General features: G+C 48.7%; 2 protein-coding genes across 4 annotated transcripts in view; one reads left to right on the forward strand and one right to left on the reverse strand.

The window, feature by feature from the left end:
- Positions 1-6,091: 6,091 nt before the first annotated feature.
- LGMN (legumain) lies at positions 6,092-45,806 on the forward strand. The gene is made up of 14 exons (XM_032287592.1): positions 6,092-6,253; positions 16,187-16,342; positions 30,617-30,714; positions 31,976-32,057; positions 33,554-33,639; positions 35,325-35,400; positions 35,894-35,956; positions 36,884-36,950; positions 37,776-37,894; positions 37,982-38,071; positions 39,795-39,995; positions 43,381-43,551; positions 44,952-45,019; positions 45,280-45,806. Exons 2-14 carry the CDS (start codon positions 16,205-16,207, stop codon positions 45,320-45,322), a joined length of 1,302 nt encoding a protein of 433 aa, XP_032143483.1. The 5' UTR covers positions 6,092-6,253; positions 16,187-16,204; the 3' UTR covers positions 45,323-45,806.
- Positions 45,807-59,847: 14,041 nt separating this feature from the next.
- Positions 59,848-70,197, reverse strand: part of RIN3 (Ras and Rab interactor 3) — a 173,767-nt gene continuing 163,417 nt past the window's right edge. For 2 of the 3 annotated variants that reach the window (XM_032287593.1, XM_032287595.1), the window contains 2 exons: positions 63,689-63,852; positions 59,848-60,927 (listed from right to left, as the gene is read on the reverse strand). In XM_032287593.1, the coding sequence (XP_032143484.1) occupies positions 60,589-60,927; positions 63,689-63,852 (503 nt within the window). In that variant the 3' untranslated portion in view covers positions 59,848-60,588. The remainder of the gene's footprint in view (positions 60,928-63,688; positions 63,853-70,197) is intronic. The other variant, XM_032287594.1, reaches the window with a different exon arrangement.

The raw sequence follows: 70,197 nt of genomic DNA on the forward strand, positions 1-70,197 counted from the left end.
GTTTTAGGGTCACGGGCTCAGGACAGCCTGTCTAAAAAGGATGTGCCATTTGGGTAGAGGCCAGCTGTGCAACTGGCAGGGGAAGGGCATTCTAGGAACTGGAAATTGCAAATGCAAAGACAAGAAGTCTATCGTGGCTGGAGTGGAGTAAGCGAGGTGGCAGGAAATGAGGTCATGGGGTCAGGCAGAAATCAGGTGATACTGGCCAGCCAGGATCCTATTTTAGGAAGGATGGAATGAGTGAGCTGGAATTATGATGAAAATGTTTGGGAAAAGTGGGGATGGTTGCATAGCAACTTGGATGTAATTAATGCCACTGACCTATACACTTGAAAATCATTAAAATGACATATTTTATGTTATATATGCATTTGCTACAATTAAAAAATGTAAAAAGAACAAATTTTTAAAAGAATAAATAGTGCTTGGTCAGAGTTTCTTTTGTTTTTTTTTTTTGAGACAGAGTCTCGCTCTGTTGCCCAGGCTGGAGTGCAGCGGCGCGATCTCACTGCAACCTCCGTCTCCCAGGTTCGAGCAATTCTCCTGCCTCAGCCTCCTGAGTAGCTGGGATTACAAGCATGTGCCACCACACCCGGCTAATTTTCGTACTTTTAGTTTCCCCAGGTTGGACAGGCTGGTCCCAAACTCCTGACCTCAGGTGGTCCGCCCGCCTCACCCTCCCAAAGTGCTGGGATTACAGGTGTGAGCCACTGTGCCTGGCCCAGAATTTTTTAAAAAGGGAACTGGGAACCAGAGGAAACAGCATAATTAAATACACAAGAGAAGTTTTTTTAAAAAATCCCCTGAAGGAGGTCCAAGGAAAACTTCTGGGGTGCTACCCACGCCCAATTTTCTACCTGAGTATTCATTATCCGGGTGTTTCACTTTCTGAAACTTTATTTATTGAGCCATGCATGTATAGTTTGAGCATTTTTTCCCATGTATTTTATACTTCAATTGAAATATTCACATTTGACTCCATCTATGGTGGGGAGAATTGACTGTGGCGACCCTAAGCATGCCGGCGAGTGCCTGATACTTATCATATACTCGGTGAGTAGCTGACACACGGTGAGACCCCATTCTCAGGTTTGTTGGTGTTTTACACATACTCACTCATTTCATATTTGCAACAACCCTATGAAATAGAGCACAGTAACTACCATTTCCTATTTTACAAATAAAGAAGCTGAAGCATAGACAGGTATAATTGTCCAAGGCAGTTCGGTCAGCAGTGCCAAAGCTGGAATATAAACCCGGGCAGTCTGGATCCAGAGCCCACACCTTAATTTTTTAAATTTTATTTTACTTTTTGGAGGCAAAGTCTTGCTTTGTCACCCAGGCTGGAGTGCAGTGGTGTGATCTCATCTCTCTGCAACCTCCACCTCCTGGGTTCAAATAATTCTCCTGCCTCAGCCTCTCAAGTAGCTGGGACTACAGGCACATACCACCACACCCAGCTAATTTTTTGTATTTTTAGTAGAGATGGGGTTTTGCTATGATGCCCAGGCTAGTCTCGAGCCCCTGAGCTCAGGTGATTCGCCCACCTCTGCCTTCCAAAGTGCTGAGATTACAGGAGTGAGCCACCATGCCCAGCCCCATTATTAGATTTTTTAAAAAGATTCTTATTCTGAAATTACTCATTGGTGCTGTTATCTCTGGCGATCAGTTATCTGCCACATTCTCGTGATATCACTTATTCATACCCGGCACCAGTCTCTCTAACCTCTAGTTGTGTGGGATGGTAGCAAGAGTGCCAGCCATGACTTTTCTTGTGAGAATTCTGCTGGGGGCATTTGATGGAGAGGTCCTCATGCTTATCTGAACACAGGGAGCCTGCCACCTTCCTGCCACCTACCCCTTCCTGCCACCCAGGGCTATTTCAGTGCTTCCGTCTGCTCCTGGCATTTTCCGTGGGCTCAGCACTTTCTACATAGTACTGTCATCTCATGAGCAGAAACAGGAGCACAGGCACTTCCCAAGGCCACAGATTCCTGCCTTGTTTTCCTCAGTGGAATTCTCAAGTTACAACCCGGCAGCCAAAGGGATCCTCTGAGCCCAGGGAGTAGCTCATACATATCGGGCACTGACTTGGTACTAAGCACTGTGCGAGCAAATTTAATTCATGGAGAGACCTTATGAAACAGGTACTGTTTTTTCCATTTTACCCGTAGGAAAAAGTAGGCGCTGAGAAGCTAAGTAACTTGCTCAGCTCACACAGCTTGTAGGTGGTAGAGTTGGGATTCGAATCCAGGTAGCTTGATGGCAGAGCCCAACGTATGCACCTGACCCCTACTCCAGGCCTCTCTCATCTCAGCCTCCTCCTTGTTGCTGGCCTAAGCCTCTTTTGGGGCTACCCTGCACCATCACCATGGCAACCTCCAGCAACCCCTCCCATTAGCCCACAACTTGCAGCCACTCTGTCTTGTTCAGGCTCTGAGCTCTCAGCCCACAGTGATGCTGAGGGAGACCAAGAGGACTATCTCTTGTCCCGTGTTTGCCTAAATATTCCAGGCATCAGGCTACTGCTTTTATTTATCTAGAGACATGGTCTCATGGTTGCCCAGGCTGGAGTGCAGTGGTGCGATCATAGCTCACCGTAGCTTCTAACTCAGGCTCAAGTAATGTTCTTGCCTCACCCTCCCAAGTAGTTGGGACCACAAGTGTGCGCCGCCACGCCAGGCTAGTTCAAAAAAAATTTTTTTTTAGATGGATTCTCGTTCTGTTTCCCAGGCTAGAGATAGAATGCAATAGCGTGATCTTGGCTCACTGCAACCTCTGCCTCCTGGGTTCAAGCGATTCTCCTACCTCAGCCTCCTAAGTAGCTGGGATTACAGGCATGCGCTACCATGCCTGGCTAATTTTTGTATTTTTTTCTAGTAGAGACAAGGTTTTACCATCTTGGCCAGGCTGGTCTCGAACTGCTAACCTCCTGATCCACCCACCTTGGCCTCCCAAAGTGCTGGGATTACAGGCATGAGCCACCGTGCCCAGCAGTTTTAAAATTTTTGTTAGAGACAAGATCTCACTATATTACCCAGGCTGGTCTTGAACTCCTGGCCTCAAGCAGCCTCCTGTCTTGGCCTCCTAAAGTGTTAGGATTATAGGCATGAGCCACTGCACCCAGCTGCCATTTTGGTCCCATTTCAACCGTTAAAGCCTTAATCAGGCAGAGGCCACAATTTATTCTTAGTGAATTAGGGAGTGGTTAAGGACACACTCTGCCTCACTTATTAGACAGTGAATTTCCTGTGTTTGAACTCTTGTAGTTAAAAAGGAAACAAACTCCTTTTTATCTCGATGCTCAGCTGCACCTGGCATATAGGGTGCACCTACTAAATGTGCTGTGGAACAAACAGATAAATGAACTCCGGATGTTTCCCACTGCAGAAGACTGTGAAAGCGTAGCACTCATGAGAGCTGGCAAAGGACTTACTTGGGCAGACCTGGGCTTGAAGCCCAAGATCACTTCCAAGCTATGATGTTGGACCATGTACTTACCCCAGGTTTTGGAAACTTTCTTTGTGTGAAGAATTGGACAGCAGACATTTTCAGCTTTGCGGGTCATAAGGCCTCTTACATAACTATTAATATTCAACTCTGCCTTATTTGTAAAAATAGCCAGAGATAATATCTAAGTCAGTGGATGTGGCTGTGTTCTTATCAGCTTTTATTTACAAAAATAGGTGACAGGCCTGGAGCAGTATGCCGATCTATGACTTATATAGAAAAGGACTGTAAAAGAAGACCACGTGAGACAGCCCATGAAGGTAGCTTGAATGTCCTTGGGCAGGACTGCAAATTAATTTCATTCAACTCAATTGACTGAGCCTCACTACATGGCACCACTCAAGTGTATTGTATTTTATTTCTGTCTCCAATTCCTTGGGAGGTAACACCACCAAACGTTTGAGAAGTAGCACTGTGTAAGAAGTAAGAGGTTGGGATTCTGGAACCAGATTGCTTAGGTCACTTGCTTGCTGCCACTTAAGACATATGTGACCATGGGCCAGGTGTGGTGACTCATGCTTGCAATCCCAGCACTTTGGGAGACTGAAGCAGGTGGATCACCTGAGGTCGGGAGTTCAAGACCAGCCTGACCAACATGGAGAAACCTGGTCTCTACGAAAAATACAAAAATTAGCCGGGCATGGTGGCACATGCCTGTAATCCCAGCTACTCAGGAGGCTGAGGCAGAAGAATCGCTTAAATCCAGGAGGTGGAGGTTGTGGTAAGCCGAGATCGCAACATTGCACTCCAGCCTGTGCAACGAGTGAAAGTGTGTCTAAAAAAAACAAAAAACAAGCTGGGTGTGGTGGCTCACGCCTGTAATCCAAGCACTTTGGAGGCCAAGGTGGGCGGATCACCTGAGGACGGGAGTTCAAGACCAGCCCGACCAACATGGTGAAACCCCGTCTTTAAAACAAAAAACAAAAAAAAAACATGTATGTGTATAAGTAGAATTTCGATGCTGCAAAAAAATAGCACTCAAATATAAATTTCCTTAGCAAGGCAATTTCCTTCTATAGAAGGGTGTGGCTCACAGATGGAACAATGGCAAGTACACACCTGGACAAGGAGGGGAAGGGGTGCTTATGGCTGGCGGAGTTCCCCCCCTACTGCTATGTCATTCCCCTGTAGGCTAGGGTTAGACCGCACAGTCTAGTCGAATTTCCATTGGCTGTTTTAAAGGGAGTAGGGGTACCAGCGGGTGTGTCGGGTGGGTAGTTTGGTGGAAAGGACAGTTATGGGCAGGTCAGAGCAGGTAATCAGGGGTCAAAGCAGGTGACCAGAGCAGGTGACTGGAGAAGGTGACTGGGATGAGTCATAACAGAGTAGGGGCCTGGGGGAACAGTTGTGAATTACTGATTAGAACTGGTGGAAAAGGTTGTTTACTGAAACTGCAAGGAAGTTAAACTTTAAAATAGACAAAGAATAAGAGAGATGAACATACTGACATTCTGCTTCTTTGAAGAGAAACTGGGGTTCACTATATCTAACATGTGACCTTTGCAAAATTAACTTAACTCCCTGACTTATCCTCCCTCAGTTGCCCTATCAGTAAAGCGGGAGTGACAATAACTGTCTTTCTCTCTCAAAGGGTGGTTATGGGGACTAAATGGGTCCAAATCATCTGAGGCTTTCTAAGGCTTCCAAAACACAGACCACATGCAAACCGACAAAAACTCACTCCTGGGGGTAAGGCGGAGGTGTCAACCTAAAATAGAGTTTATTATTTAAGCATAAAGTGTGAGGATGGACCACCCAGAAACACCAACTCCAAAGGAATGGATTTGGCATTCTAAAGTAGGGAAGTTAAGGTTTCATTTATACAGGCAGAAACAGGAGTTTTGAGCAGGATAACAGTATTCCCACAACGTTGGCACAGACATACAGGAATTTGATTGGTTATTGGCTTCTTTATGGGAAGGGTACATTGAACATTGTTTACAGAGGGTGTCATAATCATGGGTGTTATGTCTCTGGTCTAAGCAAAGCAGGGTAACAAAGGGAAGAAGTTTCTAATCTATAACAAGGCTCATTACTTAGCAAGGCAGGAACATTTGTCCCTGAAGCGGTTTAATTCTCCCTAGACATCGTTCAATAAAAATAAGGAAGCGAGTTAATTATAAGGTGGGAATAGAAGTTGTAAGCATACGTGACTGAGATTACAGTCACATCTCTTTCAAGGCTAAAAGTGTTTTTTTGGGGGTGTTCCAACAGCTTTTCAATTTTATTTTCACAGGGGCATCAGTATTTTTGAGGCGTCCCTAGATGGGTTCAATGTGCAGGCAAGTTTGCAGACCAACGGATTAAAGTGCTCCAAGAGCTGGTAGGATCTTCCCGCAGATGCTTCTGGGATCACCGCGCCCCCAGACCTCAAGCACCCCGGATTCTACACCTCTGCTCATTGCGCCACCGCTGCCCCTCCACCCCCGCGCCCAGCCCAGAAGCCCAAGCCCGTGCCCGTGCACGCTGGGATTTGTAGTCCCTTTGACTCTCCGGCCTCGTCCTCTTTTCCCTTTGGTTTAGGCAGACGCCACGCCCCGTAGCTCCACCAGTCACCGCGGCGCCGTGGCCGTCTAAACCCGGAGCTGCGGCGCCAGCAGCAATCACAGCAGCGCGGACGGCGGGGTGGCTGGTGTGAGGCTGCGCGCCGCCGCGAGTTCTCACGGTCCCGCCGCCGCCACCACCGCGGGTCACTCGCCGCCGCCGCCGCCGCCACCACTGCCACCACGGTCGCCTGCCGCAGGTAACCGCGAGCCCCCGCACAGGACCGGGTCGGTCCCCACGCCCGAGGCCAGGGCCTCCCGACTGCTCTCTGAGGCTCTGGACCTCAGGGCTGGGATTTTCATTTTTCCCATCCTATTCTGAGTAATCAGTTTTCTCAGCCTGGGAGGGGGAATTTCGGGAAACGGTGGATCCCGAGGGAAGGGAAACCCTGCGGCCTTTCTGCCTGGTGGGGCCGATGGGGGTGGAGGGCTCTCTTTTCTCATGCATGTTGTGGCTGGAAGGGCGCAGTGCTCTGGAGGGGGAAACTGAGGCGCGGGAGGAGACGGAATTTGCTAAGATCCCGTAGCCAAGGACCCCAACAGGGACTGGTGTTTGGCTCCAGACTTTGCAACCTAGGAACAGTTCAGACCTTTGATGCTTTTAATGTGGAGGATTGCACCCGTGGGAAAGGGCTATTAAGGACGACAACAAAAACCCCCAGGCTTATGAAGACATCTGTTTAGAGAAGTCAGGGAAGCTCTGGTTCTGGGAGGTTTGAGCTGGTGAGAGTTTCAGGACCACCCACATCAACCTTGGAAGTGAAAGTTAACCGGTTTCTTCTCTCGTCCCTGTTAGATTTGAGGTTATACCTACGTGTAGTGTTCTATGCCAAGCATCGTAGTATCTGAGAGCTGGAAGAAGAAACTTTGCGTCACGTGCCTTGTTTTATAGATGAAAAGGAGTGGCCAGGGTAGGTGACTAGCCCTATGGTATGTGGTGAAGGGAGTAGCCCAGCTTTCTTTTTTATGGGACTGCATGGCAAACATTCATTGAGCCTTACTAAGCTTTTTGAGCAGAGACTACTTGATAAAGGGGGTAGACAATCTCTAGTGAACAGTTCCAGTGTTAAAGGGCTGGAGTATACAGGTGTGTACAGGGGCAGCATCTAACCCTGACTTGTGGGAGAGGTTGGGACTTCGCAGAGATGGGGAGACTTGAGTGGTAGTTTTGTTTGTTTTGTTTTTGAGAGGGAGTCTTGTGTCTCCCAGGCTGGAGTGCGGTGGTGCGATCTTGGCTTACTGCATCCTCCACCTCCCCAGTACAAGTGATTCCCCTGTCTCAGCCTCCTGAGTTGTGGGATTACAGGCACCTGCCACCGTGCCCGGATAATTTTTGTATTTTTAGTAGAGAAGAGGTTTCACTATGTTGGCCAGGATGGTCTCGATCTCTTGATCTCAGGTGATCCACCTGCCTCAGCCTCCCAAAGTGCTGGGATTACAGACATGAGCCACCTCACCTGGCCTTGGAGTTTGAGGGATGGGCAGGACCTAGTGAGATGAAGGAAGAGAAGAGTGTTTCATCTGGGAAAACAGCATGATGAAGGTAGAGAAAGAGCAAGCAATGCTTTTGCACTGGAGTCGTGGAGTCTGGTGCAGTAAGGGATTTCATGTGGGCAGTGGATTTTATGAGTGTGAGAATAGAGAGGTACATCTTGCAGGGCCTCCTGTGCTGCCGTGAGAGATTTGGATGTTATGCTGAATGTCCAGGAAGCCACATTTACTGTAGATCTGTATAGTGTTGGAGAGAGGCCACAAAGGATAGGGAGGTCATCGCAATAATCCCCGGAAGAATTACAAGGGTTTTAAAGATAGTTGCAGTGGTTAGGGGGGTGGGGGAGGAGAAAATATTTGAGAGCTCTGAGGAGGTAGAATACACCATACCCAGCATTAGTCAGTAATTTTGTATTTTTAGTAGAGAAAGGGTTTCTCCATAATGGTCAGGCTGGTCTCGAGCTCCTGACCTCAGGTATCCACCCACCTCGGCCTCCCAAAGTGCTGGGATTACAGGTGTGAGTCACTGTGCCCTGCCTGGAGTCTCTCTCTCATCCACCCCGGTTGGAGCAAGGACCTTCTGTGTTATCTTCTCCCTACACGTGGTTAGCAGACAGCACGCATGCTCTAACAGCGCCCCTGGGAGATCTTTTCACTCTTGGCACATCACAATCTGCCTTAGGTTCTTTTTAAAGGCTTCACAGTATCCCAGCATGAGGCTGTACCGTAGATGATCCAGGTAGACATTTGTGTCGCTTCCAGTGCTTTGCCCTAATGGATGGGCTGGTGCCCTCACCTCCATCATTTTTTCCCCTTTTACAAATGACACTTCCCATTCTTACTGGGACTCCCACCCCCTCCTGCCTTATTTTTTCTCCATCACTCTCTTCATTATCTGACAACCTATGTGTTTAAATCTTCTGTCTCTTCTCTCTAAAATTCCACCTCCACCAAGAGTTTTGTCTGTTTGGTTCACTGTTCAGTGCCTGGGAGCAGCCAGTAGGTGCTCGGTCCACATGTGTTGGATGGATTCGGGGTGTGGGTGGATGAAGGAGAGAGTAGGTAAGAGGAGGGAGGTTAAAGGAGAGGAGGTAGGTGATGGTGATGATGATGCCTCTGTGAAATGGGGCCTGTGTAGTGGGGACCGTGGAGAGCCATAGCCCAAAACAGCAGAGTCACAAAGAGCTTGTAGTTTAGCAGGGATCGTTCACTTTTTCACTGGTTTTCACTTTGATAAGCCAGGAATCATAGGGATGCTGCCAGATTATTTGTGACTTTGTTTTGATGCTTTGACTTTGTCAAAAATCATGCAATAAATGCCCATAGGAAATTAGCATGTAAGGTAGCTGCTTTGAGGCACATTCATTGCCAAGGGTAATGGAATGATTATTTTACTCTCATTTCTCATCTTCACCCCAGGCCTTTACATGTTTCCCAAAATAGTGTTATTGTATGTGGTTTTTCAAAGTAGCATTTTCTGTTGAGCCATATACTCTGAGGCTTTTAACATAGCATCATAGTTGGCGTTTTAAGTAAAATCTCGATGCCACAAACGAAATAGCACTTGAAAATATGTCCTCTCTGGCCAGGTGCAGTGGCTCACGCCTGTAATCCTAGCACTTTGGGAGGCCAAGGTGGGTGGATCACCTGAGGTCAGGAGTTCAAGACCAGCCTGGCCATCATGGTGAAACCCCAATTAAAAAAAAAAAGAAAAGAAAATATGTCCTCTCAGCAAGGTGGTTTACTTCTTTCTTCTTCTTCTTCTTCTTTTTTTTTTTTTTTTTTTGAGACTTGTCTCACTCTGTGGCCTGTGGAGTGCACAGTGCAGTGGCATGATCTGGGTTTATTGTAACCTCCGCCTCCCGGGTTCAAGCGATTCTCCTGCTTCAGCCTCCCGAGTACTGAGACTACAGGTGCATGCCATCATGCCCAGCTTTTTTTTTTTTTTTTGGGAGAGATGTGGTTTTACCATGTTGGCCAGGATGGTCTCAATCTCCTGACCTCGTGATCCGCCCACCTCAGCCTCCCAAAGTGTTGGGATTACAGGCATGAGCCACTGCGCCCTGTGGCAGTTTACTTCTATAGAAGGGTGTAGGGCTCACAGATGGAGCAATGATGGCCACCGCACACTAGGACAAAGGGGAAGGGGTACTTATGCCTAATAGGGGTCATCCCTGCTGGTGTGTCCCCTATCGGCTAGGGTTAGACCGCACAAACTAGACTTATCCCGATTGGCTATTTTAAAAAGAGCAGGGGTCTGAGCTGGAGTGGCGGGGTGGGTGTTTTAGCAGGAAGGATGGTAACGGGCTTGTCAGAGCTGATAGCCAAGGGTGATCAGGTGACTGGGATGAGTTGGTTGGAGCCAAGGGGGAGGGAGAGCAGATGCGAACTACTGTGAACCGGTGGAGAAGCTTGTTTACTGGAATTACAAGGAAGTTAAACTTTAAAATAGAGATTTAAAGAATAAGAGAGTGGAACATACTGACATACTGATTCTTTGAAGAGAAACTTGGGGTTCACTGTAACATCGGGGAATTACGACTGTGTTTATAAGAAAAAAGAATGATGGAGCAGGAGCATCGCCAAGTAGTGACTATGAAAATGTCATTTTCTCTATCAGTAGGGCACTTTTCCTCACTGAAGAGTAACTCACTAGTGGATTAGAAGAACGCAGGATTAACTCGGTTTTGTAAAAATCACCAAGTGGTGCTTTTCTGGTGCCTGCCGTGTGTTTGCTGATTTAGGTGGATAAGAAGGTGTTGTTTGTGCTGTTGTTCACAGTCAGGTCAACCATTTGTTTCTGGCATTTTATTTATTCATTTTTCCCCTAAATATGAGGGGGTAGAAGTCACATACCAATGCCCCCAGAGGAATGAGCCTCTTTGGGACTGTGTCATATGAACGAAACTCAGAATAAACAGGTATGCAAACTAGGGAGCCCATTTATTGCTGATGAAAGATGACAGTAACAGACAAGCCATTCCTGCCATGTGGTCTGGGAGTATATTCTTACTCCCTTGGTTGGGGTCAGCAACCTATGGCCAAACAAACCACCTATTTTATAGATAAAGTTTTATTGGAACATACCCATGTTCATTTGTTTATCTATCGTCTCTGGCTGTAACCAGCTCATAGGTTAGTAATTCATCACTTGCAGAGTCCAATTGACAAGAGTGAGATCTGGTACAAAGAAAGTGATTTATTTCCAAAGAGCTTAGGGGAAGAAGCACAGGCATCCCACCTTTAAATGTCCTGCTTTGCTTTTGGAGCAGAAAGCAGGCATTTTTATTTATTTATTTATTTATTTATTTATTTTTTTTTTTTTTTGAGACGGAGTTTCGCTCTTGTTACCCAGGCTGGAGTGCAATGGCGCGATCTCGGCTCACCGCAACCTCCGCCTCCTGGCTTCAGGCAATTCTCCTGCCTCAGCCTCCTGAGTAGCTGGGATTACAGGCACACGCCACCATGCCCAGCTGATTTTTTGTAGTTTTAGTAGAGACGGGGTTTCCCCATGTTGACCGGGATGGTCTCGATCTCTTGACCTCGTGATCCACCCGCCTCGGCCTCCCAAAGTGCTGGGATTACAGGCTTGAGCCACCGCGCCCGGCCCTAAAGCAGGCATTTTTAAAAGGTAGGGGAAGAAGTAAGCAAGGTGGGGGTCTGTATGTTAGCTTGGGGTCTTATCTACTGCGCTGTCTGTCCGTTGAGCTGGTGACTGCTGGCATCTTTATGGGCAGAACTAGGCCAAAAACTCCCCAGGTGGGAGGGCCTAGCAGGCGTGCTTTTTGACTATCACCTATCGAGGCCCTCCTGGCCGGTGAGAGTTCTATATTGGGCATGCTTCAGTCTGTAAATCAACTGTGAACTTTTAAGGGGTTAGGTGAACTTTCCCTGTAGGGAGTGTCTGGTGAAGAAGGGGTGGGTCAAAGGCTGTATTTGTGTTTTTAAGGGGCTGAGTAGGAAGTGGGGAACCAGGGGAATGATAAGAGGAGAGACAAAAATAATTAAACCGTCTCTTAGAAAAATGTGAGTACTTGGTCACATGGATACTTTCAGGATACAGTGGCAGCGCTGCAAGTTGTGAGAGAGATGGCCTGGCTTGTGAAACCAAAAATATTTGCTTTCTGGTCGTTTACAGAAAAAGTTAGCTGACCCCTACCCTAGGGGAAGGCTTCCCAGGGAGGCTGCTGGGTGAGCTCCGGGAAGGTGAGAATTGTTGGTTGGAACACCTTGGTAGTCACTGTCACAGCTCTCTTGTGGGGTCACGGAAGAGCTTGGAGGACATGGCTGTTTTTGCTCCTTGACCCTCTCTTGCCTGTACTCACTGTTGCTTCTTTACACCTTTGTATAATCGCACCTTATATTGGTTCCTTACCTTCCAGCTGCCAGGGGTGCTTGAACCAGAGTGACTCCATCTTGAACAAAGGCTGGGGAAAATTTGGCGAAGACCTGCTGGGCTGCATTCCCAGGAGGTCAGGCATTCTTAGTCACAAGATATTTACCGTTAAGGGAACAGGTTGATGTTTACCAAACAGACCCAGGAAAGGTCCTGGTGTCCCAATATCTTAAGAACAGAAGCATTTTTAGTTTAATAATAAGCTTTCTTTCCTCTTTCTTTTTCTTTCTTAAGAACAAAAGCATAGGTGGGGCGTGGTGGCTCACGCCTGTAATCCAAGCACTTTGGAGGTCAAGGCGGGTGGATCACCTGAGGTCACCTGAGGTCGGGTGTTCAAGACCAGCCTGACCAACATGGTGAAACCCCGTCTATTTAAAAAAAAAAAAAAGCATTTTTAGTTTAATAATCTTGCTTTCTTCTTTCTTTCTTTCTTAAGAACAAAAGCATTTTTAGTTTAATAATAAGCTTGCTTTCTTCTTTCTTTCTTCTCTTCTTTTCTTTCCTCTGGCATGATCTTGGCTCACTGCAGCCTCTGCCTCCTAAGTTCAAGCGATTCTCGTGCCTCAGCCTGTTGAGTACCTGGGATTATAGGCCTGTGCCACCATGCCCAGCTACATTTTGTATTTTTAGTAGAGTTTGGGTTTTATCATGTTGCCCAAAGTAGTCTCAAACTCCTGACCTCAAGTGATCTGCCTTCCTCTGCCTCCCAAAGTGCTGAGATTACAGGTGTCAGTCACCGCGCCTGGGCGTAAGTTTTACCTTAAAGATAATAACATAGATTCTTGTGAAAGGCAGCAGTTCTACAAAGATTAACCATCTTGTCACAAGCCCTTGTAGTAGGCACATCTCCTTCTGATTTTGTTTTGCTTTGTTGTCTTATGTCTAAACACGCATTGCACCTGAGGTGGACAGGGTTCTGCTTCTGGGGACACCCTATTCTGTCTATGGAGTAACCTGTTCTTTCATTCCTTCGCTTTCTTAGTAAGCTTGCTTGCACATTATTCTGTGGACTTGCCCCAAATTCCTTCTTGCATGAGGTCTAAGATCCCTCTGTTGAGGTCTGGACCAGGGCCCCTTTCTGGAAACACAGCCCCACAGTGAGCCCTTGTCAGGTCGGGTGGACGTGTGGGGAGCCTCCTCAGGTCACATTAACAGACCCTTGGTTCTAGTCCTGGGGGCCCTCAGCACTCCACTGACCTGTCTGTTATGTGCCATACTAGCCCCAACTCCAAGAAAAAAAAAAACCTGAAAAAACAAATCTATTGGCATCTCACTGTGGTTACCCGTTGCCAGTCCATGAGCCTTGCAGTGGAGTTAAAGAAACCTGAAGTTTCAGGCTTTCAGATTAAGAATTAAGTTCTTGTTAGGAGACAGCCCTGGGGGATGGAGCAGTGCAGTCTGCTGAGCAGGGTGCTAGGTTGAGGACTGGTGGACCAGAGCCTGGGGGGTTTCATGCAGTTCTGCCACATCAAAGGTAGTCTGAGGCTAGCAGCATAGTATCACCTGACACTTATTGGAAATGCAGTCTCATGACCGGGCGCAGTGGCTCACGCCTGTAATCCCAGCACGCCTGTAATCCCAGCACTTTGGGAGGCCGAGGCAGGTGGATCACGAGGTCAGGAGTTCGTGACCAGCCTGGGCAACGTGGTGAAACCCCTCTCTACCAAAAATACAAAAATTAGCCAGGCATGGTGGTGGGCACTTGTAATCCCAACTACTCGGAAGGCTGAGGCAGGAGAATCACTTGAACCTGGGAGGCAGGGGTTATGGTGAGTGGAGATTGTCCCACTGCACTCCAGCTTGGCAACAGAGCAACATTCTGCGCCCCTCCCCCCCAACAGCAAAAAAAAGAAATGCAGTCTCAGGCCCTGCCCCAGGCTTACTGAATCAGAATCTGCCTCCTAGATCCCCAGGTGTCCTAGGTGAATGTTCCAGTTGGAGAATTACTGGCCCAAGACACTTTTCAAGAGACTCAGGGCATCCTATTTACTTACTGGAGAAACTCCATCGCTTTGAGGGCTAGACTCAGAGTGTCGAGGATGGTTTCTTCAGCTTACAGGTGCATCACCCCTCTTCTGGGTGCCTCTTCCACGAGGACACAAGGCTTTGTCCCTGTCCCTGTTGAGTTCCTAGCACCCAGCACCTTGTCTGGCAAAGTAGGTGTTGCGGAGACTCTGGCTGAGCGGCGAGTGAATGAATGAATGAGCACCACTAGCCCTGCAGGTGGCATTGGGACAGAAGTCAGCCTTACACACCCGCTCTGAGTCCCCACATCTCAGTAACTATATTTTTCTTATCGCAGAGCCACAGGCTTGGTGCTGTTTTCCGTTTGTACTTTAACAATGTATTTAAGGTTTTGGCATTGAAGCATAAAATAGGGCATGTACTTCAGTAATAATAAAGTCTTATTTATTTATTTATTTTTTGAGATGGAGTCTTGCTCTGTTGCCCAGACTGGAATGTAGTGGCACGGTCTCGGCTCACTGCAACACTGCAACCTCCGCCTCCCAAACTCAAGCGATTCTCCTGCCTCAGCCTCCCGAGTAGCCAGGATTACAGGCTCCTGCCACCATGCCTGGCTAATTTTTGTGTTTTTAATAGAGACAGGGTTTCGCGATGTTGGCCAGGCTGATCTCAAACTCCTGACCTCAAGTGATCTGTCCGCCTCAGCCTCCCAAAGTGCTGGGATTATAGGTGTGAGCCACCATGCCCAGGCTCAATAATAATAAAGTCTGGAGATGCAGACCCATGTAGCAGAAAGAGTGCTGGACCAGCCATTCAGAAGGCATGGTCCCAGCCCTGGCCAAAGCTGCCAGTCCATGGATATTAGGCAGACCATTGCTCTCAGACCTCAACCTCTCCTGTTTGTAAAACAACAATGAAAGTGTTTACGCTGCATGTTGCACAGAGCATATGTCCATGTGTGATACAAAGACAACATGAATTAATGTTTGACCATAGCTTATCCACATAGTTCACCTTATAAATTGCCCATCAATGTTTTTATTAAACTGTACTGAATTTTTTTTTTTTTTTTTGAGACGGAGTTTCACTCATGTTACCCAGGCTGGAGTGCAATGGCGCGATCTCGGCTCACCGCAACCTCCGCCTCCTGGGTTCAGGCAATTTTCCTGCCTCAGCCTCCTGAGTAGCTGGGATTATAGGCACGCGCCACCATGCCCAGCTAATTTTTTGTATTTTTAGTAGAGACGGGGTTTCACCGTGCTGACCAGGATGGTCTCGATCTCTTGACCTCGTGATCCACCCGCCTCGGCCTCCCAAAGTGCTGGGATTACAGGCTTGAGCCACCGCGCCCGGCCTTAAACTGTACTGAATTTTTAGAAACTTAATTGTTAAGTATCACACATTAATTGTATTAAAAAGAGACAAAAATGAGGAAGAAAATCACCCTTGATCCTGCCTACCACCCAGCAATAACTACTGTTAAAATTTTATGTCTGTCTTCCACATTTTTCTGTGCAGTTTATTCTATTTATTTTATTTTTAAAATTTATTTTATATATATATATATATATATATATATATATATATATATATTTTTTTTTTTTGAAACAGAGTCTCACTCTGTCACCTGGGCTGGAGTGCAGTGGCATGATCTCGGCCCACTGCAACCTCCACCTCCTGGGTTCAGGCGATTATCCTACCTCAGCCACCCTAGTAGCTGGGACTATAGATGTGTGCCACCACGCCCAGCTAATTTTGAATTTTTAGTAGAGACAGGGTTTTGCCATGTTGGGCAATCTGATCTTAAACTCCTGACCTCAGGTAATCCGCCTGCCTCGGCCTCCCAAAGTACTGGGATTACAGACGTAAGCCACCGCGCCTGGCCTACAGTTTATTTCACATGTATGTTCTTTTCTTATAAATAGTTCATAGTATGTGGTAGATATTTTTCCAACAGTGAATTTTGTTGATGAATTTTATCTGCTGTATTTTGAGTTGTGTCAAAAACTTTTAAAAAACTTTATCCAGAGACCTTTCTGGATATTCTTCGGTTTTATGCGTGTGACTTAGACTTGTAGTGAAGGTCCGTGGGTATGGACAGCCCCTTCTCCAAGTGGAGGACGGAGCAATCCTCTCTACCTTCACTGTTATCCTCAGCTTACTGTGTCTGGTGGTTAAATGGCCTTATCTTTCTGACCCATTTACTGTGATCTTTTCTAGGGGCTGACAACGTTGATCTGTTCTTGTTTCTTTTTACTTGACTCTGCCTTTCCCTTCTCAGGTTTCTGCACGGTGCAGAATGGCTTGGAAAGTAGCTGTATTCCTCAGCGTGGCCCTGGGCATTGGTGCTCTTCCCATAGATGATCCTGAAGATGGAGGCAAGCACTGGGTGGTGATCGTGGCTGGTTCAAATGGCTGGTATAATTATAGGCACCAGGTAAGAAAATGACTAATCTCTTTCTTTATGACACTGGCATTCTGAAAACAACTCCAGACATTGTTAATATTAAATAGAAAAGACTTGAAAAGCCATTGATGGACCTGTTAGGCTGGCTATAACATAGGTGTGTTGGTGAGGATGTGGAGAAATTAGCACCCTCGTATATTGCTAGGAGGATTATAAGGTGCTATAGCCATTTTGGAAAACAGTTTGGCAGTTCCTCAGAAGTTTGCATTGCATCTTAGCCTGATGCAAGCTTTCTGAACCTTCGCACTATTGATAGTTGGGAACCAGGTCATTCTTGGTTGTTGGGGGCTGTCTTGTGCATTTGAGGTTTAGCAACTTCCATGACACCCACACATTGGGTGATAGTGGCATCTCCTGCTCCACTGCAATAACTCAGAATGTCTCCAGACATTGCCCAGTGTTCCCAGGCAGCCAGATCACTCAGGTTGAGACCCACTTAGTTAAACATCTTCCTTTTAGAGGTAGGGAAACTGAGGCCTAGAGAGTGGAAATGACTTGCTCAAGGCCACATGGCAAGTAGGGACCAGACAGGACTCAGCTCAGGGCTCTGATGAAAGGATCCCCAGCCTCTCTGCCCTGCTGTATTGTTCACAGTAGCCAAAAGGTAGAAGCAGCCCAGATGTCCATCAGAGGCTGAATGGATTACACAATGTGGTCTATTTGTAGAAGAAGAGATTATTTGACCATAAGAAAGAAGTGCTCACACATGCTTCAACATGGGTGAACCTTACAAACATGCTAAGAAGCTAGTCACAAAGACTGCATATTTTATGATTCAATTTAAATGAAAGTTCAAATTTGGGAAATCTATAGAGATAGAAAGTAGGTTAGTAGTTGCCAAGGGCTGAGTGAAGGAGAGACTGGGGAGTGACTGCTGATGGATATGGAGTCTCTTTTTGCAGGAATGAGAATGCTCTAGAAGTAGTGGTGATGAGTATACAACTTGGTGAACATACTGGATACCACTGAATTGTCTGTTTTAGAAGACTGGTCTTTTTTTTTTTTTTTTTTTTTTTGAGACGAAGTTTAGCTCTTGTTGCCCAGGCTGGAGTGTAATGGTAAGATCTCAGCTCACCACAACCTCCACCTCCTGTGTTCAAGAGATTCTCCAGCCTCAGCCTCCCAAGTACCTGGGAGTACAGGCATGCACCACCATGCCCAGCTAATTTTGTATTTTTAGTAGAGATAGGGTTTCTCTATGTTGGTCAGGCTGGTCTCAAACTCCTGACCTCAGTTGACCTGCCTGCCTTGGCCTCCCAAAGTGCTGGGATCACAGGCATGAGCTACTGCGCCTGGCCCAGAAGACTGGCTTTTATGGTGTGTGAACTTTATCTCAATAAAGCTGTTACTTTTTAAAAAAGTTATTTAATCTTGTCAGTCTCTGAAATGAATGCTTAGACTTGCAGTATCTAAATGCTGGGCTGTCTTCTAAGAACACTTTATACAAAGTCCTTTGACCCCTGCAGTGGGGTGATGTGCAGTTGGTCCAGTTCTTACTCCTTTACGAACTACTGGACCGAGGCATAGGCAAGGTCAGCAGTTTGCCCACGCAGTACAGCTCACAAGTCCAGTTTTCAAACCCAGGCCAACTGGCTCTGGAGCAGCTGTGTCTGGTAGGAGAGCCATGGTAAATCTTCTAGTAGTCACATTTAGCCACATTTAGAAAGTGAAATTAACTTTAATATTTTAATAATTTTCTTTTCTTTTTTTTTTTTTTTGAGATGGAGTCTCACTCTGTCACCCAGGCCTGGCATGATCTGGGCTCACTGCAACTTCCTCCTCCCTATTTCAAGTGCCTCAGCTCCCGAGTAGCTGGGATTACAGGTACACACCACCACATCCAGCTTTTTGTTTTTTTTTGTTTTTTTTTTTTTTGAGATGGAGTTTCGCTCTTGTTACCCAGGCTGGAGTGCAATGGCGCGATCTCGGCTCACCGCAACCTCCGCCTCCTGGGTTCAGGCAATTCTCCTGCCTCAGCCTCCTGAGTCGCTGGGATTACAGGCACACGCCACCATGCCCAGCTGAATTTTTTTTGTATTTTTAGTAGAGACGGGGTTTCACCATGTTGACCAGGATGGTCTCGATCTCTTGACCTCGTGATCCACCCGCCTCGGCCTCCCAAAGTGCTGGGATTACAGGCGTGAGCCACCGCGCCCGGCATAGCTTTTTGTATTTTTAGCAGAGACAGGGTTTCACCATGTTGGCCAGGCTGGTCTCGAACTCCTGACCTCAGGTGATCTGCCCCCGTTGGCCTCCCAGAGTGGTGGGATTACAGGTGTGAGCCACCGTGCCTGGCCCCCTAGGCAGATTTTTAAACTTAACATTTTCCTAGAGGTTTACATTTTCCTTGGATTAACACAACATTCATTTACCACAAGTCTCTGTTTAGGGAAGAGTGGCTCACTAGGTACAAGTTAAACATTGTCAAGTGCTTTCCTATGCATTATGCTTGTTAATTAAGCCTTGCTTTGTCTTGACCAAATTGATTTCTCAGTCTTCCATTTTGGGCTGGGATTAAGTGTGATTTGGGGGATGGGGGTCGTGGTGATGTGGGCAGGACATTCTGCATCCTGTGTCCTGAGCATGGGGTGAGCAAGGAGGGCCCCTTTGGAAGTCATGGAATCAGAATGGAGTCTGGGGCAATCAGGGAGAGCTGGAAGAGCGGGATGGGGGGCAAGGGGAGGGTTGCGTGGGTGACGAGGAGAAGGGAGCAGCCAAGCATGAGTGCCAGAGAGGTGACAGAGTCAGACCTGGGGGAGGGGCTGGCAAGATGGCCCAGGATAGGCAGGGGTGCAGGTACCTGGGAAGTGTGGTACAATCCCAGAATGAGCCAAAAAAAAAAAAAGCTGGGCAGATGGAAGTGGCCCAGGAGCAGACGTGACTGGAAATGGTACCTGGCTCGTTGCTGCTGAGCACATGTGAGTCAGGTGCTGTTCAGGGTGCTGGCGATGCAAGTCACTTCCCCTGCTCTGCAGTGCTGACGTTCTGGTGGAAGAAGGCTCCCCTTGACTAAGTGCTTCCTATGTGCAGGGCTCAGGTCCAAGCACTGGGCGTGTATTATCTCAATCCTCAGACAACCCAAGAGGATAGGTCCTATTCGATCTCCATTGTTAGATTTGGAGGTGGGGCTGGGACACAGAAAGGCTGGATAACTTATCTAAGGTCACACAGCTAGTAAGGAGTGGAGGTGAGATTTGAACCCAGGCAGTCCGTGCCCCACAGCCCATGCTCATAATCACTACTCTAGTCATGTGACTTGGGTTTCTTGGCATTATTTTATCTTTTAAAATAGTTTCCTTTTTTGTATTAAAAATTTAACGCGTAAAGTTTATCATAGAAAACTTACACAGCCAAAGGAAGCAGGTCATTTGTAATCAGTCATGTGCCATATGACAGGTTCGTCCAGTGACAGCCCACACACACGACAGTGATCCCATAGATTATAGTAGCATACTTTTACTGTACTTTTCCTATGTCTAGATACACAAATACTTGCTGTTGTATTCCAGTTGTCTACAGTATTCATGAGGGTAACATGCAGTAGAGGTTTATGGCCTAGGATGACCACCTGAGCATGACAGCCAGCATTACCACCTGAGCCCCGCCTCCTGTCAGTCATCGGTGGCTTTAGATTCTAACAGGAGCGTGAACCCTATTGTAAACTCCATATATGAGGAATCTAGGTTGCGCACTCCTTGTGAGACTCTAATGCCCAATTATCTAGTTTCACCCTGAAACCATCACCCCTCACCCCCGTGTATGGAAAAATTGTCTTCCACAAAACCAGTTGCTGGTGCCAAAAAGGTTGGGGACTGCTGGGCGAGGCCATCTAGGGTTGGGTAAATACACTCTGTGATGTTCACAGAACGGCAGTCTCACCTTGTGAAGCATCTCTCAGAATGCATCCTTGTCTTTGAGCAGTCACGACTGCTACTCAGAATCAATGTTGCTGACATTGCATTCTGAAAATGGCAAACACAGCAGAATTTTTCTGGGCAGTAAAGCAGACTTGGCCCATTGGTCCATTTAGTTTAACATTTTTCACTTGAGGCCCATGGTTTGCAAGCGGCATAGGGGAGGATTGTGGAGAATAGGGAGTCAGGGCCCTCCAGTCAGGAGCCCCCCAGCCTTTTAGGGCAGGTGCACAAATACCTGAACTGGAGGCTGAGAATGAGCAGTTCCTACAGGAGCTCCAGGTGCTGGGTTTGGGTCCAGGAGTAGGTGAGCTCCATCAGGAGAGGGATGGGAATGCAGCTTCGTGGAGGAGAGGCTTGGGGTGGGTTTGAAAGGTAATGTTATCTCTGCAGAAGCTCTTTCTGTGTGGAGGGAAGAGCATCAGCTGGGAATATAAAAATCACAGTGAGGGGCGTGGCCAGCACATCGGGTGCCTTCAAGTGCACATACCAGAGCCTTCCCTGGTGGTTTGAATCTGAGGGAGTGTGGAGACTCTAGATGTGGCTTATTAAGCAGTTTAGCCTTGCTATCTCAAACCCAGGTCCTTTTCATCTTTTTTTTTTTTTTTTTGGAGGCAGAATCTCACTCTTACCCAGGCTGGAGTGCAGTGGTGTGATCTTGGCCCATTGCAACCTCCGCCTCCCAGGTTCAATCAATTTTCATGTGTCTGCCCCTTGAGTAGCTGGGATTACAGGAGCTCACCACCATGCCCAGCTAATTTTTGTATTTTTAGTAGAGACAGGGTTTTGCCCTGTTGCCCAGGCTGGTCTTGAACTCCTGGCCTCAAGCAGTCCACTCACCTTGAAGAGGGAGACCCAGGCATCTCAGACCAACTTCCCCTTTTCATTCCTAAGACTGGAAACTTCCCCTTTTCATTCCTAAGACTGGAAACTTCCCCTTTTCATTCCTAAGACTGTAAACTTCTCCTTTTCATTCCTAAGACTGTAAAGAGAAACCCTTTTCATATGTAATTCCTAAGACTGTAAACTGAAATCCTTTTCATATGTAATTTCTAAGACTGAAAACCGAAACCCTTTTCATATGTAATTCCTGAGACTGTAAACAGAGACGCTTTTCGTATGTTAAGTTATAAACCTAAGATTCTTCCACATGTAACATCTAAAGTATAAGCCTATATAAAGACGGAACCTTCCTTTGTTAGGAGAGCTTGGCTGTTAGGCAACTATGCCACCTTGCTCCCGGCCGAATAAACTCCTTCCTCCTGTATTCGGTGTCCAAGAGATCTGTTTCCCCGCAGCCGCTCCTGCTACAACCTCAGCTCCCAAAGTGCTGGGATTACAGGCATGAGCCTCCTTGCCTGGCCCCTTTTTATCTTTCTACTCTGTTATCATGGTTTTGATGAACCGTCCTCAAATACACTCTCCTCATAGTCCCAAAATGGCTGCAGCAGCTCCAGGTGTCACATTCAAACAAAACCTTGAAGAAGAAAAAGAGGCCATCTGTGTGTCTTGTCTGTTTGGCTTGCCCTTTATCAGAATGCGCATCTTTTCCTGGAGCTGTGGATGGACTTTGTCCCATGTCTGCCTGGCCAGAATTGTGTCACATGCTCATGTTCAAGTCAGTCAGTCCCTGGTGAGGGGAAAGGGATTTCCAGTTCTCACTCAGGGACACTCCTGACCACTTGGAGCTGGGTAGGTCATCTGAGCAAAGGCAGGGCCTGGGTGGAAAGGAAAGTGGCCACAGGGCATGCAAGGACAGCACATGGCCCAGGTAGAGAGGGACGAGAAAGCAAGGGAGAAAGAGACCAGTAAGCTAGGGTGAGGGCATGGTGAGGCGTGTTAGGAGGAGAAGGACCAGTCAGGAACTCCCCCTTTCTTCCCCTTTCATAGAACCTCTCCCTTAGAACTAGATAAAGGGTTGGACAGGCCCTATGTCACATGACAAGAGCAGGGAGCTCCTCACTCTGTGTGCTCCTGGCAAGCCCCTTTTCTGTCCCCACACTCAGAGCCTCCCATTGCTGTCTAGCTCAAGACTGGAGCCTGCAATCTTTTTTTCCTATAAAGGGCCAGATAGTAAATATTTGAGGTTTTGTGGGCCAAGGGGCAAAATCGAGACCGGCGGGGCTGAAGGCAAGGCCGCCTGGGCAGACTGCAGCAATGGAGGCGAGACGGAGTGGCCGGGGGTGCAGGCAGGAGGTGGTGGTGACTCACAGTCTGCTCTTCTGACAAGCTCTTTATTTATTTATTAAAAAAAAAATTTTTTTTTGAGACGGAGTCTCACTCTTGTTGCCCAGCCTGGAGTGCAGTGATATGATCTCGACTCACTGTAATCTCCACCTCCTGGGTTCAAGTGATTCTCCTGCCTCAGCCTCCTGAATAGCTGGGCTTACAGGTGCCCACCACCATGCCCGGCTAATTTTTTTTTTTTTTTAGTAGAGACGAGGTTTCACCGTGTTGGCCAGGCTGGTCTTGAACTCCTGACCTCAGGATCCATCCACCTTGGCCTTCCAAAGTGCTGGGATTACAGGTGTGAGCCACCATGTCCGGACAAACAAGCTCTTAATTTATGGTGCTTTGAGGTTAATCCATGTCATTGCACAGTGTCACTTTTATATTTAAAAAAGAAATCTGTGGCTAAGCATGGTAGCTCGTGCCTGTAATCAATCCCATTACTTTGGGAGGCCAAGGTGGGCGGATCACCTGAGGTCAGGAGTTTGAGACCAGCCTGGCCAACATGGAGAAACCCCATCTCTACTAAAAATAAAAAAACTAGCTGGGCATAGTGGTGGGTGCCTGTAATCCCAGCTACTCAGGAGGCTGAGGCAGGAGAATTGCTTGAACCTGGGAGGTGGAGGTTGCAATGAGCCGAGTTTGTGCCACTGCACTCCAGCCTGGGCAACAGAGCAAGACTCTTATCTCCAAAAAGAAAAAAAAGAAAGAAAGAAATCTGCTTTTATTGTTATTTCTTTTAGCAACAGGGTCTTACTTTGTCACTCAGGCTGGAACACAGTGGTGTGATCATAGCTCACTGCAGCCTCGAACTCCTGGGCTCAAGGGATCCTCCGGCCTCAACCTCCAAATACCTGGGACTACAGGCACGCCACCATGCCCAGCTAGTTAAAAAATTTTTTTTATAGAGATGATGTCTTGCTCTTTCCCAGGCTGGTCTCGAACTCCTGGGCTCAAGCGATCCTCTTTCTTCAGCCTCCCAAAGTGCTGAGATTACAGACCCCTGTCTGGCCTGAAATCTGCTTTTAAAGAGGGCATGGTGGGAAGGGATTAGGCGGGAGGACAGAGGGGACCGTGCAGGGGAATCCCGAGCATATGGGATGTGGGCTTGGGCTGATTTGTGCCACAGGGCCATGCTTGTAAGTACCAGAGGCAGCATAGAAGCTTAGAAAGAGTGTGGCTCTAGATGTGCACAGACCTGGGTGTAATTCCTGCCTTCCAATTACGTGCTGTATACATTTGAACAAATTACATTGTCAGATTCTTTCTCTGGGGTTGGCGGTGGGCTCAGCAAGGCACCCTGCAAAACCCCAGCCTAGTTGCTCAGCTGTGTGTCAGGAAGTGATTGTATATGTGTACTTGGCAGCTGAGCAGCGCTGGCTAGAGAGCGGACCCTTCATGACAACTGTGACACGCATGGGGCATGCCAATTGTATTTAGACCTTGTTCGGCTTGTCTTTATTTAGCTTACAGCTGGCTAAGCTAGAGGCAGTGCAAGCAGACAGTGTGGGGACAGTGGCCCTATTGGTAAATCACAGGAGTCATTAGGAAGACCAGTGGAACTCCCAGCACAAGCTATGAAACCAGCCAAGTCACAGTCTCTGTTCATCATTCAGAGGGCTCTGCGTGTGTTTCCTAGAAGCCATGCACAATACCCTCCTCTTGAATATTACCTCATATGGCTTTTCTGGGCTTAAATGGGGAAAATACAGTATAGGTCACATGAGTTTAAGGGAAGTCAAACAAGGAGTCAGTAACACCATTTTCAAATTGTTTGAATTGATTGAATCTCACTTGTATCTCTTTTGAGTGCCAGTAAATATTTGACTTAAACGAAGAACCCCACTGAGTTAACAAAGGTAGAGGCAACCAAGTATGTCCAAGGCCCAGAAGAGAGTCACAGCCTGATGGGGGGTGGGGGTCGGGAGGGTCAATCAGTGTGGAAGAAGGGGCACAAGGCATGGTTGGGGTCAGCCATGGCCCTTCCGGAGCTTGCCCCCATCTGTAAGATGAGGATGAAAGCACCTACCTCTCAAGGATGCTGGGGGTCCCAGACAGTACAGGAGTAACAACACAAGGTACTCTGAACCCGCCCCTGCAGAAAATATGTAACTTTATTGAGGCCTAGTTTAAGACCTATTATCTTAATTTACCCATTTTAATTATTTAACTCAATGTTTTAGTAAATTTACCAAGTTGTGCAAACATCACTATAAATCAGTTTGAGGATATTTCCATCATCCCAGTAAGATCCTTTGGGCAGGCTGGGCACGGGGGGCTCACACCTTTAATCCCAGCAATTTGGGAGGCTAAGGCAGGTGGATCATTTGAGGCCAGGAGTTTGAGACCACCCTGGCCAACATGGCGAAACCTGGTTTCTACTAAAATGCAAAAATCAGCTGGATGTGATGGCACACACCTGTAATCCCAGCTACTAAGAAGACTGAGGCTCAAGAATTGCTTGAGTGAGCCCTGGAGGCAGAGGCTGCAGTGAGCCGTAATCATGCCACTGCACTCCAGCCTGGGCAACAGAGCAAGACTCTGACTTAAAAAATATATATATATTTTGGGCATATTTGCAGATCCCACCTCTAGCCCCAGGTAGCTACTAATCATCTACTTTCTATCTCTATAGGTTTGTTTTTTCTGGACACTTCCTATCAATGGAGCTAAACACTGTGTGGTCTTTTGTGTCTGGCTTCTCTTAGTGTCTTGTTTTTGCAGTTTGTTCACGTTGTAACATGCATCAGTGCTTCACTTCTTTTTATTCCCAAATACGGGTTTATAATTTTATGAAAGTTAACCACTGAAGCCCATTTCTCCTTTGAGTCATCTTGTAATTTCCAGCTTTCTCCCTGCTAAAGAAATGAAGATATTTAGTGTTGGGGGTCTCCGGCCCCTCAACTTCCTGTGGAACCCAGCAGTTCTGTTGACCCCCGCTATCCTAGATGAATTAAGACAGTTAAATACTGTGTGGAACTTTTATTAGATAACACTTAAAGGAAGTCAGTACATTAAAAAAAAACAAAAGGATAGATCACATTTTGCCTGCCCATTTACCAGTTGATGGACATCTGGGTTGGTTCCCATTTTTGTCTATTATGAACAGTGCTGCTGAGAACATTTGTGTGCAAATCTTTGTATGAGTAAATTTTTTTGTTTCTCTTGAGTGGATACTTAAGAGTTGAAACTGTTGGGTCACATGGTAAATTGATGTTTGACTCTTTGAGAAACTATAAAGCTCGTTTCCAAAATGGCAGCCCCACTTTATGTTGCCATTGCAGTGTATGTATGGACGCTCTCGGTTCCTCAGTCCTCGGCAACACTTGTTATTGTCTGTCTGGCTGTGAAGTGGCTGAAGTCTCAGTGTGGTTTGATTTGTATTTCCTAATGACTTGTGATGTTGAACATCTTTTCGTGTGCTGATTAACCATTTGTGTATCTCCTTAAGTGACGTGTTTATTGAAATGTTTTGCATATTTTTGGCTCAGTCGTTTTGTCTTATGAAGGTACAGGGGTTCTTTGCATGTTTTAATATAAGCCCTTTATCAGACATGTGTTTTGCAAATATTTCCTTGTAGTCTGTTGCTTTTCATTTTCTTAATAATGTCTTTGGAAGCGCTAAAGGTTTTAATTTTGCTGAGTTCAATTTATCAAGGCTTTTTTTTTTTTTTTTTTTTTTTAAGACACAGTCTTGCTCTTTTGCCCAGGCTGGAGTGCAGTGGCGTAATCTCAGCTCACTGCAACCTCTGCCTCCCGGGTTCAAGTGATTTCTCCTGCTTTAGCCTCCTGAGTAGCTGGGATTACAGGCATGCACCACCATGCCTGGCTAATTTCTCTGTATTTTTAGTAGACATGGGGTTTTACCATGTTGGCCAGGCTGATCTCGAACTCCTTACCTCAAGTGATCTCAAAGTGCTAGGATCCTTGGCCTCCCAAAGTGCTGGAATTACAGGTGGAAGCCATAGCGCCTGGCCTGATTTGATTTTTATAAAACTAAATAGCAGCCAGATAATGTCTGTATACCATGTGTACAATAAAATGAATACCTGTGTACCTTGCACCTTGCTAAAAAAAAATTAGATTATACTAGTACCTTGTTCCTGTCGGATGGACTCCCCCTCCCTTCCCTTCAGAGACTAAGCTTCTGATTTTTTTGGCATTCATTCATTTGCTTTATAGTTTTGCTATATGTCTATTTAACTGTAAACAGCATGATGTTTACACGAGCCTGTTTTGATCTTTATATAAATGTAATCATAGTGAAGGCATTTTTCTATGACTTGTTCTTTTTTTCATTATGTTCCCAAGAGTCACCTCTTTGGAAACTTGGGTTGTACTTGTTTGCGTGTTTTTTTTAAAGTTTTTATAGATTCAGGGGGTACATGGATATATTGCGCATATTGCGCAGTGGTGGAGTTTGTGCTTTTTGTGTACCCATCACTGGAGTAGTGGGTTGTATTCCATTTATGTGAGCATATGACAGTTTATTTTTTCAGCTCTTAATGGCCATTGGAGTTATTTCTTGGCCTTTGCTGTTCAGGTGATGCCGTGAACACTTTCTGGTTTTCCATGGCATAGAGTTTTGCTAGGTTGTATGGCTAGGAGTAGAATTGCTCGGTTGGAGGGTATGTGGTTCGACCCCACTGATAACATCAAGCTGTTTTCCAGAGTGGAGTGCCGGTTACACTATACTTCCACCATAGCTGTATTAATTTACTAACACTGCTTAAACAGATTGCCACAAAGTTCATGGCTTGAAACAATAGAAATTATTATCTCACAGTTCTGAGACAAGAAATGTGAAATGGCTCTCACTGGGTTAAATCACGGCGTTGCCTGGCCTGTGTTCCTTGCTGGCTCAAATAATAATTTGGATGGATGAGGGATCTCCTTGGAGGCTCTGCTTTCTCGTCTTTTCCAGCTTTTAGGAGCTGCCTGCATTTGTTGGCTCATGGCCCCTTCTTCCATCTTCAGTGCCAGCAAGGGTCAGTTGAATCTTTCTTACATTGCATCACTCAGACCCTGACTCCTGCCTCTGTCTCCACATACAAAAACCTTTTTGATTACATTGGGCCCACTGAAGGCCGGGCACAGTGGCTTGCACCTGTAATCCTAGCACTCTTTATCAAGGTGGGAGGGTCACTTGAGCCCAGGAGTTTGAGACCAGCCTAAGCAACATAGCGAGATCCTGCTCTACAAAACATTTTAGAAATTAGCCAGGTGCAGTGGTGTGTGCCTATAGTCCCAGCTACCTGGGAGGCCGAGGTGGGAGGATCACTTGAGCCCAGGAGGTCGAGGCTGCAGTGAGCCAAGATTGCACCTGTGCACTCCAGCCTGGGAGACAGCAAGACCCTGCCTCAAAACAAGCAAACAAACAAACAAAAAAACAAAAATTACATTGAGCCACTGGAATAATCCAGGAAAACCTCCCTATTTTGAGGCCAGCTGATTGGCAACCTGAAATCCATCTGCTATCTTGATAACCCTTTACTCTGTAATGTACCATAGTCACAGGTTCCAGGGATTAGGATGTGGACATCCTTGGGGGGCTGTTCTGCCTACCGCAATTAGTGTTTGAAGGTCATTATTCCACAGAAATGGGGACTTAAACATTTAACAATCTTTATGCGTGTGTGTGTATATAATATTTAGTAACTATTTAAATATGATCTATGTTTGCTCTGGGCCTCTATTTTAATGATTTCTCTCCTGTCCATGTATGAAGCAGGATCAAGCTCTGGGGACAGAATGCCTGGGATCTTTCTTTTTTGGGGGGTAGGGGGACGGAGTTTCGCTCTTGCTGCTTTTGCTGTTGGCTGGAATGCAATGGTGTGATCTCGGCTCACTGCAACCTCTGCCTCCCGGGATCAAGCAATTCTCCTGCCTCAGCCTCCTGAGTAGCTAGAATTACAGGCATGCACCACTACACCCAGCTAATTTTGTATTTTTAGTAGAGATGGAGTTTCACCATGTTAGTCAGGCTGGTCTTGAACTCCAGACCTGAGGTGATCCACCCGCCTCGGCCTCCCAAAGTGCTGGGATTACAGGTGTGAGCCACTGCACCCGGCCAGAAGGCCTACAGTCTTTCACTTGAGCACTGTGGCTTGGGCAGGTCACCTCACCTCCGGAGGCGGCTTTTTCCTTGTCCATAATAAAATGGGGATCATTACCTTTATCACGAAGGATTGCTATGAGAATTAAATAAGATAACACCGATGAAGTCTTAGCACAGTGCTGGACAAATAGAAGCAAGTCAATAAAAATGAATTCGTTTTCCTGTTTGTTCAGTCATCCATTAATTTAATCGCTCCTGAGTGCCAGGCCCTGGACTCACCCATTCAGCATTCAGCAGCTGTATACCAAGCACCTGTCTTTGTCATAAAATAAGTCCATTTGCTTGGGACATCCACAGGCAGAGTGCCGGTCTGAATGTTTGATGAACTTTAGTTTTATCGCTGTGCTCAGTGTTGTTTAGGGTGTAGACCCAGTTGTTCAGGCTGTCTTCCTTGGGGAGGCAAATTGCTGGGTACATGCCTCTCTTTACGCTTACCTATGTCTTTGTTCTAAGAATGACAGGATTAAATGTAAGCAGACAGGCAACATTTTTCATTTCTGTCTTCAGATGATGTCCATGGCATGAAGTGGTAGAATGTTTCATCTGAGATAAGGAAGCAAGACTGTCTTCCCCCTTGCATGGACAAGGAGTTGCATTGGGAACATTTTTTTCTTATTCCTAATATTGTCTTCCTTTGTATTCTTGTTATTTTTAAAAACTTAAGAGCAATTTCTCAATTCCTGAGTTGGACTTTTGAGTTTTCAGTCAGTTCTCTAAACAGTGACTTTGGCAGACAGAGTACTTAGATCAGAAGACTCCTGTGGGAAACAGAACTAGCTCTGTTGGCTTCTCATTCTAATTTTGAGGAGGGTAAAATCCATGCTTTCCAGAGACTGTTGTATAGTCTGAACAATAAAAATAAGTTACTTAGGACTTGCAGAGGCCCTTCTTATCTGTAGACTTGGTGGTGGTGGTGTGGTGGGGGTTTGGTGGTGGTGGTGGTGTGGTAGTAGTGGTGGTGTTGTGGTATGTGGTGGTATGGTATTGGTGTTGGTTGTGTTGGTGGTGGTATTGGTGGTGGTGGTGGTGGTGGTGGTGGTGGTGGTGGAGGTGATGGTTGTGGTGATAGTCGTGTTGGTGTTGGTGGTGATGGTTGTGGTGTTGGTATTGGTGGAGGTGATGGTTGTGGTGGTGGTGTTGTTGCTGGTGGTGATAGTTGTGGTGCTGGTGGTCGTGGTGGTGGCGGTGGTGGTGGTGGTGGAGGTGATGTTGTGGTTGTGGTGGTGGTGGTGGTGGAGGTGATGTTGTGGTGGTGGTGGTGGTGGTGGAGGCGATGTGGTGGTGGTCGTGGTGGTGGTGGTGGTGGCGGCGGCGGTGGTCTTGGTGGTGGTGGTGGTGGTGGAGGTGATGTGGTGGTGGCGGTGGTGGTGGTGGTGGTGGTGGTGGTTGTGGTGGTGGCGGCGGTGGTGGTGGTGGTGGTGGAGGTGATGTGGTGGTGGTGGCGGTGGTGGTGGTGGTGGCGGTGGTGGTGGAGGTGATGTGTGGTGGTGGTGGTGGTGGTGGTGGTGGTGGCGGCGGTGGTGGTGGAGGTGATGTGGTGGTGGCGGTGGTGGTGGTGGCGGTGGTGGTGGAGGTGATGTGGTGGTGGTGGTGGTGGTGGTGGTGGTGGCGGTGGTGGTGGTGGTGATGTGGTGGTGGCGGTGGTGGTGTTGGTGGAGGTGATGGTTGTGGCATTGGTGGAGGTGATGGTGGTGGTGGTGGTGTTTCTGGTTCCGGTGGTGGGGTGTGTGCATGTGTGCTCACCTGTGCGTGTGTATGTAGCCCACATGTACACTAGTTTTCTGGTGAATAATAATTTGGAAGGATGAGAGGTCATTGAGATAAAAATATCAGTGTGTGTGTTTTAAAATAATAATTTAAATGCCTGACCAACAGGGGATGATTCACAGTAAGTCTTCTGTGAGAGGGAACACATCACTCCTTAGAACTCCAAAATTGGCCTTCCCAGCAAAACCTAAAAGTTAACCAAACCGTTTCTCCCAGGCAGATGCGTGCCATGCCTACCAGATCATTCACCGGAATGGGATTCCCGACGAGCAGATCATTGTGATGATGTATGATGACATTGCTTACGCTGAAGAGTAAGTGGGGAACACTTGGAACTTGGTGGCGAAGGACTTCAGGGTTGTTTAAAAAAAGGTCGCATAGATTGACAGGAATCCTAGTGGCCTAATGTTAGGCCAGACAAAGACCATAGGGATACCTCATGTTAAGCTTTTTTTTTTTTTTTTTTTTTTTTTTTGAGACAGAGTCTCGCTCTGTCTCCCTTGCTGGAGTGCAGTAGTACAATCTCAGCTCACTGCAACCTCTGCCCATGGGTTCAAGTGATCCTCCCACCTCAGCCTCCTGAATAGCTAGGACTGCAGGCGTACACTGCCAGGCCCAGCTAACTTTTGTATTTTAGTGGAGACAGGGTTTCACCATATTGGCCAGGCTGGTCTTGAACTCCTGACCTCAAGTGATCCGCCTGCTTCGTCCTCCCAAAATGCTGGGATTACAGATGTGACCCACCGTGCCTGGCCCTCATGTTGATCTCTGACCATAACTTGGGTGTGCCCTGGGAATGGCAAAGACAGGAAGTGGGTGCTGATGGGTGCTTTGAAAGGGTTTGAAGCCGAGTTCCCTCTCATCCTGGAGGACTCATTGGGTTTTAGGGTGCTTGTTCCTAACCTCCGAGCATGCTGCAGCACGGGACACCTGCATGTCGAATGTTTTCATTTGTAGGTTAGATCCTCCCACTACCTTCTTAATATTCTTATTTTATTACTTGCTGAGTTTAACTTCACAAATAGTTCCCTCATGCCACTTATCTGATCAGAGGCAGCAAGTATGGGCATAAACTCATTGAGTTCTAACCTCCCAGCTCCTTGGTTACCCCGCTGCAGCCGCGGTGAAGGACGCTACCCTTACTGTGGTCACATTCTCAGCTCATACGTCACCCATTCTGAGGCTTTAATGCTTAAGCTCTTGTATCGAAGTCTTGTACTCTGTCCTGTCTCTTTCTGAAAGGAATTTCGCTCTGAGAAAGCTTTTGAAGAGGTCTTGCCCCCATGATGCCATCTGGTTTCCAGCATGCAGCCAGGAGCACCTCAGCTTTGGTCCCTGCCTGGGGCTTTTCGAGCTCAGCTCCTCACTGCCCCTGCCAAGAGCCCTTGGGCTGTGGGACTGCTCAGATGCCCAAGCCGCTCGAACTACTTACATTTTGGCCACTATGCAGGCCATAAGTTGTATCTGCAGCAAACCTAGATGTTTCCTATTTTTCACATAACATGCATGTTTTTGAAGAGAGAGGTTTCGGAGATATGCCACATTTGTGTTTCAATTGTGTCCTTCCATTTTCAGCAATCCCACTCCAGGAATTGTGATCAACAGGCCCAATGGCACTGACGTCTATAAGGGGGTCCCGAAGGACTACACCGGAGAGGTGAGTGGCTCTGGGCCTGGAGCCGGCAGGCTCGGTTTTCATTTTAGTGATGATTTTTCCTTCTTCTGTTTCTGGAATCAGAACCTCCTGAGTCTGGTTTCTGGCCAGAGTTTCACATTTGTATTAGGATTTTTGCCTGAGAAGTAAATTATGAGAGTTTTGAAAGAAAGCAGAGGAAAAGAAAATGTTTAGAATAAGTTGCAATCCACTGATAGTTCCCAGTCTTCTCATTCTTTAGGCCTGACCATGTAGTTTCTTCCGTATTAACCTTTCTTGAGCTATCACCATTAATCTGATTATAGATTATCTGTGCTCTTTTATAAAAATCAGTGTTCTCAGTACCAGGCTTTGTGCAAAGTATCTCAGGATTTTTGCTGAGATAGTTTTTCATTTAGTATTATTATATAGTTTATTATATAGTATATTATAGATATAATAGGATATTACTTCCAAAAACTTTTTTCTTCCTCCTAGTTGAGACTGTCTAAATTGACACTTTTTTTTTTTTTTTTTTTTTTTTTTTTGAGATGGAGTTTTGCTCTTGTTACCCAGGCTGGAGTGCAATGGCGCGATCTCGGCTCACCGCAACCTCCGCCTCCTGGGTTCAGGCAATTCTCCTGCCTCAGCCTCCCGAGCAGCTGGGACTACAGGCACGCGCCACCATGCCCAGCTAATTTTTTGTATTTTTAGTAGAGACGGGGTTTCACCATGTTGACCAGGATGGTCTCGATCTCTTGACCTCGTGATCCACCCGCCTCGGCCTCCCAAAGTGCTGGGATTACAGGCGTGAGCCACCGCGTCCGGCCGTTAAATTGACACATTTTTAAAATCGCTGTAATGACTTCATTCGCCTGCTTTTCATCGTCTGTTTTAAATGTTGGATCTTTCAGGAATTAGTTATCCTTTTGATAAAGAAACGTGTATCGGATGTTTAACGATGCTTTCAGTTTCATTTTATTTTATTTTTCTTTTAAAGTCAAATACAATTAAATTTAACATATCATACAGGTAAAAAAGATGATCTTATTTAATGAAATTGTTTCTATATAGTTTTTGTTTGTTTTTTTGAGACAGAGTCTTGCTCTGTCGCCCAGGCTGGAGTGCAGTGGCGCCATCTTAGCTCAGTGCAACCTCCACCTCCTGGGTTCAAACGATTCTTCTGCCTTAGCCTCTGAAGCAGCTGGGGTTACAGGCGTGTGACAGCAAGCCCAGCTAATTTGTTGTATTTTTAGTAGAGACAGGGTTTTACCATGTTGGTCAGGCTGGTCTCCAACTCCTGACCTCAAGTGATCCTCCCACCTCGGCTTCCCAAAGTGCTGGGATTATAGGTGTGAGCCACTGTGCCTGGCTGAAAGTTTTTGCTCTTAAGCCTAAGGGCCATGAGCCTTGGAATGTGTGGAATGTGTGGGCTGGTGGCGGGCGTCGGCTGCAGACTCAGCCAGCTCTCTGGGTTGGAGTGACAGCTTCATCTGATCGTGGTTCCTAATTCCTTGTAGGATGTCACCCCACAAAATTTCCTTGCCGTGTTGAGAGGCGATGCAGAAGCAGTGAAGGGCGTAGGATCCGGGAAAGTCCTGAAGAGGTAACGTCTGTTTACAGATACTACACTTCTCTCAATGGTGTGGGACCCAGTATAGAGAATTTAAACAGCTGGTGCTCTGTGCTCCTAGCCTGTTTACCTGTGAGAAGGTACGAGTGGAGAGTTTGGTTCTGACTTGGGACAGGTGCTTAGGTGTTTCAGTGGCTTTTCTTGGCAGGCCATTTCTGCACAGAATTCACCTTATGATCCAGGGCCCCTCATTATTAATAAAATGTTCCTATCACTTAAACCCCTCATTCCTTGTTGTCTGTGGACCTTACTGCAGGTATGTCCCACTACCAGCGGAGCCCCTGAGGCAGCTGAATCCCTGTGGTCAGATTGCAGGGCCACCAGCCCTGTGCTCTGATCACAGATCGGCCCAGCAGGGGAGGCACATTCGTTAAGTGCAGAGCTGACCTTCCTATTGGGGAGCACGAACCCCAGGGCTTACCCCTCTGGCTGTGGGCTAAAGATGTCTTGTTTTTAGCAATTCTTTATGTGTTATTTTTATGTGATACTGGAGACTCTAGTGGCATATTTCTTTTAACTGGTAGGGAAACCTGGGCACAAGTAAGCTCGTGTGAATTAGTGCAGAGGCTGGGCATGGCGGCTCACCCCTGTAATCCCTGCACTTTGGGAGGCCAAGGCAGGTGGATCACTTGAGGTCAGGAGTTGGAGACCAGCCTGGCCAATATGGTGATACCCTGTCTCTTCTAAAATTACAAAAATTAGCCAGGCATGGTGGTGCGTGCCTGTAGTCCCAGCTACTCTGGTGGCTGAGGCAGGAGAATTGCTTAAATCTGGGACATGGAGGTTGCAGTGAGCCAAGATTGTGCCACTGCACTCCACCCTGGGCAACAGAGTGAGACTCTGTCTCAAGAAAAACAAAACCTTTTGGGAGGCTGAGGGAGGTAGATCATGAGGTCAGGAGTTCAAGACCAGCCTGGCCAACATGGTGAAACACTGTCTCTACTAAAGATACAAAAAATTAGCCAGGTGTGGTGGTGCACGCCTATAATCCCAGCTACTCAGGAGGCTGAGGCAGGAGAATTGCTTGAACCTGGGAGGCGGAGGTTGCAGTGAGCCGAGATCACGCCACTGCACTATAGCCTAGGCGACAAAGTGAGACTCTGTCTCACAGCAACAACAACAACAACAAAAATTAGTGCAGAAATGGACATCTGTGTAGGATGAAGCAAATGGGCTTCATGTTAAGTTACTACATCCCTGCCACCTCGAAGTAGCGCTGTCTGGTGGAAGCCCTGGTGTGGGAGGCAGGTGGGCATCCACACGGTGTGGGCCAGAAGGGGAGGCTGCAGATCCATACTGAGCTCATTTTGGGGAGATCTGGTTGGACAGTGTGGCTGTCTGGGATGAGGCCCAATTGCCAAAGGACCCCACTCTCCACCTCACACCAGGACTGTCTGCTCGTTGCCCAGGAAAGGCCCCTCCTCCTTTCTAGCCATACTTCAGAATTTGGAGGCACTAGCATATACACTGTGGTTCAGAATCTCACCGAGGGGAGCGGAGGGGACAGGCCAGACACCAGGCCCTTGTGCTCATCTTCAGATCTGGTTGGGCAACTCTACTCCCCAAACTTCTTAATTTTTTGATTAGGACAGCTTTTCATAGAAATAGAAGTAAAAATCGAAAAAGGAAATGATTGACCTCTGATTCTTTCTTGGCAGTGGCCCCCAGGATCATGTGTTCGTTTACTTCACTGACCATGGATCTACCGGAATACTGGTTTTTCCCAATGAAGATGTGAGTTTTCCGAACATTTTAAGGACAAACTAGCAGAACAGAAAAGCAAGCCTAGGGGTCGAGATTAAATCCATAGCGTGTATTTGCCAATGTCCTGCCAGGGTTGGTTTGCATGTGTGGCACTGGGTGTGGGGGATAGGTTTAGCAGCTTGAAATCTGTCCAGGGATGTCTCTTCCAGATGATTTTCCCCACATTTCTGTTCATATCGTAGCGTCGGTAGCTGTCTCCGGACTTGGGTGTCTCGCATTAGACCTGAGAATAGAGCAAAAGCTCTGGACAAGGTAGTGGGTGAAGAAGTACATCCCCTTCCCCTTTTTAAGTGTGTGCATAAGACACTTGAGGTGACGTTCTGGGATTGTGCTCCTCACCATGATTGCTTCCAGAGATTGGTAGAAAAGAATTTATGAAGCATTGTCGGAACTGTAGTAGTGGGCCGTCCAGCAAATCGTTTCTCTTGATGTGTTGGTCTGAATCAATATTCTTACCTTTCAGCTTCAGGTAAAGGATCTGAATGAGACCATCCATTACATGTACAAACACAAAATGTACCGAAAGGTAATTCTGCCCTTCGCGGAGGGGTGTGAGGGAAGCTGTAGGTGCAGAGTCCACAGTCTCGTGACTGTCTTCCAACTGTGGGTGCTGTGTTTTCTAGAAAGTAGATCCTTCCAGCCACTGGTTTCCCAGGATGAGCCTTTCGGCTTTAGCTGTTAGATTGGAATCACTGGAGAGCTTGTTAAAACAGTGTTGGCCTCGCCCCCAGAGTTTGGCCCAGTAGGTCTGGGGAGGGGCCTGAGAATTTGCCTTCCTGAGTTTCCGTGTGATCCTGCTGCTGCTGGCCTTTGGCCGATACTCTGCAGACTATTCCTAGGACTGTCCTCAGTTTTGGGCAGCTGGGGAGGAAAATACCACTGTCTTATTCTCACTTTGAGCCTTTCTCACCCCATAGCACCCTTTATGGAAACTGTAGGGCCGGAGTTTTTGGCTGGGTGTGTTGTCTCATGCCTATAGTCCCGGCACTTTTGGAGGCTGAGGCGGAAAGATCACTTGAGGCCAGGAGTTCAAGACCAGCCTGGGCAACATAGTGAGACTATATTTTAACCAAAAAAAAAAAACCCAAAAAACCCTACATAGGTTAGGTGATAATGCGACAGTGATGCAGAAAGACGGCCTGCCATGCTGTTTTGGTCTTTGAAACTCTTTCCTGCATTAGATAGTGAAACCGTTTTCCTTAGCATCACATGGCTCCATTTTCTTTGCATTATTTCAGCTAATATATGATTTTATTCCATTAGCAATGAATAAATTTGTGTGGCAGCAGCTTCCATAGCTTCTGGCAGCAGCCTCTTTACAGCAGTAATGTCTCCCAGAAGCAAGCCTGGGGGACCCTTAGGAATGGGTAGAGAGAGTGGGCAGAGCTCCCGTGGGAGGGCTAGAGGCCTATACCTGGCTGGGATGAGCTCACCTGCCCTGTCTGCCTCACAGATGGTATTCTACATTGAAGCCTGTGAGTCTGGGTCCATGATGAACCACCTGCCTGATGACATCAACGGTAGGTGATTGGGGTGCTGGCCTCGCGCTGGGCTGGTGAGCAGGTTGCTCAGATACTGCTGACATGAACATTCTCCACAAGCAGGGGCCGCTGAGGGCAGCCTGGGCCCTAGAAGTGGGGAGGTACTTGCAGGTAGCTCTGGGCTACCTCTGCTCCTGAAGGATTGATGTCAGGAAATAAAGAATCTGTATGTGAGCCTCATAGTTCTCTTCCAGTAAAACTACTGAAGCGAAAACCACATGGGCTTTGGACCAGTCTCTATCCTTTGCAACGTGTTGGTTGCTCTCTGATCTCAAGCAGGTGACTGGCCCTCTTTGACCCTCAGTTATCCCCATCTGTAAAGTGCGGGTAAAGATAGGCGTGTCTGTTGGGAGACTTATATTTTAAACACTAGCATTTGCCCAGCACAATTCTGAGCCCATAATAGAGAGGTAGTAAGTGGTAGCTTTTGTGTACGTTACGTTAATCTAGATGTTTCTTCAGTAAATGTCAGATCTCTCTGGAAACCAAATTAAGCCCATATTCTTCAAGTTTCCTGTGTTGTGGAAATGTCAGTGTTCTTCCAGAATAGCATGTGATGTCCTAAGCATGCCTGTTTGCCAATTGCTGCAAAAAGCATCTATCAGCTGGCTCCTTTCTCTTCCACATTTAATTTTAGATGAGTTATTGTAACCGAATGCATGGGGCTGGGTACAGTTACCCTCCTGTACTGATCGCAGGTAGCATGCTTCGATTTCACCAGGGGAGAAAGAAGGATTCAAGCTTCCAGAGTAATCCACAGGGGGAATGAAATACGACTAAAAAATCATCTTTAATTCCTCATAGTTTATGCAACTACTGCTGCCAACCCCAGAGAGTCGTCCTACGCCTGTTACTACGATGAGAAGAGGTCCACGTACCTGGGGGACTGGTACAGCGTCAACTGGATGGAGGACTCCGACGTGGTGAGCCCTTCGGGGGCTGGCTGTTCAGCTGGGTTTTAACTGTCAGACTTTGATTGTCTAAGGCCTTTAATGGTTTCATTTTTGCAGGAAGATCTGACGAAAGAGACCCTGCACAAGCAGTACCATCTGGTAAAATCGCACACCAACACCAGCCACGTCATGCAGTATGGAAACAAAGTGAGTCGGGGAGCCTCGCGCGCTTGTCCTCTGTTCTTGTGTCCTAGGTGGACTTGCCTGGAATACTGATCACTTGCTAAAGAGAGACGGGATCTGGGTGAGGAATGGTTGAGGCAAGGATGCCTCTGCCTCCCATTGCCACTCCATCCTGGGGACCTGCGGGCTTTGGAATCAGACCTTGCTAGGTTCAGACTTACAGAGTTGCGAGGCAAGCTCTTTCACTTCTCTGGATTTGTTTCCTCATTGGTCAGGACCCACGTGTACAAGGTAGCTAGGAGCATGAAAGAGGGCTGTGTGTTACGGATGCAAAGCACAGGCCTAGGATGCAGTAAGAGGTTACTGACTCGAAAGCTGCCGCTTTACGGTCTGTGGATTGTCCCACAGCCCCCTGCACCTTGGATTCTCGGGGGTCCTGCCCCTTTGTAAGCTGCAGGTTGTTACCTTTACCCTTTCACTATAGATTGGAGGCATTTCATCCTCCTCCAGAAGGGACCTGTGTGGTTAAATGGTGTTGCAACAGGTGACTGCTGAAAGCTTGGGCCCTAAGTGAAGCTGCTTAGCTGTGGGCATGTGCAGATACCGTAACAGATGCGCGGGGCCTCCCAGTTGTTCATATGCCCAAACACTATTCCCCAAGCAGCTCACCCCCATGGAGAGCTCGCCAGCCGAGATCTCTTCCTTGGGCTCAGGCATTGGCCTTCTAGAAGAACTTGGAGTCAGTAAAGCCAGCCATCCTGAGCCCTTCATCAGAGTGTGGGCTAGGGGACACGAGACCTGCACCCAGGGCACCATGACCTGGTCAGGCTTTGGCATGGGCATAGGAGAGAGTTGGTGCAGAGGGAAGGCCAGGGAAAGGTGACTCGGAGAAGGCAGGGTCCGTGGCGGCATAGTCCTGGCCATGTGGGAGGCTCTGCCATGTGCTTTCCATTCTCTTCACAGTATCCTCAGCATTGGCCATTGCTGATCTTGGTTGAGGAGGTGTGGTGGATCTTCTCCAGACTCTGTGTTGTTACATATATTCGTGTGTGTGTTACTGTTTATTTTAGAACTGTTTTTAGATTATTGTTGCTTGCTTTAGGAACAGAACGCTTGCAGCATTTCCCCTTCTGATTGGGAGCCAGTCTGTAGTGACTGCTGCAGCCAAATAGAGCCTGGCGGCTGTGCCCATTTGCTAGATCTTGATGCCAGGCATTAGCCTGGCCTCTCTGTGGCCTTAGCTCTGTCCTTCCCAGTGGACCCAGACTTCAGCTCTAACCTGGGCAGATGCTTTGTACCTTCCCACTCCTGGTCCTTAGGGACTTGCAGGTGAGTGCAGGTGGGTGAGCACATACAGGTGGCCCGCCTGGACAGGTGGCATCCTTTGCAGGTGACATTCTTTGCCTGGAATCCTTTGCAGCAGAACTGCTGTTCTTTCACATATGAAAGGCACTGCTGATCCACAGTTGGGCAGAGCTTGGACCAGAGCTGTCTGATGAAGGAATAGCAGTTATGCTGCAAAGGATGCCAGGCATTTTGAGTCACTCATTGGTAGATTTCAGGGGCTAACATGCACTGCTGGCATACTGCTGGGGTGACCACGCCTTTTCAGGCTGTGATTGTGGCCTGTGGTCCTGAAAGCATGAGGAGTGAATGGAGAGGCTGGACTTGGGGTATGTTGGGCACATCTGCTCTTCCCAGTCAAACCAGCTCGCTCTCTCCTGTCTCTTGCTCCCTCTCTCCCCAGACGATCTCCAGCATGAAAGTGATGCAGTTTCAGGGTATGAAACACAAAGCCAGTTCTCCTATCTCCCTGCCTCCGGTCACACACCTTGACCTTACCCCCAGCCCTGATGTGCCCCTTACGATCATGAAAAGGAAGCTGATGAGCACCAATGATCTGGAGGTGTCCAGGCAGCTCACGGAGGAGATCCAGCGGCATCTGGATGTAAGTAGTGGTGAAGGGAGCCGTGCCTAGGTGCTGTCCCAAGCCTAGGTAGGCAGCATGTGTGAGCACGGCCCCACCTCCTGACAGTTCTCCCTGCCATGCCTTTGTGGGAACGGAAGTGTGTGGGAACAGAAGCTGGCCTTTGTCCTCTATGTAACAGAAGCGGGTGGGCTGAGTCATGGTTGCCTCCCATCTTCATAAGTAAACTAACCTTGACCTCTTGGGAGTAGGGAGGAGTGGAATGGGGGCCCGTCTCCCACGTATCCTGCCAAGAAGCCATGCACATGTGTGTTTCCCTCATTTATACCTTGTTGCTTAGAGGACATTTTTCTTTTATTGCTTATTGAGTTATTAGCTAATCATGTTTATTTTAAAAATCCAGAGCCAGGTACAGTGGCATGTGTCTCTAGTCGCAGGTAGTTAGGGGCTGAGGCAGGAGGATTCTTTGAGTCCAGGATTCTCAGTTCAGCTTTGGCAACCTAGCAAAACCCCTTCTCTTCAAAAAAAAAAAAAAAAAAAAAATCCACAAAAATTTCTGCTGTTCTCAGGAAAACATAGTCATGCCTAAAATTCTTGTTAAAATGTTTATGCCGTCCTTTGCAATCACTGAGTCTGTTTTCAGTAGCTCATCAGTGTGTTTGGAGCTGGCAGAATTGCTATGTAAATTACAGCTGTGCGCTTGCTGGAATGCTGGGCAGAGGGTTGCCTGTCCCGTCCCACAAAGCCGACTCTGTGCTAACCCTTGTCCCCATTGTCAGCACAGCACAGTGATGGATATGCTGAAATACAGCCTGAGGTTTCTAGGCAAGATTTTTTTTTTCCTTTTCTTGAGATGGAATCTTGCTGTGTCATCCTGGCTGGAGTGCAGTGGCGCCATCTTGCCTTACCGTAACTGCCGCCTCCCAGGTTCAAGCAATTCTTCTGCCTCAGCCTCCCAAGTAGCTGGGACTATAGGTGTGTACCACCACACCTGGCTAATTTTTGTATTTTCAGTAGAGATGGGGTTTCGACCTGTTGGTCGGGCTAGTCTTGAACTCCTGACCTCAGGTGATCCACCCATCTAGGCAAGATTTTTTAAAAGAATCAGTAAGGTTTGTTTTAAATGCAAATATCTAGTTATCCCCAAAATTAGAACCCTGTGTATGACAACCTTATTAACCAGGACATATTTTTAGCTGGTGTCAGACACAGTAGATAGCACAGCAGAGTTAAACTGTTTAGTCTTGAGCGTCTTTATTTTTTTATTTTTATTTTTATTTTTATTATTTTTATTTTTATTTATTTTTTTTTTGAGACGGAGTTTCACTCATGTTACCCAGGCTGGAGTGCAATGGCACGATCTAAGCTCACTGCAAACTCCACCTCCTGGGTTCAGGCGATTCTCCTGCCTCAGCCTGTTGAGTAGCTGGAATTAGAGGCGCCCGCCACCATGCCCAGTTAATTTTTTGTATTTTGAATAGAGAAAGGGTTTCACCATGTTGGCCAGGCTGGTCTTGAACTCCTGACCTCAGGTGATCCACCTGCCTCAGCCTCCCAATGTGCTGGGATTACAGGTGTGAGCCACTGCACTCAGCCCAGAGTTTTCTTGTGTTTGCTTAAACACTGTGTAAATCACATAGGACTTCTTCGGTATCTGCTGCAAATTTGAAAACTATTTCCAAGACTATGTAACTATTATACAATTATACTTTTACATAAAGTAAAACATTATTATGAAAAAAATTAAAAGTAAGATTTTGAAATATTTAACTCATTTACAAATAACAATATTAAACACGTTTTGCTTAATATATTTTCTAAGACAAATAATTATTTTCCAAAACAAAAACCACTTTGGTGAGAAGCGTGGCATTGCTTTCCATCTGTGCAGATCTCTCGTGTCCAGCATATGAGAAGACAGCCGCACCCTTGTACTGGCGTCTGCCTTCACTGTTGAGCTTTGTTCTTTAGGCTGAAGTATAAGAAGAAAATCCAGCCTTGCAAAGATACAGAGTTGAGGAAGGGAAGACCCTCCGGAGCCTGAGAGCTCTTGGGAGTCTGTGGTTCTGGACCACGCCTAGAGAACTGCTGGTCTAACACAGAGTGGGCGGAGGGTCTTTGTGGAATTCAGACATGAAGCAAACAAACCCTGGCTGGAGAGTGGGTAGGACAGAGCTTGCTTGTAGAGTGAGGGATTTATTTATTTATTTAGAGGAGACTGAGTCTAACTGTCACCCAGGCTGGAGTGCAGTGGCGTGATTTCAGCTCACTGCAACCACTGCCTCCCAGGTTCAAGCGATTCTTCTGCCTCAACCTCCCAAATAGCTGGGATTACAGGCACCTGCCACCATATCCAGCTAATTTTTGTATTTTTAGTAGAGACGGAGTTTCACCATGTTGGCCGTGGCTGGTCTTGAACTCCTGACCTCAGGTGATATGCCTGCCTCAGCCTCCCAAAGTGCTGGGATAGCAGGCATGTGCCACTGTGCCTGGCCAAGGATTTTATTATTATTATTATCATTATGACTTTTTCTTTTTTTTTTGAGACGGAGTTTCCCTCTTGTTGCCCAGGCTGGAGTGCAATGGCGTGATCTCGGCTCACCACAACCTCCGCCTCCTGGGTTCAGGCAATTCTCCTGCCTCAACCTCCTCAGTAGCTGGGATTACAGGCACGAGCCACCATGCCCAGCTAATGTTTTGTATTTTTAGTAGAGACGAGGTTTCACCATGTTGACCAGGATGGTCTCGATCTCTTGACCTCGTGATCCACCCGCCTCGGCCTCCCAAAGTGCTGGGGTTACAGACTTGAGCCACCGCACCCGGCCTTATTATGACTTTTAATAGAGGTGGGGTCTCGATGTGTTGCCCAGGCTGGTCTGGAACTCTTGGCCTCAAGTGAACCTCCTGCCTGAGCCTCCCAAAGTGCTGGGAGTACAGGTGTGAGCCACTGTGCCTGGCCAGAGTGAGGGTAGTGCAGAAGTGCTTTCCTCTTCATGATGCTGATTTTCATCATTTGGAAAGAAAACAAAGCCCCTCTGTGCCCCACCGTGTGACGGTTGGATAGTTTCCTGAATGGGCAGAGGTGCCCGTGAACACACAGCACCCTCACAGCACAGCCGTCTGCTTTGGGGCACAGGTTCTGCAGCCTCCTGTCTCCACAGCAAAGGTTGTTTTAGATACAAATGTTTGCCAGAAGATCCCCGAGAGGCAGGTCTTTCGAGCTGTGGCAGGAGTGGGCACACACTTCTTTTGCCTTTCTCGGTGGGCATTGGTTGTTCTCTGCCCTAACCTGCGGGAGGCTGAGGGCTGCGTGGAGAGAGGCCTTTGCTCACACTTCTCCCCGTCCTGGGGCCCGGAGAGACTGAGTTCAGGGAGGCTCCTTCTGACAGGCCGTGTTTCTCCCCAGGCCAGGCACCTCATTGAGAAGTCAGTGCGAAAGATCGTCTCCTTGCTGGCGGCGTCTGAGGCGGAGGTGGAGCAGCTCCTGACTGAGAGAGCCCCGCTCACGGGGCACGGCTGCTACCCGGAGGCCCTGCTGCATTTCCGGGCACACTGCTTCAACTGGCATTCCCCCATGGTAAGCGGCCACCGGGCTCCGCTGCACCTGCAATCCAAAAGCTGAATTATACTGCCCCCCCCACACACCCCCACCCCCAGCAGCCACAGTGGATCTACTGCCTTATAGAAGTTTCCATCCAGGCTGAGGAACATGGGCTCACTTCAGAGAGGAAGAAGCTTGTCTAAATTCACTGACCTCACATCTTGGCCCCAGATCACTCCTCTTGTCCCAGTGGGTGGGAGAGTTTGCCAGAGCCATAGTTGACAGTTCTCACTTGTAGTGTGAAGAACAGTTACTTCTCTTCACATTTCTGCTGTCCCTGCCAAACCCTGGCCTCACCTCTACCCCTCACACCAGCCACACACATCTTCTCTCTCTGAGCCTGTTCTGACCTCTTCCCAAGACAGTTGAAGTCAGATGTGGCCCATGGAGGAAAGGTACTGAGTTTCTGCAGATGTAGAATTGGAAGGCACCTGAAGAGGTCAGTAGCATTTGGTGCTTTGATCCTCCTAGAGAAAGGTTGGCAAACTGGCCTACAGGCCTGTTTCTCCCCCATAACCTGTTTTTGTGAATAAAGTCGTATTGGGGCTGGGCGTGGTGGCTCATGCCCGCAATCCTCTTGTTGCCCTTGCTCGCTCTTGTTACCCAGGCCGGAGTGCAATGGCGCAATCTTGGCTCACTGCAACCTCTGCCTCCCGGGTTCAGGCAATTCTCCTGCCTCAGCCTCCCGAGTAGCTGGGATTACAGGCACCCACCACCACACCCAGCTAATTTTTGTATTTTTAGTAGAGACAGGGTTTCCCATATTGGCCAGGCTGGTCTCGAACTTCTGACCTCAGGTGATCTACCCGCCTTGGCCTTCCGAAGTGCTGGGATTACAAGCGTGAGCCACTGCGCCCAGCCCAGTCTTGGTCTTTTGACCTTTGGAGTCATGCACAGTGGATCTCTTCCTTTGTTCTCATAGAGTTCTTGGGTTCCCCTGAAGTTTTTTTTAAAGTTAAACATCCCCACGGCTTCACTATTCCCTGGTGTGAGCCACTGTGGCCTTCAAGCACTATCCATCTCCCTCGCTGGCGTTTGCCTCCCAGAATGAGGTTCCCAGAACAAAAAGGCAGACTTCCAGGGGAGATCCCAGGCCAGGGCAGGGAGCAGAGCCATTAGGAGTTCCCTGTCAGGAGTCCTGCCCTCAGATTGGGAGCACGGAGCCCCACCAGCCTCTGCACTGCGTGTGAACCCTGACGTGTGTGATCTTTCCTGGGGGATGGTCCATAAATATCACCAGTTATCTAAAGGTTGGGAAAGGATCCACGACCCAGTGGCAAGAGCCACTGGCCAGGATGCCTTCCCTCTGTAATTGCAAAAGCGGATTGTGTGGTGAGATGAGGATGTTTGATTCCATCTTGGTGGTTTTCTTCCAGTACGAGTACGCGCTGAGACATCTGTACGTGCTGGTCAACCTTTGCGAGAAACCGTATCCGCTTCACAGGTAATGCAGCAATGGCACTTGAAAAGTCGGTGTCATTCTGAAAGCAGAAGGGGCTGCCATCCTCTTCTGCAACTGGGCAGTTTCACTTCTGCCGGGAGCTCCCTGCAGCTTTCCTCTAGAGCCATTTGTCAGGGGTGTCCAGAGGCCGTGCTCTTAGTGGCAGCTGCTGGGCGGGTCTGTCCTGCCTGCCAAGTGTGGCTTTGTGTTTGCATTTCTTCAGAGTCAACATAGTTCACCAAGTTTCTTCCTGCCTCTCACAGGATAAAATTGTCCATGGACCACGTGTGCCTTGGTCACTCCTGAAGAGCCACTTCCTGGAAGCTTTTCCAAGTGTGAGCGCTCCCCCAAATGTGTGCTGATCAGAGCTGGAGAGGTGGAGTGGGAAGTCCCCGCTGCTCCGGCCCTCGCTTCAGGGCCTTCTTCACAAGATGACTTGCTCCCCAGTACCTACCTCCCCAGTCTTCTCTGAAAACTACAAATTTGGGTGGAGAAAGCTGTGTATTGAGAAGGGTCATATTTGCCTTCTAGGAGGTTGTTTTGTTTTGTGCATTAGTTTTAAGGAGCAGGAAGTTCATGGGGACTTCTGTAGCCCCTCTCAAAAGGAGTCTTTGTTCTGAGAAATCTGAAGTTGAAACCTCTAAATCTTCAGAATGATTTTATTGAAGAGGGTCACAAGCCCCAAATGGAAAACTGTTTTTAGAAAATAATTATGATTTTTGATTGCTTTTGTACTTAATTCTGCAAGTGTTCAAGTCTTAAAAAATAAAGATTTATAACAGAAGCCAAATATTCACGTCTGACCCTGACTTTGTGGCTGAGGCTCCTGTCCCTGCTAGCAGGGTCCTCCGTCATCATCGTCTTTTCCAGCCTTATCGCCCACGGCTCTCCTCCCACCGTCCTGCTGTTTTCCACTCCTCTGCATTCCTTGGGCTCTGCAGCATCCACAGAGAAAAGGGCTCTGTGCTTTGCTACTTGCTGTTCCTCCTGCCCTGGAATGCCTTTACCATCGCCACGGACCCTCGAGGTGTGGTTTAAAGTACACTTCTTTCCTCCAGCCTTCCTCACCGTCTCTTCCCCACTGATCAAAAGTTGTTTTTGGTCGGGTGCGGTGGCTCACACCTGTAATCCCAGCACTTTGGGACGCAGAGGCAGGTGGATCACCTGAGGTCAGGAGTTTGAGACCACCCTGGGCAACATGGTGAAACCCTGTCTCTACTAAACATACAAAAATTAGCCAGATGTGGTGGCACGCCTGTAACCCCCGCTACTCGGGAGGCTGAGGCAGGAGAATCACTTGAACCCGGGAGAGGGAGGTTGCAGGGAGCCGAGATCGCGCCATTGCACTCCAGCCTGAGTGACAGAATGAGACTTTGTCTCAAAAATAGTTGTTTTTATTTAGGATCTTTAAGGTGAAGAGTACCTCTTCCATGGTTAGAAGAGATACATGATAGAAATAAAGATTTTATTACTTACAGGAGCTGGGGTATACGCAGCACATCTGGAGGCCACACGCACACACATATTTAACATTTTCAGGTCGCAGTTGACCTCAGGTAACTGGAGCCTCAGAAAGTAAAACTGAATAGATATAGGGGACTAGGATATCCATGCAGTGGAGTATTGTGTAGCAATAAAGAGGACTGAAGTGCATGGGCGTGACAGAACATTAAGCCACCTGAAAGAAGCAGCCAGCCACAGGCAAATCCTTAGAAATAGAAAGTCCCTGGAATCCTTAGTTCTAGGAATGAGGGAGAAGGGAAATGAGTAGTAGCTGCTAATGGGTACGAGGTTTCTTTTTGAGGTGATGAAAACGTTATAAAAGTGATGGTGGGGCCGGGCACGGTGGCTCACGCCTGTAATCCCAGCACTTTGTGGGGGCCGAGGCAGGCAGAACACTTGAGGTCAGGAGTTCGAAACCAGCCTGGCCAACATGGTGAAACCCCATCTATACTAAAAATACAAAAATTAGCCAGAAATTGCTTGGACCTGGGAGATGGAGTTTGCAGTGAGCTGAGATTGTGCCACTGCACTCCAGGCTGGGCAACAGAGCGTCTAAAACAAGAAAAGCTGGGCTCAGTGGCTCATACTTGTAATCCCAACACTTTGGGAGGCCAAGGCAGGCAGATCACCTGAGGTCAGGAGTTTGTGACCAGCCTGACCAACGCGGAGAAACCCCGTCTCTACCAAAAATACAAAATTAGACAGGCATGGTGGCGCATGCCTGAAATCCCAGCTACTTAGGAGGCTGAGGCAGAAAAATCACTTGAACCCTGGAGGCAGAGGTTGTGATGAACCAAGATTGCGCCATTGCACTCCAGCCTGGGCAACAAGAGCAAAACTCCGTCTCAAAAACAAACAAAAAAAAACCTGATGGTGATGATGGTCAGGCACCTCTGGCCGCACTAAATATTATCGTATTGTACACTTTTTTGTTTTTTGAGACAGCGTCTCATTCTGTGGCCCAGGCTGGAGTGTACTGGCGTGATCATGGCTCACCGAAGCCTTGAACTCCTAGCCTCAAATGAGCCTCCCACCTTGGCCTCCCAAAGTGCTGGGATCACAGGAGTGATGGTACACTTTGAGTGGAGGAATTATGTGGTATAAAGCGGTTTCTAAAAAAGCCATGTTAGCTAGATGGCTGTTTTGGTAGATAGGGAAAAACAAAGAAAAAATAACACTAACAAAGGCTGACACTGTGACCACCTGTCTTTAGGCATACCTATCTTGTTTAGCAATGATTGACTCCTTAGTGTTTGGAGTTATGGCCTGGAAGTTGAGATACCGGCATAGAGGGTTATGTCTGTGACAAATTCAAGGGTGAAACTCTTGTTTCTAATGGGCCCATTTCTTGTCAGCACAGATTATCTTTTCTCAGCGAGGTCCTCCCTTGGCTGCTCAAATGACTTTGGGATAAAGAACTTTTAATGCCCTCCACATCTGGGGAGCTGTCAGGTTTTAGGTGACAAGTACAAGAAACACTGAATTTGCTGTGCCAGAGCTCAGCAGGGGGCCGACTGGAGAGCAATACTGAAAACTAGAGTTTTAAAGGGAGAATTTTTTTTTGAAGATAATTTTATTTCATTTTTAAATTGACAAAAATTCTATGTATTTATTATGCACAGCATTTTATTTTTAATTTGAATAGGTTTTTGGGGAACAGGTGGTGGTTGGTGACCACAGCAGCGTATACTCTACCCAATCAATGTGTAGTCTTTTATCCCTCACTCCACTCCCACCCTTTCCTTCGAGTCCCCAAAGCCCAGTGTATCTTTTTTTTTTTTTTAGATGGAGTTTTGCTCTCGTTGCCCAGGCTGGAGCGCAGTGGTGTTATCTCAGCTCACCGCAACCTCTGCCTCCCAGGTTCAAGCAATTCTCATTCCTCAGCCTCCTGAGTAGCTGGGATTACAGGCAGGTGCCACAACGCCTGGCTAATTTTGTATTTTTAGTAGAGACAAGGTTTCACCATGTTGGCCAGGCTGGTCTCAAACTCCTGACCTCAGGTAATCTGCCTGCCTCGGCCTCCCAAAGTGTTGGGATTATGGGCGTGAGCCACCACACCTGGCTCAGTGTATCATTCTTACACGTTTGCATCCTCATAGCTTAGCTCCCACTTGTAAGTGAGAACATATGATGTTTGGTTTTCTATTCCTGAGTTACTTCACTTAGAATAATGGTCTCCAGTTCCATCCTGGTTGGTACGAATGCCATCATTTTGTTCCTTTTAATGGTGAAGTAGTATTCCATGGTATATATACATTTTCTTTATCTACTTGTTGATTGATGGGCATTTGGGCTAGTTCCATACTTTTCTTTTTCTGTTTGAGATACAGTCTCATTCTGTCACCCAGGCTGGAGTGCAATGGCACAATCTCGGCTCACTGCAACATCTGCCTCCCAGGTTCAAGCGATTCTCTTGCCTCAGCTTTCCAAGTAGCTGGGATCACAGGTGTGCACCGCCACTCCCAGCTAATTTTTATATTTTTAGTAGAGACGGAGTTTCACCATGTTGGCCAGCCTGGTCTTGAACTCCTGGTCTCAAGCAATCCACCTGCCTCAGCCCCCGAAAGTGCTGGGATTATAGGCATGAGCCATCGCGCCTGGCCCCATATGTTTGCAATTGCAAGTTGTGGTGCTATAAACATGCATGTGCCCATATCTTTTTCATATAATGACTTTTTTCCCTCCTGGTAGATACTCAGGGGTGGGATTGCTGGATCAAATGGTAGATCACTTTTAGTTCTTTAAGCAGTCTCCACACTGTTCTCCATAGTGGTTGTATTAGTTTGCATTCCCACCAGCAGTGTAGAAGGGTTCCCTTTTCAGCACATCCACACCAACATCCATTATTATTTTAGTTTTTTATTATGGCCACTCTTACAGGAGTCAGGTGGTATCACATTGTGGTTTTGATTTGCATTTCCTAAAGGGAGAATCTTAAAAGGCCTTAAGATACAGGTGGTAAAAAAATGTGTTCCTCTATCTTCTAGAACTGTTAACTACCGTAATCACCCTGCTTCTCTGTTTTTGTGCCCCCCTCCCCGTAGAATGAGTGTACTTATTTAATAAATATGGAAACTTGAATGTTCATGGTTCTAAAAGTTGAAAGCAGCTATGTTGCATTTCTCAAATAAATGACGATTTCTTAAGTCGCAATGCCTTGACCTTTTCCCTCCTTATATGGTTCATAGGTCCCCAGTAGAAATGGGCCCTCCAGCCTTTGTATTAAGCATTTCTATAAGATTTCTGGCTGGGTGTGCTGGCTCATGCCTGTAATCCCAGCACTTTGGGAGTCCGAGGTGGGTAGATCACCTGAGGTCAGGAGTTCAAGACCAGCCTGGCCAACATGGGGAAACTCTGTCTCTACTAAAAATACAAAAATTAGCTGGGTGTGGTGGTGCACATCTGTGATCCCAGCTACTTGGGAGGCTGAGGCATGAGAATCACTTAAACCTGGGAGGCAGATGTTGCAGTGAGCCGAGATTGTGCCATTGCACTCCAGCCTGGGTGACAGAGCCAGACTCTGTCTCAAAAACAAATAAAAACGATTTCTTTATTGGTCTGCTCAGGCTGTTACAACAAAATTCCTTTATGCCAGGTAACTGTAAACAATATAATTTTACATTTCACAATTCTGGAGGCTGGGAAGTCCAAAATGAAGCCACTGTTCTGTATGGACTCTTGGATATTTTACACTTTGGGTTGTAATCTCATACTTGAGTGCTCAAATTATTCCATCTTTGGCTAGTGGGAGCTCTTTCAATTGGCTGCTGTATCTATTTGAGATTTCCCCTGCACCCCCCTTCAAGACAGCTATTCTTGTTCTTGTTTGAGGACTTGCTTAACTGTCTGCACTACAGGATGCTTCAGGCTTATCATAGATTTCCTGCCCAGTCATAGCATCAGCCGTTTCTCCAAGGAGCCCTAGTTCCTTTTATTGAAACATTTGTGTTATAAACCAAGACCTAGGTACTAGATGTCTTTGTTGGTCCTGGGTTATTGTTGCTTCTAGGCCCTCTCAGCTGACAGAGCAAGGAGATACTTATGTGTTTGCTAACTCATGTGTATACAGACACATACGTATAAATATTTCTATTTGTAACCATACGTGAGTTCATACTGTCTCCAACTCTAATTCATTACTTCATGGATCATTCTAGCCTCCTGCTCTTTCGTATCTGTAAACTCCCACTCCATCAGAGATAAATGTGACACCAACCATCCACCATCTGTTTAACTGTTTGATTCAAGCATACATGCGAGGCAACATCAGAACCGTTCCCCACTGGGGAACAACTTTATCAATTAGAATACATTGCTTATACGCAGTTCTGTTTGCCTTTACCCTCACAGCCTCATTCCCAAAATTACTTGGGCAATTTCTTTTCCCCATTCCCTTCAGTGGGGATGTCTCATACATTTATAATGTAGTTAGATGATTTTGTTGTAGTCTGCGTTCCATCTCGGGATCCCCTAACTTCCTAAGTGATATTTTGAAAATCTACATACATCAAGATTCACTCTTTGAACTATAAAGTTCTATCTATTTTGGCAAATGCATAATGTCAAATATCCATTATATTGTCACAGTTTCACTGCCCTAAAAATCTCGTGTTTCAATCAACCATTGTGTGGACTTAGGTTTTCAGTTTAGTTGTCTGGATCGTATGGGTAGACTGTTGAGTGCTGTGAGAAATCACCAAAGTGCCTTCCAAAACAGATACACTGCTCTGCATTCTCAGCAGCAAAGGATGAGCGTTCCTCATGCCCGCTCCTCACTAGCACGTGTCAGGTTTTTGGATTTTGGCCATTCTAATGGGTGTGTAGTAATAGCTCATTTTAATATGCAATTCCTTAGTGACAAGTCACATTGATATCTTTTCGTATACTTATCTGCCCTCTGTGCTTTTCCTTTGATGATCTTTTGTCAATTTTTTTCCTGGTGCCTAATTCCAGATTAATTTGCCCATTTTTTAGTTGGGTTGTTTGCTTTCTTACCATTGAGGTTTAAGGGTTCTTTGTATTCTTTGGATGCAAGTCCTTTATCAGATATGTGTTTTGCAAATATGTTCTTTCAATTTGTGACTTGTCCCTTGGTTTCCTTAACTGTATCTTTTTTAGATCAGAAGTTTTAAATTTTAATAAAGCCCAAAAGATCAGAAGTTTTTAATTTTATTAAAGCCCAAATTACCTTTTCCTCCATGGATGTTTTTGGTATTTTGGATCCCTCCCTTCCTCCCTCCTCCCTTCCTCCTTTCCTCCTTCCCTCCCTCCCTCCCTCTTTCCTTCCCTCCTTCCTTCCTTTTTTTTTTTTTTTTTTTTTGAGACAGGGTCTTCCTCTGTTGCCCAGGCTAGAGTGCAGTGGCATATCTTGGCACACAGCCTCTGCCTCCTGGGTTCAAGCGATTCTCCTGCCTTAGCCTCCCTGAGTAGCTGTGATAACAGATGTGTGCCACCACATCCGGCTTATTTTTGTATTTTTAGTAGAGATGGGTTTTCACCATGTTGGCCAGGGTGGTCTTGAGCTCCTGACTTCAGGTGATCTGCCTACCTCGGCCTCCCAAAGTGCTGGGGTCACAGGCATGAACCACCACACCCAGCCCCTTCCTTCCTTTCCTTCTCTTCTCCCTCTCTCTTTCCTTTCTTTCCTTCCCTCCTTCCTCCCTCCCTCCTTCCTCCTTCCTTCCTTTCTTTTTCTTTCTCTCTCTCTCTTTCTTTCTTTCCCCTTGCTCCCCCCTCCTTCCCTCCATCCCTTTCTTCCTTCCTTGCCTTTCTTTTTCTCTCTTCTCTCTTTTCTTCTGTGATTATTAAAGAGGATCTCATTCTGTCGCCCAGGCGTAGGTTGCAATGGCACCATCACAGCTCACTTCAACCTCGAACTCCTGGGCTCAAGGGATCCTCCTGCCTCAGCCTTTCTAGTAGTTAGGGTTACAGACAAACGCCATCACACCTGGCTTCCATTTGTTCTTTTTTTTTTTGAGACAGAGTCTTACTCTGTCACCCAGGTTGGAGTATAGTGGTGCAATCTCAGCTCACTGCAAGCTTCATCTCCTGGTCTTTAATGATTTTACTGCCTCAGCCTCCTGAGGAGCTGGGATTACAGGCATGCACCACCATGCACTGCTAATTTTTGTATTTTTAGTAGAGACGGGGTTTTGCCATGTTGGCCAGGCTGGGCTTGAACTCTTGACCTCAGGTGATTTGCCCGCCTACCTCAGCCTCCCAAAGTGCAGCAATTACAGGTGTGAGCCACAGTGCCTAATCCCATTTCTTTTTTACTGAAAAATATTTTTATCAGCGATCTTAGGGACTCACATCTATGATCCCAGCTACACACTTCCTATTAGGCGGGAGTATTACTTGAGGCTAGGAGTTCAAGACCTGTTTGGGCAACATAGTGAGACCTGTCAAAGAAAAAAGAAGAGAGAGAAGAAAGAAAGAAAGAGAGAGAGAGAGAGAGAAAGGAAGGAAGGGAGGGAGGGGCCAGGTGTGGTGCCTCACGCCTGTAATTCCATCATTTTGGGAGGCCGAGGCAGGCGGATCACAAGGTCAGGAGTTCGAGACCAGCCTGGCCAACGTGGCAAAATGGTTATTTGTCATAGAAAATATATTAACGCAAAATGTGTTTATTATTGGTGAGTTAAATATTTTTAGATCTTAATTTTTTTCATGATCTTTTACTTTACAAAACAGTATAATTATGCCATACCCAAATAGTCTTGGAAATAGTTTTCAAATTTGCAGCAGATACCAAAGAAGTCCTATATGATTTACAAAGTTGTTTAAGCAAACACAAGAAAACTCTGGGCTGAGTGCAATGGCTCACGCCTGTAATCCCAGCACTTTGGGAGGCTGAGGCAGGCGGATCACGAGGTCATGAGTTCGAGACCAGCCTGGCCAATGTGGCAAAACCCCGTTGCTACTAAAAATACAAAAATTAGCTGGGTATGGTGGTGGGCTCCTGTAATCCCAGCTACTCAGGAGGCTGAGGCAGGAGAATCACTTGAACCCGGGAGGCAGGTTTTAGTGAGCGGAGATCTGTGCCCTTGCACTTCAGCCTGGGCAACAAGAACAAAACTCTGTCTCAAAAAAAAGGAAAGAGAGAGAGAGAGGGAGAGAGGGGACCACTTGAGCCCAGGAGTTGGAGGCTGCAGTGGGCAACAGAACAAGATCCTGTCTCTAAAAAAATAACAAAAAAAAAAAGAAAAGAAAAAAATTCTCTTTTCCATTTCCTTTTCCCAATCATGCATTTTTAGTCATGTTTCTGTGGTCTTGTTTTCCTTCTCAGTTTTTATTTCTGAAATGATTCTTTTCGTTCTAATTTTTTTCCTCAGTTTTACTATCTAAATTCTATTTTTTTGAGACGGAGTCTTGCTCTGTCGCCAGGCTGGAGTGCAGTGGCGCAATCTCGGCTCACTGCAACCTCCGTCTCCTGGGTTCAAGCGATTCTTCCGCCTCAGCCTCCCGAGTAGCTGGGACCACAGGCGTGTGTGACCACACCTGGCTAATTTTTGTATTTTTAGTACAGACGGGGTTTCACCATGGCCAGGATTGTCTCTATCTCTTGACCTCGTGATCCGCCTGCCTCAGCCTCCCAAAGTGCTAGGATTACAGGCGTGAGCCACCGCGCCCAGCCTCTACTATCTAAATTCTTAAGTTTTCGTATTCCAGTTTAGGTTATTCTTTCACGTCTTTAACATTTTTTATTTAATTAATTAATTTATTTTTAAGATGGGGTCTCGTTATGTTGCTGAGGCTGGTCTTGAACTTCGGGCTCAAGCGATCCTCCTGCCTCAGCTTCCCATGTAGCTGGGATTACAGACATGTACTACTGCACCCCATATTTTGTATTTTTTTTTCATGTTTCTTAGCTCTTTTTGACATAGCAGATTGCATTTTTTTTTTTTTTAAGACGAGTCTCGCTCTGTCACCAGGCTGGAATGCAGAGGCACAATCTTGGCTCACAGCAACCTCTGTCTCCCAGGTTTAAGAGATTCTCCTGCCTCAGCCTCCCCAGTAGCTGGAATTACAGACGTATGTGTACCGCTGCACCCCATATTTTGTATCTTTTTTTTTTTCATGTTTCTTTCCTCTTTTTGACATAGCATATTGAAGACATAGCAGATTTTATTTTTTTTTTTTTTTTTAGATGAGTCTCTGTTGCCAGGCTGGAATGCAGTGGTGCAATTGCTTACCACAACCTCTACCTCCCAGATTCAAGCAATTATCCTGCCTCAGCCTCCTGAGTAGCTGGGATTACAGGCATGCGCCACCACGCCCAGCTAAATTTTGTATTTTTAGTAGAGACCGGTTTCACCATATTGGTCAGGATGGTCTCAATCTCTTGACCTCATGATCTGCCCGCCTCAGCCTCCCAAAGTGCTGGGATTACAGGCGAGAGCCACCGCGCCCAGCTGCAGATTGCATTTTTTAGCTGTTTAAGGGCCACATCTTTGTAGTATATTTTCATTGTCCCCAGGAGAACTGGTCACTGCCTTTCACCCAGGACAAGTCATTAAGTCAGCTGAGGTGGCTGCAGCCTCTCAAGGGAGATGGTCATCAGGAGGACTGAAGTGAGGCCTGGGTGCTTGAGTATGGCCAGCCGATACTCAAGTAGTCTTAAAAAGATAGTCTGGAATAAAAGCTGCCAATGACTTTTCACTATACATGCAGAAATGCAAGCAACCCGTGGAGAATTGTTTTCAAACAGCCTAGAAGGGGTTCTTCTGTTCCCTTCTGCTCCGGCCAGCCTCTTATCCTTCAAGAACTAGTGCAGGCACCCCTGTCTCCAGGAAGCCCTCTTTCCTTGCTCCAGGCTGGTTACATGCCCTCCATTCTGCAGGACCCGTAAAGTGTGGTGCCTTCTGCTGCTCACATTGAATTGCAACTAGCCCCATGGCTCAGCAAGCCTCAGATTTGAGTCTTGTACTCACTCTAAACCATAAAATTCCTTCATACAGATTTGGAAAAGATGTCCCTTCTTCTGAGGGGACATGGGCCCAAGACAGGGTATTGGCCCTGATAAGTGGCACACAGACTGGATTTCAGCTCCGCTCGTCCCCTCAGCCATGCAGCTTTGGCAGCAAACGCCTTCCGTGCCCGTACGTGCTAGCCTTGAGTTGATTTACCTTTTCAAGAAGATCCGAGACGTCCCCTGCCTGCCCCCACCCAGGAACTTGGATAATCCCTGCAAGGAGCCTGGGAAGTCAGTATATAATATGCATTTTCATTTTAAGAATGGGGAAACTGAGGCTCAAAGTTGTTAAGGTTGTGCACAGGGCTTGCAGCTGGCCTGGAGCCCAGGTCTTCCGGCTTCAGTTCAGTTCTTCCCACTGAATCACTGAGTAGGTTTTCTGACCCGGAAGCCAAACATTTCAGGATTTCCTGCTGGTTTAGGGCTGCATGGGCTGCACGGGGGCGGTTTCTGGACAGCTTTCCTGGAAGCCAGTGTGTCCCAGCAAACTGGTAGGAGAAAAGCCACCATTGGGAGATGGCACTTTCCCTCCAAAGCCCTGCTCCGCAGGACCTTCCTGTGAAGGCAGGGCCTGCTCCAGCCACAGCTGCTCCCCCTCCTCCAACCGGTGATCCCACTGAGCAGAAGGCATCTGAATCCTGGATCCCGGCTGGCTGAGCAGGTACCTGGCAACCGCACCCGCAAATGTGTGCCTAGCCTTGCAGACATGGCCTTGGGCCTGCTGAGAGGGGAAGGCAGGCTCATCTGTGAGTGTATGTGGGGTGGGGGAAGGGGTGTCTACACTGCACCCAGGGGACACCCCCCACTCTGCTTCTCTGGCTGCTCCCTGCCCCCGGGCTTCTGTTCTTCTCCACTCACCTCACCTGTGGGTCTGTCCCTGCCAGAAGAAACTTGCTGATTTCTGGGGTGAAGGCAATACACCCATTAAGGGGTTGTAGGGCCATCCTGGCCAGGCCTCTTCAGTTTGGGACATCTCATGGCAGGCAGGACACTGTGCCCAGCTGTCATGGGAGGGCCATGGGGATGGGGAGGCACAGGGCCAGGCACACCTGGTCTCTCTGGAGAAACCCTGGTAGCTTCTCCCAGGACTGCTGGCCTGGTCCCACCCACAGGCTGTGCAGGGTAAAAGCGCAGGAAGGAGGGAGCCAGAGGCCATGGGGAGAGGGACAAACGCCAGGGAGGAGACACAGACCCTGCCGTGCATCAGGCCACTGGCCTGGTCACCCTTGGACACACACACGCCCAGCACTGCACTCCTCAGCCCTCGCTCGGGGTAGTGGAGACGTCAGGACTCATCAGTTGCATCCTGGGCCCATGAGCCAGGTCACAACAGCCACTGCCTGCTTTTCCGACTTTGGTTTTCTAAGATCCGTCACTTGGGGTGCTGCATGGGGGCAGGAGAGAGCCGTGGGTTTAGGGTCAGTCAGCCCTGAGTTCAAACTCATTTCGTTAGCTTGAACTGGGTGGGACAAGTCACCCCGTTACAGACTAAATTGTGTCCCTCCAAAAATGCATATGTTGAAGGCCTGACCCCCAGCACCCTAGGGCGTGCATTTGTGTGTGTGTGTGTGTGTGTGTGTGTGCATGTGCACGCATGCGTGTGCCCAGCCCTCCACCCTGAGGCTAATGCTGGAGTTCACCTGTCAGGAGAGGCCGGGGAGCACTCATGAGCCACCAGCGGGGTTACCTGGAATATTTGTCATTGCCCATTCTGTGAAAACTCATTTTCTCACAGTTCTGAAGGCTGGAAGTTCGAGATCAACGTGTTGGTAGGGTTACTTTTTCCTGAGACCTCTCTCCTGAGCTGGCAGAGAGCCACCTTCTCTCCTCACACAGCCTCCTCCTGTTCACAGGTCCCTGGTGTCTCTTTTCTTATAAGGACATCAGTTGTATTGGATTAGGGCCCACCTGAATGACCTTATTTATTTATTTATTTATTTATTTGAGACAGAGTCTTGATCGTCTCCTGCGGGAGTGCAATGGAGTGATCTCGGCTCACTGCAACCTCCACCTCCAGGGTTCAAGTGATTCTCCTGCCTCAGCTTCCTGAGTAGCTGGGAATTAGAGGCTCCCACCACCACGCCTGGCTGATTTTTGTGTTTTTAGTAGAGACAGGCCATGTTAGTAGAGAAAGCCTTGTTGGCCAGGCTGGTCTCAAACTCCTGACCTCAAGTGGTCCATTGCCTTGGCCTCCCAAAGTGCTGAGATTATGGACATAAGCCTCCATGCCTGGCCTAACATTAATCATCTCTTCAAAAGCTCTATCTTCAAATGCAATCAACTTCCCATTTTTCCAGTCACAGCCCACTGGGGGCAGTGGGAATATCTGTACTCTTGAAGCTCACATTATGTTTTCTCCTGGCCCTGTGTCAGGCCCCCCAGCTTTCCCGGTCATAGCTCCCTGGGGGCAGACACATCCACATGACAAGTGCTCCAGATAACCCCTCTCCTGCTCTCGGGGGGCTCACGAGGGCTCACCGGCTTCTTCTGACAGGTGGATTCCAGCATTGGCCTCAGGATGGAGGGCGGGCCTGGCACACATAGCAAATACACACACACACACACGTGCGCGCACACACACACATACGCATGCACACATACACACGTTCTTACAGCGGCTCTCTCAATGCAACCCACTGGCAAGCTCCATCTCCTTCCTGGAAACCAGGCAACAGAACCCAGAGCGAGGCAGGTGCTGCATGCACCCTCTGAACCACAGCTCCACCCCAAACCTGGGCCACACGGTGGTTGGGGAAACAGAATCCCCCAACCTTTCCCACCAGGCTTATAAGCTTGAAGATGGGTTTTGAAGAATGTATGGGCATCTGCCAGCATGTGTGAGACTGCACGGGCCTGGTGGGAGGCAGGGTGCTGCTGGCCCGAAAGCCGGGGCAGGAGGCTGTGTTGCCCAGCCCAGCCCAGGGCTGACGGGAGCTTGGAAGCAGAGGAAGAGGGTGGTGTCTGCCTTGGTGGGGACTGGGGTGGGGGTGTTGGGGGCAATCTAAGATCACAACTGGGCATCCTCACCCTCTGGGTATTTGCCTTTTTTTCACATTGGTGACACTGACCTTCGGGACCAGGCTGCATCTAAGAGCACCCGCTGCTGCTCGCACCATGCTGGCCTGGGCCCAGAGTCTAATGGGTGTTTGTTGACTGGCTGAGTGAGCTGGTGGGTGCCAAGGAATTTAACTCAGCCCAGTCCAGATGCCGTTCCCTGGATGCTGGGCTCAGGGCCATTGATGCTGGGTTCCGCATGAGCTTTGTGCTGCTTCCCAGGGCCTAGAGGAGCATTGACGTGGGAGGAGCCCACGAGCACCTATTTCCAATCAACACTGAGGACGCAGACACAAATGGTGCACAGCTGGTGGAGAAAACAGGCCTCAGCTGGGTTCAGTGGCTCATGCCTGTAGTCCCAACATTTTGGGAGGCCAAGGTGGGCGGATCACTTGAGGTTAGGAGTTCGAGACCAGCCTGGCCAATATGGTGAAACCCCATCTCTACTGAAAATACAAAAATTAGCCGGGCGTGGTGGCGCACCTGTAATCCCAGCTACTTGAGAAACTAAGGCATTAGAATTGCTTGAACCTCAGAGGCAGAGGTTGCACAGTGTGCCGAGATTGAGGCACTGCACTTCAGTGTGGGCAAAAGAGCAAGACTCTGTCTCAAATTAAAAAAAAAAAAAAAAAAAAAAAAAAGAAAAAAAAAAAGCAGAGGCTTCAGTCGATAGTTACCATTTGATGGTCTGTCAGACAGTCTCTGGCCCAACCTGGGGAATTAGGAAAGGCTTCCTACTAGCCTGGGCAACACAGTGAAACCCCGTCTCTTACACAAAATACCAAAAAATTAACCAGGTGTGGTGGCACATGGCCATAGTCCCAGCTACTTGGGAGGCTGAGGTGGGAAGACCTCCTGAGCCTGGGTGGTTGAGACTGCAGTGAGCCCTGATCGAAGCACTGTACTCCCGCCAGGGCAGCAGAATGAGGAGATCCCGTCTCAAAAAACAAAAAAACAAAACAAACAAAAACAAAAAACAAAACAAAAAATGAGGAGGATGTATAGGAGATAGAAGGTGACGAGGCGAAGACTACAGGGAATGGAATCCCTGCGAGAGGTGACAGACGGTTCTGATCCTGAGCTGGGGATGATGGGAATCAAGGATGGTCGGAGGCAGAAGACCACCGGGCTTAGGGGCAGACAGAGGCCAGGGTCCCGAGGGTGCTCAGAGTATGCAACAGGCTCTGGCAGAGGACAGGATCCCCATGGCAAAGGGGTTTTCTGAAGCCACCTGGGAAGGGGGTGAGGCTGTGAATGGGGGGCTGGCTGTGCAGAGCTCCAGCGCCTTCGGGAAAGGAGATGCCATTTTCAAAAGGGCTTTTATTAAATTCTCCCCACACGATGGCTCCTGCAATCGGCCACGGCTCCGGGGCGTGCTGCAGGGAAAGGCCCTGTCAGTTTTCCCTGAGGCGGGGCTGGGCTTGTCCGTGGGTCCCTGGAGCTGGTCTTGCTTGGCGCTCCGGCATGTGTCTGGCGACTTCCGACGGGGCGCAGAACGACCAGGTCTCGGGGCGCTGGGAGCTAAGGGCAGGCTCTGGGGCAGGGGTGAGGGTCTCAACACGCATCCTACGGTACTCCTGAGATGCTGGGTCCACCCTGAGGGCACGTGGAGCAGCTGTGGCCGGCGCCGCTTCCTCGGCCAGTCCTGGGAAACTAAGCTCGGGCCCTTCCTTGCAAAGACCGAGGATGGCGTGGGCGTGGGGGGACTCAGGGGAAATGGCCGGAGGGGCTGCGTGTGAAGAGGGCGGGTTTGTTGGCGGCCGCGGCCCGGGGCGCCTCTCTCTTCTCTGAGCCTCGGTTTCCCTTTCCGTCTAATGAAGAACACGGCCTCTCAGTGTCTCAGTGCTGTGACCTGCCCTCAGGGATGGCCTTGGCCGTGCGTCCTGACATTTTCACAACTGTCCTACGACGTTGGCCTGGGCACGTCGTGGAAAGCCCCGTGTCCCTGTGTTGCGTGGGCGTCGCTGTCGGGGGTGTGCGGCCAGAGGTGCGCCTGGGGGTGACGGGGGAGCGCCCCGAGCCCCCGGCCCCGCCTGCGTCGCCCTCACAGGAAGTTGGGCTCCCGCACCACCAGGCAGGGCGGGCTCCCGCCACCGCCACCGCCGCCGCCGCCGCCGCCGCCGTCCAGGGGGCGGTAGACGAAGTGGAAGTCGCGCTTGGGCTCGCAGCGCAGCAGGTAGCCCTTGATGCGGTGCGGCAGCGCGTCGTCCGCCAGCTGGAAGCAGCGCCCGTCCACCAGCACGAACAGCCGGTGCGCCTGCGGCCGCGCCACCGCGAACTTCTCCGCGCACTGCACGCACAGCGCCTGGGCCGGGGTGTCCGCCCGCGACGCCAGCGTTCGCGCCTGCTGCTCAGGCTCCAGGTACGACACGCAGATGAAGTCCTGCGGAGACACGCGGAGCCTGCGGTCACGGCGGGGCCCTGTCTCCCCAGGCGGCCTCGGCCGGGCCCCCAGCCCTCTCCCGGCCCAGGCCCCTCCCTGGATGGACAGCGGGTGACGGCGCCCAGCGGGCGGGGAGTCCGGCACCTGCGCCATACCTGGCCGTGCCGTGAGCCTGCGGGGGACCCGCCCCCCTTCCCTGCCTCGCCTCCCAGCTGGGCAGACAGTTCTGGGGATGAATTAAGGGGCGTCTCGGAGACCCTGCAATGAGGAGCGCCCCCTGGCTGCCGGTCCACAGGCTTCCCACCGTTCGTTCATTCATTCATTCATTCCCTCCCTCCCTCCTTCCAGGTAATTCCCCGGCAACCCAGGCGCAATGCTGGGCACAGAGGGCAGCACAGATAAGGGATGTGCGAGCCGGCCCAGGCATCCCACAGTGCGGGCGGGCGGCACAGACCAGCCCCTTAGGGCTGCAAGGGCCCCGGGGCTCGGAGGAGCTGCGCAGGCAGGGCGCAATCGGGTGGGTAGGGCCCAGCCTGAGCCGGGCGGGCAGGGGGCAGGGCGAGGCGACGCCTGCGGCTGGGGCTGGGTAGTCGCAGCACCCGCAGGGCGCTCGCCAGCCGTCCTCCACCCTTAGGGCCCCCACCCCACACCTGCGGGCTTTGAATCCGCTCCCACTGCCTGTGTGGCCTTGGTTCCTCGAGCCTTGGCTGTGAAATGGGGACAGCGACCGCCTCCCAGGAGTGAGTGAGCAGACGCGGGAAGCTCCGGCGCGGAGCGGCCTCCGCCTCCCCCGGGCTCTGGGCTGCAGGAAGTGACACTGCGTGCGGGGCTGCCCCCTCGTGGCTCGCTTGGGAACAGCAGGCCTGCGCCGGGAGCGGCTGAAGATCTCGGCTTGGTGGAGAACCTGATGGCCACTGCTGGCGAGGGCTTAGGAGGGGCAGGGATCCTGTCAAGAGCTTCATGGGCACCACCCATTTTTCTTTCAGGACGGGAAAAGCCCGGCCCATTCCCTCTTAGTGGCTGCCTTAGGGCTCCCTGTCCTCCATTAGGCCTCCCAGGGTCCTATCCACCTGCTTGTGACTGTCCAGCTCTGGGCTTTCCTCCCCAGGGAAGGATGCCCACCCCTCAAGGCATGGGGTGCAGAGGAGGCACTGGGAGGGGGCAGAGGGTGGTGCCCTTCCCAGATCCCAGATGTGGTGCTGAGGGGGACCCCTCCCAAGCTTCCATCTCCCCAACAGCAGGTGGTCAATTTCACCCATGCTCTGCCTGGCTCAGCATCAGGAACTCCTAGGGTGGAGTCAGGAAGTACGGGCCCAGGCCAGGCATGGACCAAGAGTGTCCATGTCCCCACAGTCCATGGGGGGCCAGTGTGTTGGGAGGGGATGGGAACAAAGGTGTACTGGAGCTGGTGGCTCACACTGGCTGGGGAGAGCTGACTGCACACACTTCATTCCAGTTCCACATTCAGTGATGCCAAGTTGAAATTGGCCATGGAGTATTCACACCATGGAAATGGACAGATGCTAAAATCAGAGCTTTTGTTTTTTCCCCAGTCAGTTATTAAATTGATTAGCCATAGTCAGCCTGTTTGGACAGGAAAACTGAGTCCCAGAGTGGGGCAGGGATTGCTGAGTACAGCAAGCTTGTACAGGGCCAAGTCCAGAGCTCAAGCCTCCTGCTTCCCAGGCCTGTGCTCTGCTTATTACAGATGCACCATCTTGAAAGCCAGGAGTGGGGCTCAGGACTGGTGTGCTCTGGGTGTCAGAGGAGTGAGTCTGCATAGCTGCTTGCAGCTCTGGATATGCCTGGCTCAGTGGTCCAACTCCTTCCTTTTTTCATTTTCATACATCCAGTCCCACTCTGTCCCAGGCCCTGGGCTTGGGGTCCCTGAGCCATGTGAACCATGGGCTGTGCCTTCCCAGAGGTGACAGCTTCATATTCAGAGGATGATAGGACGTGATATGTGCTGTAAAGGGGGAGGCTGCCGGAAGCCCAGAGGAGGGGACCCCACCAAGCCTGTGGGAAGAGTGTGTGTGTGTGTATCAGGGAAGGCTTCTCAGAGGAGGGGCATTGGGGAAACTGAGTTGTCTTAAAGGATGGGCAGTGATGGCCAGTGAAGAAGGGGAGATTGGCCAGTTAGGGCAGAGGCTGAGAAGCCAGTGAACTGGGCTGGGCATGTTGGGGACCTGGGGACACCCGGATTTGATGCAGCCTGGGGCTGGGTGGGGCAGTGAAGTTGAGGAGGGGCAGGACTGGTTTGAATAGTGAGTCTGTATAGAGAGAGGTGTGGGGAGGGGTGGGCTGCCGGGCTGCTGGGGAGTACAGAGACCCTTGGCAGCTGCTACATTTGTCCAGTGACTAAGGGATGGGGCTGTAGATCAGACTGTGGGCTACTTAAAGGCAGGGACTGGGACAAAAAGTCCACATCTCCAGCCCTGGCAGGGTGCTGGGCCATAGGAGGCGCTAAGGAATGATGGGTACACGTGTCTCATTCCTCCCGCAGCCTTCCTGCCTGCCCAGCGAGAACACCAATGCCTGCTGATACGTTTCTAGGCGCACCCAAGTCCTGGACACACAGTGGCAGCAGGGGTTGGGGGCCCTTCCTTTGGTGTGGGGAGCCTCACTGCTCCCTAAGGCAGGGCTGGGCAGCTGGAGCAGCCAGGCGATGTCACGGCTCCTGAGCCAGTGGGCAGCAGGGATGGTGTCTGGGACAAGGTCCCACCGGGCCCCTCCCACTCCCGGTCCCAGCTGTCACTGTCACCTGCACGGAGGAGCGGGAGGCCCGGGCCTTGTTGAGCGTGCGCCGGCGCTCCCAGCGGTGGATGGAGTCCTGCACCTCCATGCTCAGCTGCCGGGTCACCGTGATCTTGTCGTAGTTCTTGATGTGCTCCAGGGCCCCGTAGGTGGTGGTCAGGTAGTAGGAACCTGCGTGGACAAGGGTGTGGAACCCGAGGTAGGACCGCCTCCGCCCACCAGAGACAAGGAGCTTGGCCTGCCCCACCCACCTCCTCCAAGCCCCGCCCACCACCGCTGCCAGCGGCACACCTGCAATGCGTCACCTGCTTCAACAGCTGAGCTCCACCCACGCCACCATCCAGCCTCCGCAAGCTTCCTAGACTTCAGCCCTGAGCTGCCTGGGCCTTGCTGAAAACTTTTCATTGGCTCCCCTTGGGGATGGAACTCTTGCTTATTTTAAAAATGATTTTCAAAACATTTACAAATTTAAAGGATACACAAGAAACAGAAATGGGAATACCTTCAGTGTGGGGAAAGGGGTGGGCGGGAGACAGAGTGGGCAGCAGACGTCTCACTGTGTGTCACATATAGATGGGCTCTCAGTTACAACGATTTGTTCCACTTAACGCTTTTTGACTTCATGATGGTGTGAAAGCGATATGCATCCAGTACAAACCATACTTCCAGGACCCACACAACCAACCTGTTTTTTACTTTCAGTACAGTATTCAATAAATTACATAAGATATTCAACACTTTATTATAAAATAAGCTTTGCATGATTTTTTTTTTTTTTTTTTTTTTTTTTTTTGAGACTAGGTCTGGCTCTGTTGCTCTGTTTCCTGGGCTGGAGTGCCGTGGTGAGATCTCAGCTCACTGCAACCTCTGCCTCCCAGGTTCAAGTGATTCTCCTGCCTCAGCATCCCGAGTGCCTGGGATTACAGGCACATGCCACCATGCCCAGCTAATTTTTGTATTTTTAGTAAAGACAGGGTTTCATCATGATGGCCAGGCTGGTCCTGAATGCCTGACCTCAGGTGATCTGCCTGCCTCTGCCTCCCAAAGTGCTGGGATTATAGGCATGAGCCACCATGCTCCACCTGTGTGAATGATTTTTGACACACACACAATAGGCTTTTTGATGATTTTGCCCAACTGTAGGCTAATGTAACTGTTCTGAGAACGTTTAAGGTAGGCTAGGCTAGGCTAAGCTATGATGTTCAGTAGGTTAGGTAAATTCAGTGCATTTCAACTTAAGATATTTTCAATTTACGATGGCTTTATTAGGATACAAACTCATTATAAATTAAGGAACTTTGACATGCTTTAGAATTTTGAGCCATGTGAATGTATTATCTATTCTAAAAATAATTTTTAAAAAGATGGAGAGGAAATTTTAATTATGGTTATACTATTACATGTAATTTTTAAAGATTGTAAATAAGTATAAATTTTGAATCATTCATTTATCCATTTCTTAAGTTAATTCACACATAGCTCACTGCAGCCTCCAACTCCTGGGCTCAAGTGATTGCGGGCTAATTTTTAAATTTTCTGTAGAGAAGGGGTCTTGCTATGTTGCCCAGGCTGGTTTTAAACTTCTGGCCTCAGGTGATCCTCCTGCCTTGGCTTCACACATATTCTTAATACATAGTGTTTCCTAAAGTAATTTAAGCTTTGAGATTCTTCAGACTGCAAAATTTTCATAAAGTTTTAAGATAAAAGGCACTATTTTACACGATGCTTACAAGTTCATTCTCTTGAGCTTGTTTGGGACTTTGGTTAAAGGTTTGAGAAATACTAACTTTGTTAAGCCCCCTCATTTTAGAGCGAGAAAACTGAATCCCAGAGAGGGAAGGTGACTTGGCCAAGGTCATAGAGAGATCAAGGGCCCCGAGGAGGGGGAGGGGACCCTGGACATCCTGCTCTCTCTGGTCTCCAGTGCTGCCCACCCTCCATGATGCTTCCTTGGGCTTTCCCCACACTGGAGAGCCCTTTCTGCCCAGCCTTTCCAGGGCCAGGATGATGATTTTTTTCTTTTAGATGGAATTTTGCTCTTGTTGCCCAGGCTGGAGTGCAATGGCACGATCCCGCCTCACCACAACCTCCGCCTCCATCAAGCGATTCTCCTGCCTCAACCTCCTGAGTAGCTGGGATTACAGGCGTGTACCAGCATGCTTGGCTAACTTTTTGTATTTTTAGTAGAAATGGGGTTTCACCATGTTGGTCGGGTTGGTCTCAAACTCCTAATCTCAAGTGATCCACCCGCCTTGGCCTCCCAAAGTGCTGGGATTACAGGTGTGAGCCACCGTGCCTGGCTAGGATGATGATTTTTTTGACATGAGACAGATTCTACTAGTGTCCCACTCAAATCATGTCCACCCCTTCTACCTAACTGAACTGTGCTTTTATTTGGGGAAGGAACATCAACTGAAATGCTCACTTCCCAGACTCACTTGCAGCTTGTAGAGGCAGGAGACTCTGCTGTGGCCCCTTAGATGTAAGTGGAAGACTGGGTGGGGCTTCCAGGAGAGCCTTTGAAAGAGGCAGACTTAGTGGATGTATCCCTTTGGGTTTTTGCCTGTCCCCCTTCCTTCTGCCTGGAACCCAGAGGCATTGCTGGGGGCACTGCAGCTGTCTTCTGATCAGAGGTGACAGGCACAAAGCCAAAGCCCACAAGCTAAGGAAAAATGGCAACAGCTGGGCCCATGGTTCCCTGGATACAAACGGCCATCCTTACCAGGTGCTTAGCCTGGACTTCTTGATGCAAGAGACAACTTCCTTGCTCTGATTTAAACCACTATTAGTTACTTTTGTGGGTTACATGGAGCCCAAAGCATTCCTAACTGTTGTACTGGGTGAAGCTGGCCCACACATCTCTACCAATTCTACAGCCAATATAGGACAAGTTCACACCCTGGTCCAGTAGGTGGCAGGGCGTGGGGGTGGGGGTAAGATAAAAGGGTTTATGGCCATGGGATCACCCACCCTTTCATAGCAGCGTAGGAAAGAGATGGCCGGGTGTGGTAGCTCATGCCTGTAATCTCAGCACTTTGGGAGGCTGAGGTGGGCAGATCACTGCCTACACAATGAAACCCCACCTCTACCAAAAATACAAAAGTTAGCTGGGCAAGGTGCCAGTAATCCCAGCTACTCTGGAGGCTGAGACAGGATAATTGCTTGAACCTGGGAGGTGGAGGTTGCAGTGAGACAAGATTGCACTACTGAACTCCAGCCTGAAGTGAGATTCCATCTCAAAATAAATAAATAAATAAATAAATAAATAAGATAATGAAAAATAAAAGAGAGACATTTTTGGAAAAAACTAAATGTAAAGCTACCATGGAGCTTGGCGTGGTGTCCCTAATGAGAGAAGAACCACTGAGCCACTTATGTATCTCCCTTTTGAGTTGTTTAAAGCCCCACCAGGCCAGAAAGCCGGCTCTGGCGCCCCTGCCCTTGCTGTCCCGACTCTACATCCTCTACCTGGCATCTCTCGTCCTGTTTCCTGTCTGGCTTATGTCTCCCTGGCTGGCAATGGAAGAGGTGAGTGCAGTGTGCTGTCTGTCAACCTTCAGTTTTGGAGTCAGAGAGCAGGGTCTAGGTCTCTGCCCCGTAGCAGCTGGCCCTGTAATCTTAGGCGAGCTAATGTCCTCTCTATGCCTCAGTTTCCTCATCTGCAAATGCCATAAAGCTGTGAGAAGGGAAGGAGTATGTGTAAAGTCGAGGGCTTCGGAGTATGTGAATAACGTATGGTGGCTATGAGGCCTCAGGGAGGGGCTCTGGGGCATCTCACAGCCCTGCAGCGGCACTCCTGCCTGCTCCAGCCCAGCTTCTTCCTGGGGCCTCCCTCTCTGCCAACTTCCCTCTTGGACTTGCGGCCATGAAATGTCTGCCAGGACCACTAGGTGGCAGGCGGCCCCACCGTGAGTTTTGGAGCAGGGTGTTCTCCCTGGAGCGAAGGGAAAAACCCACTGCCCCTTGAAAGATACCAGCTGGGCATGGCCAGCTGTCAGGCAGACTAAGGGGGGGCGCTGGGAACACAAGAGATAGGCTAGGAAGGGGGTGGGGGCCCCAGCAAGCTGGCACTCAGGCCCTCCCTTGCACAAGTCCCTGATCTCTCCTGCCCCACATGCCTACTGTAAGGAAAGTGGGACCCCGTGGCTCATCCTGTGCTAAACTGCAGCATGTGGAACAGGCTGAGAGAATCTGAAGGTCCCCAGCTGCACAGAATCTGACTGGAAGGCTTTCTGTTGAACAGAGAATGGCTTGCTCACCTGAACTATGAAACACAGAAAGGCAGGGCCCAGCTCCATCCCTCATCCTGCCTCATGTGCTAAGGTCTGAATGTTTAGGTCCCCCTACCCTCAAATCCTATTTTGAAATCCTAACCTCCTATGTGATGGTGTTAGGAGGTGTTAGGGGGCCTTTGGGAGGTCATTAGGTCATGAGGGTGGAGCCCTCATAAATGGGATTAGTGCCCTTATAAAAGAAGTACCAGCCAGGTGACGTGGCTTGCATTGTAATCCAAGCACTTTGGGAGGCTGAGGCAGGCAGATCACTTGAGGTCAGGAGTTCAAGACCAGCCTGGCCAACATGGTGAAACCCCATCTCTACTAAAAATACAAAAATTAGCCAGGTGTGGTGGCACAGGTCTGTAATCCCAGCTACTTCAGAGACCAAGAATTGCTTAAACCTAGGAGGTGGAGGTTGCAGTGAGCCAAGATCACATCATTGCACTCTAGCCTGTGTGACAGACCGGGACGCTATCTCAAAAAAAAAAAAAAAGAAAAAAAGAAAAAAAAAAAAAGTACCAGAGAGCTGCGTTGTCCCTTCCACCATGTGAAGATACAACAAGAACCCACCATCTATGAACCAGAATGTGGGGTTCTCACCAGACACTGAGTCTGCTGGTGCCCCGATCTCAGACTTCCCAGCCTCCAGAACTGTGAGAAATAATTCCCATGATTCTAAAACCATCCAGTTTATAGTATTTTGTTAAGCATCCCTAACAAACTAACACCCAGCCACCTCTGTAGAATACTAGAGTGTCCAGACAGTGTGAAAACTGCCAGTCTAGCCCAGTGTCTTCACTTTTCCAAGACAGAGAGGGTAGGTGCCTTGCCCAGGGTGTGCAGCCAGTTGGAGGCAGAACGGGGTCCCAAATCCAGCCTCCAAAGTGCTCTTTTCACTCCACTTTGTGTTAGTTCTCTTAGGTTCTAGCAGCTTAAGTTCCCAGGATTCTGGGGATTCTGGGAACCCCCACCTCCCACCCTAAGCATCTCTGAGCTCTGTGGGGCCTCAGTCCCCCTCCTCACCTGTACTGCAGAGGTTGAGGTGATCAGGTACCTCTGCATCACCACCCCACTAAGCCAGAAGGGCTAAGCCGGGGAAACTCAGAGACACCACCTCACCCCTGCCCCTCTGCCCTGGGGCCCAGATCCACGAAGATGAAGGTTCCAAGCTGTTGAAAGGTGGAAGCCCCTGTGCTAGCTGGAGAGCCTTAAGATCATCTTGGTGCCAGAGGCAAACACCTTCGAGGCAGGCTGTCCTAGGTGCTGTGACCTCCCATACCCTGGCTATTGAAGTAGGGCAGAGAGAGGTGCAGGGAGGAACCCATGCCACTCACCCCACCTGCTGGTGTGCACAGTGTGGTGTGGGTTTGTCCTCCGGCCCTTGGAGCTGCCATGGGCAAGGTCTGATACTGCTGTGGTCAGACAGGGCTGCCAGCAGTGTGCCCTCTGCCCTCCCTATGGTGCCAGAGGTGGGGTGGGGGGCTCTGCCCCAAGTCTGATAAAAGGGCTGGATGCAGGGCATTCAGGCAGCCTTGGTCAGGATCTAGGAACTTTTTAGACCTTTATGAACTTTTTTTGTACTTTGGCTTGTCCCCCAAATACTTAAAGTAGCCCAGAACTGACATGCTCTCCGGCCTCAAGAACTTCTTTCTCACCCAAATCCCCTAGGCTGGGAACAGGAAGAAGGATCCCAGGAGGCCATGGCGGGATTGGGGTGGGGGGTGGCAAATCCATAGGAGAGGGATGCTGGCCCAAGGATGTCCCTGCCCTTTTCCTGCTCAGCCACTATGCCTGTGGTTCCTCTGTGTGCATGCTGAGAGCTTCCCTTCCTTGGGGAAACCAAGGAAGAAGGCCCATGAAGGCCCGAGGAGGTAGAAGTCCCAAAATATGGGGTGCAGAATAAGGCATTCATTCATTCATTCACACAAGGCTATCAGCCTTGTCTTGTCCTACACCACGGCCCACGTGTCTGGCATGGATGAATGGGTGGGTGGATGAGTGGAGGGGTAGATAGGTAAGTGGATGGGTAGATGAATAGATGATGGACAAGAGGGTGGGTGATTGGGTAGGTGGGTGGATGGGTAGATGAATATGTGGATGGGTGGGTGAGTGAATATGTGGAAGGGTGGGTGGATAGGTATATGGGTGGATGTGTGAAAGTGGATGTGTGGGTGGGTGAATATGTGGATGGGCAGGTGGGTGGACAGATGAGTAGATGGATGGATGGTGTGGATGGATG

Source organism: Sapajus apella, unplaced genomic scaffold (genome assembly GCF_009761245.1).
Source record: "Sapajus apella isolate SASKATOON/1434 unplaced genomic scaffold, GSC_monkey_1.0 scaffold20, whole genome shotgun sequence".
NCBI classification, from domain to species: Eukaryota; Metazoa; Chordata; class Mammalia; order Primates; family Cebidae; genus Sapajus; species Sapajus apella.

Excerpts from the sequence above, each read along its gene's own strand:
- LGMN (XM_032287592.1), top strand. The coding sequence starts at position 16,205 with ATGGCTTGGAAAGTAGCTGTATTCCTCAGCGTGGCCCTGGGCATTGGT. Across the intron at positions 32,058-33,553 it reads CGAAGGACTACACCGGAGAG|GATGTCACCCCACAAAATTT; the intron begins GTGAGTGGCTCT and ends AATTCCTTGTAG. Across the intron at positions 35,401-35,893 it reads TGGTTTTTCCCAATGAAGAT|CTTCAGGTAAAGGATCTGAA; the intron begins GTGAGTTTTCCG and ends CTTACCTTTCAG.